This window comes from Rhopalosiphum maidis, chromosome 1 (genome assembly GCF_003676215.2).
Source record: "Rhopalosiphum maidis isolate BTI-1 chromosome 1, ASM367621v3, whole genome shotgun sequence".
Classification (NCBI taxonomy): domain Eukaryota; kingdom Metazoa; phylum Arthropoda; class Insecta; order Hemiptera; family Aphididae; genus Rhopalosiphum; species Rhopalosiphum maidis.
Window position 1 is genome coordinate 48829671 of NC_040877.1, and position 72089 is coordinate 48901759.

Below are 72089 nucleotides of genomic sequence, written 5' to 3' on the forward strand. Positions count from 1 at the left end.
GCCAGTACGCTTCCATCTTAAAAATACGTAATTTTAGTTATTTTGGTGAAAATCGTCAATAAATGAACAAAGTGCGTGGGGGGCCGAAGAATAAAAAAAAAATATCGATTATTTAGTGTTTTTTTGCATGCAATCCGTTTCATCAACCCGTTTGACGATGAGTGTAAAGTTTCAGTGTCAAAAATTAAATCTTTCACCAGGAAAACTTGCAAACGAGTTTTTTTCAAAAAACTGGTTCTTACCGAACTTTGGTGGTTTAAATTTGGATTTTCGGAATTTTTCTGATATGGGAGAAAGGTCCGACAGTCCCTTGAACAGGTTTCCACGTATTTAGAGTCATCGCCAGTACGCTTCCGTCTTAAAAATACGTATATTTAGATTTTTAGATGAAAAACGTCAAAGAATACGCAAGGGCAGTGGACGGCCGTAGTATAAAAAATAAAAATTAAAACTATTTTCAGTTTTTTCTCATGCGATCCATTTCAGCAACCTGTTTGACGATGTGTGAAATGTTTCAGAGTCGAAAAATAAATCCTTCACTACGAAAACTTGCAAAACATTATTTTTCAAAAAAAGTGGTTTTACCGTACTTAGGTGGTTTAAATTTGGATTTTCAGAAATTTTCTGATATGGGAGGATAGTCCAATGATCCCTTGTACAGGTATCCACGTATTTAGAGTCATCGCCAGTACGCTCGAATCTTAAAAATATGTATATTTAGATTTTCAGGTGAAAAACGTCAATAAATAAATAGGGGCCGTGGGCGGCCGTAGTATAAAAAGAATTATCCACTATTTGGTGTTTTTTTGCACGTAAACTGTTTTACGGACCTGTCCGACGATGCGTGTAAATTTTCAGAATCGAAAATTAAATCCTTCACCACGATAACTTGCAAACTTATTTTAAAATATAATACCCATCCTACGGTTAATAATATTTGAATTCAACACTTGTCTAATTCTAGTATTATACTTAATATTATTATATAATAAAAGATATACAATATACTATATAAATCAATGATAAATATAACTGTCTATGTCCTATGATATAATAATTTTTTATTGTAAATATTTAGTTTAGATAGACAGCTATTGGAGCTGAACTATTAAAATTACAACATTATATAGATTAATTTTCTAATTTTTAGTTTGTAATAGTACAACTAAAATTAATTAATATTACTCAAAAAATGATGTATTAGTATTTTATAGATCACAGACTGCTTAGTTAATCCATGTTTTTTTTTTTTTAGACATTCTATACTCCTAAGTATAGCTGTTAGCTGTATTGACCAAGACTCATAGCCTGATTGGACAAATTCGGTTTACCATGTTTCCGAGTTTTAATATCAACAGCATGGCAAAAAAAGGCAGGCCAATTTAAGCTCAAACTATTATCAATTTTTCAGGCCAATCAATTTATAAATTGGGTCTAATTATTCTACAATATTGGATTTTTAAAAAGCAAATATATACCCAGCACGGTACAAATGAAGACACTGCAATAGGTAAGGTTATTATTTCGGTATAAGTCAACTGCACACTTTATTCGGCCACGCAAAGACCTTAGTGGCATGGTGTTAAGCTTTAAAAGCACCGCGGTTAAAGACGCCGCCCGACTACAATACCCCAAATATTACAGTGATAGCCACTATCACTTTACAACGGCTGCGAAAATTGTTCACAGGTCAGCTTTGTGTTGGTCAACTGCAATACCAATTAAATTACAGTCCGGTGAGGGCACAGACACAGTCAGGATACATATAATAATATAATATTTATATATATTATATGCATATCGTTCAGTACCGTCGTGCCACCACAATTAGACATCGTCACATCAGCACTCAAACATCTGCTGACCATCGGTGGTGTGTTTCCGTAACCTCATATTATTTGATATTTGATATTTGATTTATTTCTATTTTTTTTTATTTTTACAATATATCTTGGTGAGACGTCTCCTGCACCAATACATTGTATTTTAGTACGATCGCAAAATACCTTTTGCGATTTGGATCGGCTTATTATTTTTACGCGTCTCCCATTGCGTTCGGCCGTTCGTCAGCCTCAGCTCGAGTTGCAACGCGAAAACGTTGTACATCACTGGGCCGTTATTATATTGAGGTGCGTCCGAGTGGGCCACCACGTCGCCGCCATCTATTCGGTGCTAAACGCTTCAGTACGTCTTTAATATTTTTATCATTGTTGTCCGGCCTTTTCGCCGGTGTTTCGATCGCCTCAAGCAACTTCACTACCACTTGTCGTTACGTTTGTACGCACAATGCATCGTTTCGTCACCATCAAGCAGTCGGTCGCATTGCTCCGTAACGAATATTTTTTGAGCTGTCGTAAATCAGTAACGTTTGCCATAATTTCTGTAATGGTGTCATCGAGGCACAATCGCTGTCTACTGCGGTACGGCTGACCACCGTGTCGCCGTCACCACCGGGCCGCGCGATTGTAAAAGGCGGGTGTTCGGCTGTCCGCAATGCAGAAGGGGTCTAACGCGACTCTATCGGAGCGTGCGACACTCGTGAACTCGTCACACGACGGGGTGCCGAAGAACGTACGCTGGTGATTTGTCGTCAAACTCTGTAGTGCATCCTCTTTTTCATACTCACGATCCTGAATCACCACATGCTATGGTTTTACCGGAGTAACACAATTGTACGTACGTCGTTGGTTCGTCAACAGTGAAATTGTATCTTTGTGTAATTCCATGCTGTTTAAGTTAACGCTGCGAAAAACTTAATAAATTATAACGATTATTAAATTCTTATTATAATAATTAGAATAATTAGAATATTAATAGTAAAAAAAAATATGTCGTATTCCTATGTTGATTATAACCTGTATTTAAATATAATAGTAAAAAACTATATTAAACTTATTAAATATTATGTTGTTTATGTTATAACTTATAAGTAACATACTATGTACTAACATAGGTAAACTTTTGTTTGCAAAAAAAAAAAGGAAAATGAATAATAAAATTGATTTCTGATTTATTTTAAAATTTTGGCGGAACATTAATTATAGCTGTGTAGTGCTTATATACAAATCAATTGGATGCCGTTACCAGCCAATAACCCACTAACAATTTGATTGTGATTGCTGCTGAACAATGTCTTCTACTGTGGTTCTGATAAACTATACTATATGGCACCAGGTCGTTAAAGTCTATGTGTCCTGCGTCGTTGAACGTTTTCGTGTGTCCAGATATGCTGACATCAGTATTCCTAGATTTATAATTCAGTTGTAGGTTCTCAAAAAGTATGTAGAAAAAAACAAATTCATAAACATTTTTTGAAATGTTTAATAATGAAAAATATGTCTTTTTGATGATACAATAAAATTTATATTAGAAATTATTATAGGTATTATATTATCATTAATATGTTGCTTTACGCATAAATGTAATCAAATTGTCTGTACAATGCGCCGTACAAGACGAGTAATGTGATACACGTCATAATGTATAACTATTATATATATTATATTTATATATATATTTATTTGGTCATTTTAGCTTTAAATATAAGTTTTATTAGCTAATGATACTTACTAAACAATATAAATTATGTACTATTCATTCATTACCATGGACACCTGTTAGCGGTTTGAAAAAAAACTAATTTTATGTATTTGTAAGAGCGTAAAAATGTGTTAGATTTGAGAAACATGTGTGCAATAGCGGAAAAAAATTCTTTAATGCCCCTGGGGATGAATCTTGACATAAGCCTTTATAGGTGACAGGTATTTTTGATGGGAGTATACCTACTTGTGTATTTTCCTCTCGAACAATTCGCAAATTTTCGGACGATTAAGTTTTTTTGCAATAATTTCAATAATTAGGTACTTGTGAATAGGACATCACTGATTAACCAATAATAATTGTTATTGATTTATATGTTATGTATTTTTTTTCAATTGAAACTCGAATACCTTAGTACAGTTCTAGAATGGACTACCAAAAAATATTGTTCATAATCGAATAATGTTAGGAATTAAACACCCGTTTATTGGTTCATGGTTACTTATTTTTGTTGAATTCCCATATTCGTAAATCAAGCAGATTATGAAGTAGCAGAGATTAAGTGTGGAAATATTTCAATAATATTTCTACAAGAGAAACAAAAAAGAGAAGTAGTTAGTATATCATTGGAGTAAATTATAAGAGAAAGAAAGTTTTACATAGCTAAAATATTATATGTACGTATACTTATACAAATAAACACGTTGAGATGACAGTCGGTGCAATGCCAGAATACTCACTATTGCCCCATTGACTGCGCCGGAGGAATCAATCAGTACAATGCAGGAATACTCTAACTATGCACTATTGACTGATACTAATATCGACTGATATGTATTTGGGGATGTCTTTCACCTTCAATGCGCAAGTCTGCCAGGGTGGGTCTTGCTGTAGCAAGATCAGGTGAAAGACTGTTGACCTGTGGTGGGTCGTACGGCCTTTTATACTCGTGACGGAACCGCAAAGTACAATCGGGGATAAAGTTACAAAAATTTAATAATATAATAATAGGTATGCCAATAATAAACTAATTAAAAAAATATAATAACAATAGTATGTCATGCGATTCAAATTATAATAATAATAAAAATGACAATATATAAATAATGATTATCAATAACAAGGTATTATATAATATTTAATAAGAATAATAACAATATGATTATAATAAGTATATTGAATATGGTTTAAACATATAGGTATAGTTTAAAATGTTTAAATATAAAGAAATTTAGATTTTTTTTTTTAAATATTGATAACAAACAAAAAGTTATAAATATTTATTAATTGAAAAAAACAAGAGTTACTTAAAACAAATACTACACATCTATACATATTTATAAAATACTTATACATTAAAATATAGCACGGTGTTTACATTAACTTAATAAAATAATTATTTCCGATAACATAGTCATCTCGCTATTGTTTATTTGTGGAATATAATAATATATTATGATAGTTATAATTTTAATATTATCATAATAACATTATAATATTTAATTAAATTATTTTTAAGTGGAAAATTGACTCTAGTGCCTAATTAGGTTGTGTTCTCTAATTTCTATTCTCTATTCTTAATACTATAATAATTACTTGTAGATGAATAATTTATATTAGAAAATACAATAACATTCAAACAGCGTCGTGGATGTAGGACAATTGCAGAAACTTAAGTAAACATAAAAACGTATTGAACTACAATATTTAATTAATTGAATAATTCAATTAATCCATACGTTTCAACATTATAATTCATACGTTTATATGACTACAAGAGAAAGATATACAATTTAGCACATATTTTTGTAATAAGTGAAGAACATTTAATTATGTATTAATTTTCACCTAGTTATCATTGTATAATGAATGACTTATTTCAGAATTAACGGTATATTATAAATAGTTTTTTAATACAACATATTTTTTAAGAGTAGATTATATTTGCTTTTACATACAATGCTAAGTTCAAATATTTATTAAGTGTTATAACTTATAAGTATAAGGAACAAAAATATATCTTTTGTTTCATTTAAATATTTGTTTAATAATAAACATAAGATTTTACAAAATATATTTTGTATAACTTTTTATGAAGAGCATTGACAAAAAACTGCAACATATAACATTATTTAGTTAGTGTATTATTTTATAATATTAGTATTATTAATGATATTAATAATTAAGCATTTATCATAAATTATAATATAAATATGAATAAATACATTACGTTTTATATTATGTCTATAGCCAATATACGATAATTAGAAATAACATTAATTACTTAACACCAAAGTACTATAAAAAATTAAATAGGTATATAGCCAGTGGAGTGACAAGGGTATAGCCAAGTGTGCCTCACTCTGCTCCGAATTTAAATTTTTGCATAAATTTATATCAAGGGATATGGACACTGTAGGTCATAATATCGACGTATATTTTAGCGGATGGTAAGAAAAGAAAAAATACCGTAAACGGCATATACGCACATTCAATTTGTGCTTTTTCACACCTATGTATCATTTATTACATATATATGACCAATGCGGGCTAATACCAAACTCGGTTTAGAAAAGTTTTCCATGACGTCACTAATTTTAACCACGATGTGACCTATACAATTCAGTTATACCTTATACCTAACATGAAGTGATTCAGAAGAAACTTGACAAGGTTTAATATTATTAAAATTAATACAAATTAACACTGCACAGAAATAAAGCCACAGAATAAATTTATCGTCATTAATTCCATTATTTAAGTAAACTAGACTCTAATTACTAATATTACAGGCTTGTGATTTTAATATAATTCTCATGATATAATATGTTTATTATTATAAATATTAATACTTATTATTTTAAATTGATTTCTTACACACAAATATTGCCATTTATTAAAATACATAAAAAAATAGTTGGTCGACTAAACATAGTCAAATAAAAACACGTTATCACGGTGACCCTGATTTTAATATTATATTTTGTCGTAGATATATAATACATTCATTATCAAAACAGTAACTTTAAATACAGACTCGTTGTCATATTCAAATTATCTTTATATATATACTGTAGAATCCACTTATTTGGTACACCACATAAAAGGGACAATAATAATAAGGAAAGATTGGCATAGTCCGGACATGTATCGGTTTGTTAGTTATTCGGTTAATATGCCCAATGTGTCACAATTAAGCGGATTCTACTGTATATATATATAATGAATATAATAATAAATTACAATATTATAATATATAATATATTATATATATAATTTATATATAATATATTATATTATTATATATATATATATATTATAATGCAATATTATAACCAGTACACGCAACACTTAAGAAAATAATAATAATTTATGTACACATGCAGATCCTTAATCACCGAAAGCAACCAATTATAGCATATCATGTCAGTGAGGATAGCGGCTATGGTGAAATGGACAGCGGACAGTAGTACTGACGAGTCAGACAGCGGACAGCGGTAAACGATTAATAGTTGAGGCGCGTTCGAGTGATTTGGTTGGAATATAACTTTCAGCTGTACCGATCAAGAATATCCGGTTACGATGTTGATACGTGGACATCGACGGCGACCGGATGCAGACATTATATTATAGACATAAATTAAAGACATAGCTTTAACCATTGACATAACTGACGAGGCGATAATTATTATCCATTACCAGAACCTGTGGGATGATGTACTTGCTGCCTCGTATTTTCTATCATCGGATATCGATGTCCGAGTTATGGCGCCGGTGATCGCCGAATCCGTAGCTCTTTAATCGCATATTAATCACCACTTTCATCGCGGACAATAACATAACACACCGCATCTGTTTGCCGTCCGTTACTATCGTTACGCACCGTAAAAGAAAAAAAAAACACTTGCAATATTCTTCCACCTCCGACCGGCCAAAACTCAAAGTAATATTATATTTCGAAGTGACTAGAGTGCCGTATACTAAATATTCTTTTTATCCTTGTCCCGTCCGCGTACACTGTGTTATGCCATACATTATTCGTAGTTTTATTTATATCTAATTTTCGTTAGTCATATTGTGTTGTATGTGTATTTAATAAGATAAAGTTCTCGGAGAGTACCGTAAGTAAAGAATGACAAAACAAACGACTCAATGTAATAGCGAGTTAAGCAATGTCTCGACTCCGGATACTACCAAAATACATAAGTCCTCAGGATATATTTTATAAACTTAGTGTTGTATAATATCGAAAGAACGATCGCATAATAAAACATTATTATTATAATTGATATTCAGAATAAAGTATAAACATGGTACGACATTCTACACAAATTTTCTATAAATTAGAGATGACGGCGAATACAACTTATATGATTTTTAAATCGTTAATATACTAGTCATAAGTACCTAGCCTCGTTACTTAGATTTAATTAAATCATAATATCAATACAATCATCAAAAATATTTAATTTATAACGTTTGTCTTATCACTATACTTATAGTCGAAAAAACACAAAAAAAACTTAATATGTCATTCGATATTAAAATAAATATGGTTTCTGATTTCAGCATTACAAAGTAGAAGCACACCGACGGCGTTGTCGAACAAGAACTGTTGCCCGGATACGATGCAGTGCACGATCAAAGGTTAGGTTCAAAACGGAGGTTCGGTGATCGTCAACGGCCATCACTAGCAGCACGTACAATCCGACGACGACGACGTGCGATTTACCGATCTGCCGGCAGTCGTGTCAGTCACGCAGCACAGCGTAGTGGTGTGCGAGCCCACCGCGTCTGTCGCCGAGTCACGGGCAATTTTCGTAGCGATCGACAATTCACCGAAGTACACCGTGTGCAGGAGAGCGTCGCCTCGACCCGTCGGACCGTCCCCACCGACGAAATATTGCCGGTGTATCGGGATGGCTGGTGACATGTCTGTGCGTCTCGACCCGTTGTTGTCTCCGAATGAAAAATCAATACGACCTGTCGAAAACGATCAATAACCTGCCGGTGGCATCCACAAAAATGCAGGATCGCGAGACTTGCACAAGCACACTGTTGTTGGTTGACAGTTGTTCGACCGTTTATTAAGTTATAACATATTATAATATTGTCAATTGAATCAACAATCTGTTTTTTTTTTTTTAATATTATGTCTTATAATCATATAATATATATGTCACATTGTCATTACATTAATAGACCGTGTACTTGAGGGTAATCGAAATACTTGGTATTGTGCTGTTACTTATCTGTGTGATTAACGATAATTATGATATATTAACTCAAAAAGTTGAAGAGGTCCCTAATTAGTGAGTTCTAGTGTATGCTTGGTGTGTAGGTAAGTGTATGTATGTAAATACTATAATTTAGGTACCTACTAATGTGATTTAAACTGTTTCAATAAACGTATAGTTCAATCGAAATAAGTGAAATATTAAATTAAAAAAAAAAAAACAAATAAAAATACAGTACAAATCGAAGTCGTCCTTTAAAAATATTATACCTAAACTGGCCGATAAGGATGATAAACGTAGGTACATGCTAACCTAACCTAACCTAATGCATCCTTCTCATAAATACATAAATTTAGATTTTAAGGTGAAAAACGTCATAAAATGAACAGGGGCCGTGGGCGGCCGTAGTGTAAAAAAAAGAAATATCGATTATTTTGTGATTTTTTGCGTGCAATCCGTTTCGGCAACCCTTCTGACAATGCGTGTAGAGTTTCGGAATCGAAAAATAAATCCTTCACTGCGAAAACTTGCATACGAGTTTTTTTCAAAAAAGTAGTTTTTACCGTACTTAGGCGGTTTTTTTATATAGACGGATAGTCCCACTGTCCCTTGTATGGCCGTAGTATAAACAAAAAATCTAGATTACATACCTTTCTTCGAAGTTTGCGGTGATGATTCATGTACTAGGCAAATCTTTTATTGGATACTGTTCGTCAAAAACCCGTTGAATAATAGGATAATGTCAGTGGCCGAACTCTCTGCCGGTACGATCAATTGAACTGAATCTTTGACTGGATACCGCCGAACGTCCTCAAAATTCTTTACTATTAATTTGTTAGATCGACTTGTCGCTGGCAGTGAATTTCATTATCGTACAAATCTACAATATTGTATACAAAATTAAACGTTTTCTGTGTTTTAAATTAATAAAATAAGTGTTCTGTTATATGCTATCATTAGTATATACGTTTATGTATGGGTAAATATAATTTGTTTAATATTACTGATGACCGTATTAACATTATTATTGTAAGATAAAAATTAAGCTTATTTCTGAGAAATAAGTTTTAATAAAAACATTTATATAGTTTACGTAAACAATATAAAAAAATTAGTAGTTTCCTAGATGTTTATAGGAATGGCGTTTTATCGAATTATATTTTCATATAGGTATATAAGATAAAATGCTTTCCTTCACACATGGGGCTGAAATAATATGTTGAAATTCTGCAATATAATATAATTTTAGTTCATATTATGTCGTCACTGTTGGATCGATTTAAGCGGAATTTTCGTGAACTATAGCTAATTCATATTTGTCTGCAAAACCATTTTTACTTATTTTCATAATTTTATTATTATACGAATCGGGTATATAAGCGTAGACGTCTACAAACATGATGTTTAGTGAAATACTTCACGCACGATAAACATTATTAGTATTAATATTTAATACTTATATAATCGAATACAAGACATTAATAGTATACAAACTCTGCCCACTGGTGTTCCAAAGCAAAAACGAATGATATGTGATGTGTGGTTGATTTAAAAATAATATTATAATATGGTAAATTGATAGATCTCCATAATTGTGAATTTTATATTACATTTGATGTTTGTACAATTTATGCGTTTTTAAATGAAAAGGTAAAACCAAAAATAATCAGTAATCACATAATCATCTACGTCATTGCATATTATTTTAATTAATTAAAAATCGTCAGTAATTTTTCGAAATTAAAATACTTTGCTAAATAAACCAACAACAACGTAAAAACATTGGCGTTGTCATGATGTTACATTTACGTTGCCAATCAATCGATCGAAAATAACTCACAAATGATATAATAATATTATATTATACTAGCACACCCGTCTCGGTTCCGCCCCATGAAACTTATATAACTTCTATAACTTAATAATTAAATAACTAATTCCATACTTACATTTTAGTATAAGCGAAACATATGTATCAGAGAACTTTTCCCATCGAGTGGTTTTTGCTTACTAAACCTAAGATAATAAAATTGTTGAAATCGTAACATGGTACGGAAAGTATTTTAAGTCTCGGAACAATTATTCAGATCTACTGGCTGATAAAACACACACAAAAGAAAAAGGTCAGGTTACAGGTAGCTGGAAACCCGCAGACCGTCATAATAATATATTTAGGTATACAATTTATACGTTATTTTTAGTTAATAATAACTAATTATTTATTTACTTTATTGGACTAAATTTATGCCTAAAACCTTCTCTGTGATGTCCTCTTTAAAAAATTTAAAAAATACTGCACGACGATTGAATAGTTTCGGAGTTTCTCCCGAACATACAACCAAACGCTATCGATTTATATATTAAATATAGATATTTAATAGGTACGAATATTATTATCCAGAGTATTTATTAGACTTTAATTTGTATTTAAATTTTTACACCAATTATGACCATTATACAATTATGATATTTCACATGGACATGCAATTAGTATTCTGCGTCTTATACATACTAAATAGTACTAACAGTAGGGTTTTTCGTTATTATAAATTGTTAATTATTAAAAATTACTATAAATTGACATGAGTCAGCCAGAAGAAGTTATTAAAACACCGGATATCGAGACCGAGTAGTTGGTCGACAGAGATAATGTTCAACTGTCCCTCGTTCAAGACGCCGTAGAAAGCGATGACGTACTATTTAGTATATAATACTATAGTACTATATAGTACTATTTACTAACAGTAGGGTTTTTCGTTATTCGATTGTTGAAATCTGTAATTCATTCTTAACAATTTAGAAATAAATGAAAATTTCTATTAATCAAAGATTGTTATCAAGAGTACAGTATTCGGTTGTTGAAACAGTTTTATAACACTAATCGATTAATTGAAATAATTAAACAGCCATTCTACTCGTAAATTATAGGTATGTGTATAATGAATATTTGTTAATTGAGATTTATTTTAAAGATAAACACATATTTTATCAACAAAAATTATGTTTTTATTATTTTATTAACATCTTCTTATAAGTTTTTTACTATTTTGAATAAAAACATTATTATTATCATTTTTATTTCATACTCCAAACTTCTGGAGCAGAATATTTTCTAAAATAAAAATTGAAAAAAAATAATAGTTGTATTCCTGTTCTTATACTCAATATTTTTTTCCAAAATATATAATCACCTAAAATTCTATTTACAAACACTGAAAAAAATCAAAATATACGTACTAATATACGATCAAACTTGTATGCATATAACTAAATAGTAGATAATATATAATAGTCGTTAATATAATTAAGTCGGATGGTTGGTATCTTTGAGGTAATGAAATGACCAAGTAGTAGGTATGATGTTTTCATTTTTTTTACCAATAAATAAGTTTTATAATTCATTTTGCACGTGATTTGTTTATTCCACTGTTTTACAGGTGTCAATAATAAAAAGAGATAAAGTAAATAATTGGACTAGATGAGGTAAGTTTTATACTAAAAATGTATTAAGTGGTGTATAGTTGTGTATTAAGTTAATATAAGGTATAACTTGCAATTTTTTGAACATATAAGTAAAAAAAAAAAACTTGAATAATTATATTATAATTGACGGTTGCATTATATTATACCTATGCATTTTTAAATGAAAGGATAAAAAAATAAATAATCACAAAATCATTTACGTTACATTAAGGTGCCCAGGAATTTTCGATGGAGATGATATATATGTTTTAAGAAAATACCGGATTTAATAAAATAAAAATATAAATCATATAAAAAAAACTTTAAATTCTTAATTATAATTAAATTAACTCAAAAAAAAAAAAAATTGATGAGTGTATTACTTTTTTGAATTCAAATTAATAATTAAATATATTTTCAAATTATGTTCATTAAAATTAAATCTTTTAGTACCTAAAATATGATTGTACAAAGAAAAAATATATTCTATTTCTACTACACTAGTAATTAGTACATATTAAAAAAACTCAATAATTTAGGCCTTATATCTAAATAAACATCTGCATAGAAAAATACAGCAATAACCATGTTTCCGACCTTTTAATAAAAGGTTTTAAAAACAAAAATTGCATTATAAAATTAAATACGTAGCCAGAGAATGAGAGAACATAAAGTATATAATTATAATAAATATAATTTATAAGCAATAACTTTTTACTAATAATCAATAGCAATGACTTTATAACTAGTAACAACTCTAATTTCTAATAATTTGTTTTCCGAAAGTCAGAATAAAAATAGCCAATGTGGGGAGATAACCCCCATGATAACTAGATAACCTAACCTAATATACATATTAGATTAAGAAATTCAAAATCGTCGGTGATTTTTCGAAATTAAAATATTATACTAAATAAACAAACAACAATGATATCAAAACATTCGCATTGTTATGATGTTATATTTTCGTTGCCAATCAATCGATCGGAAATAGCTCACAGATGATATAAAATAATGATATTAATAATAAAATATTATTGTACAGTTCTTGGGAATAACCGACGTACGAACGCGAATAATATATTAAACTCACTGACATTACATAACTATCTAAGTTTAAGTTTGTTAAGTTAATTTAGGTATTATTAAAGTTATTTAAAATATTTACATGTTCAATCGAAAGCAATGAAATATTATAATTACAAAATAAAACACCTAAAAGTACAGTACAAAAATTATTATCGTCGTTTTAAAACATTATTTATATATACTGGCCGATTAGATTGGTAAACGTAGGTACTTGCTGGCTAGCAATATAAACAAGTCAATAACCGTCGTAATATTCAAAATTCTCGGCGACGAGGTTCATTTGCATTTCAATAGTCCTAGACGTTTTACATCATTTGTTTCTCTCCATAAAGTCACATATTAATATTATACACAAAATGGCTCTTTACACAGTACTCTATTTTATAAAATTCAACTTAATTAATGACGGCTTTGGCATCTTCCCCGAAGACGATCTATCTATTAAATTGGTACGTGTTATAAATATTATTCAAAAAATGATGCTACTACGCGTGGAGAACAACAGAGGTAGATTTGACACACACACGTCGTCCGAAGATATTATTGTAGAAGTCTTAGAAATTGGCACGAGTCAGCCAGAAAACGTCGTTATTACTACACCAGAGATTGACACAATGGAATTGGTCAACAAAGAAATTGTTCAACTGCTACTGGTTCAAGACGTCGTAGTAAGTGATGACGTGGACCACCCGGTGGTGGTAGAGGAGTTGGGTAAGGAAGTGACGACTATGTCGATCGAGGACAGACGGCGGTGATCACGTGGATGGAAGACATATATACAATGTGAGCTTCAACGGAAACTGTCGCAAATATTCACGAACAAACTCATTTCGAGCTCAACGAGTTCAAGCACTGCGACAACTGCAGCCACGACCATTGCCGAGGAAACATCTTCACTGTTCTCATCGTAACGGCTGCGTCGCGATCCGTCGTCGTCCACGCTCAACGGGTAAAGATCTATCCGCTTCTCCGTAGTCGCCCAGCCGGCTTCAGAGCGGAAACCAAATACATTCACGACGGAAATACCAGACCATCCGGAATACAGCCAGCGATTGGAACTGCAGCGATTACGATTGTGCTGTTCTACGCGCCGTTGTCCAGTTCGAATATATATTATTGACTCGATGACCTGTCTCGTCGATATATATCGATAACCGCCTGGATCCTGTTCCTCCCGCGGCAGCGTATGTTTACATCCACCGTATACAACTAAATTATAGGTCACATCATGGTTGAAATCAGTAACGGTTCGGACAGTGTTTCTACACCGAGTTTGGAACCAGGTGCTTATAAGACATGTGAAAAATGTTACGTGTACGTGTCTTAACATTTTAAAATTTATTATTCGTACACATTATAATTAATTAAAAACAAAACACAAATAATAATAACATTATATTTAAATTATTTTAATTTTATCTATAAATATCGATAAAATAGATTTGTGTGAGGAGCAACACGGTGTGATGAGCCGTGGTAGGTCGATGGCGTAATAGTTTATGTCACCATGTTATATTGTCCGCTCACGGCCGATCGATTGTGGCTAAAGTAGTTACTGCTCGTCTTGAATCAGTTTTGGCACTAGCTGTGCGGTGATAGTGGACTGTAATTCATATAGCTTTTATGAGACACGGAATGGAAGGTGAATATGGAGTACAGAAAATATTATAAATCGTATACCGAAATAAGAATTGTATCGAGAATACAAACAATTCCGAAAGTAAAAACAAAATATTAATAAGTTGTCGTGATAAGATGTAATGATAATGAATAATGAAAAATATTCAAAACTTAATGATATTAACAATTTACAATATCATGATACTATATTTAAAAGGTTAGGTTAGTGATTATCTTATATCAATATTATGGATAACAATAGTCGAAGATTATACTTACTGCTAAACTTAAAAAAATTGTTAGTCGTTTCTAATATCTTCATAATATGTTGTCCTTGATTGAGTCTATAGCGACTGTAGACTCTACAGTAGTACAGCTAGTCTACACACATTCTCAATTTAGGTGTTTGGACCAATAACACATTCTTCGAGGCGGAAGTATATAATATAAAATGATAACACATTATAAACATAATAAAATACATTTATACATATTAATTATTATTATATAATATATTTACCTCTGTAAAGAAATAATGTATAGTGTATATCTATTAAGCTATTACAATTACATCAACCATTTACCTGATATTACCATAATATACTATAATACTAGATATATATAGCATTATAGCGATAATTTATTCAAATAAAATTATAAAAATAATAAAGTATCCACTGTTTATTTTGTAGTCATTTAAAAATTAGTACGAGTAGGTACTTGAAACTTTACAAGTACCTACTCGTATATTATTATGCATACAATGACATTTTAAAATGCAATATTTTGTCAAAAATTAATCCAACCTACTATATAATATAAGTATTTATATTATTAGATAGGTACTATGTATGTTACATACATATATAATAATGTCTAAAATAGTAAATTAAATTACTTTAATTATAACTACACCTATTACATAATAATAATAGGTTGATAAACCATAGACTCCGTCTTTAGTTAGATTTTTTTTTACTGTACTCGTAGACGATGATTGGTTTTATATCATATAATTTAATTCAAATTTAAAAAATCCATTACAGTGACAATTAAGGGCGGAAACATAGGTCCTAAACGGGGAGAGGGGCAATTTATGGGGTAATTATAAGGGCATACATTTAACAAAAAAAAAAAAACAAATAATATATAATTTGATACCAATTGCCCACATTGATCCCCATTGTATCTCCTTAGTGACACCTCTAGATGCATATCTAATACAGTATAGTATAGACTGTAGTCACACTGCAGAGTGGTGACCCATATCACTTGCCAACCTTTTTAATATTTAATATTAATTATTTAAATATATTTTTACTTGAAATTAAACATTTTTGAATTAGTGAAAAACAAATATATTTATTTAAATGTTTATTAATCAGTATTGAATATTTTGATTATAATTAAAAAATATATAGATTTTTTCAATGATGTACACATATTTTATTTTAAATAATTTAACTGCAATCGATTTTAAATATTTATACAATCGTATTGATTGATAACTGTTGTGTGGGTAATTTAGCCAGCAAAATATTATTTTATTTATATATTTATATTTATGTTTTATATTATAAATTATAATATAAAACATGAATAACTATAGTTTACAATTATGTCTATAGCCAACAAACAAACAAATAAATAATACTGACTATTAAAGCACTATAAGTATTAAATAGGTATATAGCCGGAGGCATAGTAACGGTATTGAGAAATGAGCCTACAAATGTAGTATTTTTATTTTATTATCAAAACGACAATTTTGTCATTATACATGCATTTTTAAATGTTTTTTATTTATACACATTAGTACACTTTGTGTGAAATTAATAATGGAATTATGAAAATTCTTAACTGGGACATCAGTGTTTCATTAATTATTGTTATTAACGCGTACATTACGGACATTTGTCAATTTTTTTAATTGGTAAAAAGCTTTTTTTTCAAGATTTATCCCTAGGGGCACTAAAGAATTTTCTTCCGCTATTGCACACATGTTTCTCAAGTCTAACACATTTTTACGCTCTTAAAAATACATAAAATTAGTTTTTTTTCAAACCGCCAACAGCTGTCCATGGTAATGAATTATTAATAAATAATTGATATTGTTTAGTAACTATCTATAACTAATAACACTTGTATTTAAAGCTAAAATAATGAAATAAATATTAGTATAATAGTATGTAATAGTATGTACTCGTTAAAATAATTATGTACACGAGATATTTATTTTAACAATTAATATAATTATTATAAAATTTTATTATCATTTATAAATTTTTATACTACCAATTTTCTTCAATATTCATTCAATAACTACTTTGTATAATATATATATTACGTATATATGATGACTGATATAGCATCGGCCGTCATCCGAAGTGTAAAACATTACCGTCTTGGCAGCGTTAACGTAAATAGCGTGGAATTACAGTGCCGCTATTGACGAATCGAGGACGAGCGACGTATGTAAAATTGTGGTACTCAGGAGAAACCTCCGCACACGGTGACTGCAGCGATGCAGGATCGGGAGTACGAAAAGGAGGAGGCACTACAGAGTTTGGCGACAGATCACCAGCGTACATTCTCCGGTACCCTGTCGTGTAACGAGTTCAATAGGGTGTCGCACGTTCGTATATAGACGCGTTAGACCCCCTCTGCATATGGTGGACAGCCAAACGACACAGGTCTTTTACAATCACACGGCCCGTCAGCGAAGGCGACACGGTGGCCAGCGGTACCAGAGTACTCGATGACATCAACACAGCAGTCATGGCAATCGTTACTGATTTACGACAGCTCAAGCGGTAGAGAAGTTGGCGAGCGGCGATGGAACATCCGGCGAAAAAGACAACAATGATAAAAATATTAAAAACGTACTGAAGCGTTTAACACCGAGTTGGTTGTCGCGAAGTGGTGACACACTCGGACGCACGTTAATATAAAAACGGCCACGTGGTGTACGACATTTACGCGTCGCAACGCGAGCGGAGGCTGACAAACGGCCTCACGCAATCGGAGACGCATAAAAATAATACAACGACCGATAAAGAAGCTATTTAAGGATAAAAAGGTGTTTTGTGATCGTACAAAAATACCATGTCGGTGTAGGACGTAAGAAACGTTTCACCAAGATATATTGTAAAAATAAAAAAAAAATATATAAATAAATCAAATATAATGTGATATGGGATTATGGAAACTCATAACCAAAGGTCAGCAGGTTTTTGAGTACTGCAGTGTCGGTACTCAACGATATCAATATAAATAAATATATCCTGACTGTGGCTGTGGCCTCATCGGCTTGTAATTTGGTTGGGATTGCCATTGACCACTGGCCTGTGAACAATTTTCGCCGCCGTCGTAACGTGCCACTATCACTGTAATATTTGGTACTCTAGTCGGATGGCGTCTGTAACTGCGGCGCTTTTACAGCTAACCACCATGCCACCAAAGTCTTTGGGTGACCGAATAAAGTACGTAGTTGACTTAGACCCACATAAGAACCTTACGATTGCAGTGACGTCATTTGTACCGTGCTGGGTATACATTTACTTATTTAAAATCCCATGTTGTAGTAATTAGGCTCACTTCATAAATTGATTAGCTTGAAAAACTGATAGTAATTTGCGCTTAAAGTGACCTGATTTATACGCCATGCGTAATAAAAAAAATTAAATGACGCCACTGACTTATTGAAGCATTTTCTCAATGTCGCAGTCGTCCTTTCCGACGATAACACACGAGATCGATGCACAGACGACCACCAGTATATATGTGATGGTAATGCAAATATTGAAAATTACATACAAAGATGAATAGTGAATTGTTGGGCGGCTACGCAATTTACGCACCAAATCGATATATGATTTTAAGCTTACCAATAAACTCGTAACTCAATCAACACTAACTAATTTTTGTTATGTTTATGATAGATTTATTTTTTCAATATTTATAAAACGGAATACTACACCGAGTGACAAGTTAAAGTGCCGATAGTATGTTAAAACACTTCGATTAGACATTGAAATATTATACTATTATCATTAGTGTGTTGCTACGCATAAATGTAGTGAAATTGTGTGTATAATGCATCGGTCTAGCCGAGTAATGCGATACACATAATGTATATTATTATTATATTTATATTATTTGATTGACTAATAATATAATATATAATATTATTATATGAATAATGATTCATTGTAGTTTTAAATATCGGCATTATTCGTAATAAATAGTTACCATCAACGATTTGAAAATACAGAAAGTCAACCACTGCACCGGTTCCGAGCAGGATAATATTCACACCCCGTCGGTTGGATCCATTCGCCGCCGATGTGACACATCAGCATCGTATCCGAAAACTCTCGATCGGCTGATATTATTTTCTTACCAAATCACCCTGCACAGTCTTTGCCATTAATATAACACTATCGGGGACACGGTTGTCGTCTGTGATTCTACACTTTTATAGTCGCTTACCCCTGTTTACAGTCTGACTCACCAGTCCCGCTTACTGTCGCAGTCGTGATAATTTATATTTGGTTGCTTTTGGCGATTAGGGATATAACTGATATAATTTGAATACGACGATAAATATGCATTTAAAATTACTGTTTTGATAATTGAAATATTATATGACATAGTACACGTATCTACAACAAAATAGATTATAATGGAGCCAATAGCGCAGGAAGACTCGTTAGCGTCCCTGGCAATCTTTGAAAAAAAGCGTCTTTTTACCAATTAAAAAAATTGACAAATATACGCTGAAATGTGTCCACGTTAATAACAATATTCAATGGAACGATTCGGGATTTTCTTTATGCTATTTTCATAATTGCAGTATTAAATTCACACGTAGTGTGTATAAATCCACCAAATTATACATATTATTTCAAAATAATATGTAGGCACACTTTGCCGTAACCGTTGCACTGGCTATACCTATTTAATATATTTAATACTTATTATAGTATTTTAATAGTTTGTATTATTTTTAGACGCAATTGTTAAACTGCCGATGAGATAACATACACTTAGCTGTGATATGGTAATGTTGAATAGCGGTTGATGGACTGGTTCTAAGTAAATCGTTGTAACCTTATACGCAAGTGGAAATAATGAAAATGATCTGCAGCATGTTTGATTTTCGCATGCCAACGTTTGGAAGGTATATTTAACTATATATTAAATTATATTGGGATAAAAAGCTGGACTCGTCTCTTTAGAAGACGTTACATCTATTTTCGTTTTTAATGTATGCTAAAATGATGAACATTGTTATTATTTTGCTAATCCTGTATTCGTGTGTAATATTAATAGTTTTTACTTTTGCCTGCTTAATATTCTTAAACGATTGAATATCAATTATCTATGAATATTATTTTTTAAATAATTACAGTATCTATTTAATAATATTTTTAATTGAACTAAATTAAAATTGTAGATTTTTAAACTTTTATTTAGTGATAGAGAGAAAATATGAATAAGATTATTAAGTTTTATAACTTGATAAAAAAATAAATACATAAATAAATAAATAAATAATAATAATAATTAACCTTTTTTTACTTTTATGCTTATGCGCATATTATAATATTGAATGACTGGACATAACTCTTTCTAAAAAACCCTGTCTGGAATAGATTAATAATAATATTATACGTCTGCAGGTATATAAAGTTATTAATAATTATGAACATTTACAATGAATTCATTATTTTATGATTAAAATTTAGCATATTAATAAAATATAAAAACGTTTTAAGGGTCTTAGATTTTTATATAAGAAAAGATTTTTATATTTAAAATTGAAATTATATCCTATATCCAAGCTATAATATTATTATATTAATATTATTGTGAACAATAAGTACGGTGTAAAATTAATTTTGCACGTGATTTGTTTATACTATACCTACTGTTTTACAGGTTTTATAAAGTAAATAATTAGATTAAAATATGAGGTAAGTTTTAAACTTAAAATGGATTAAGTGTAATATTAGGCATAACATGAAATTGTTTGAACATAAAAGTAAAATAAAAACGTGCATACAAACATAATACCGGCACCTACTAAAGCATTTTTTTAAATAGATTTATCCATAACATTTATGTGTTTTTAAATATCTACCAAAAGATAGACTTTTTATTATCATTATTATTATGATTATTATGATTATGAAAATAAATATTTAAAATGTGTGCTTCAAGGCATAATAAACAAATTACATACATACACAAGATGGATGAAAATACAACAATGATATAATATGTACACGGGGAGTGAACCTATCCAGTAACTAAATCAAATGTTAATGGTTATTACAAAAAGTTAAAGAAATACATTTTGTTAGTTATTATATAAAGTATTATTAAAAATTCAACAATTAAACTATGAAACGACAAAATAGTAATGATTAATTCCCTTACATTCAACTTATTATGTATTGCAACGTTAAGCAGTGATTGATCTATATTTAATTTAATATATAATAGTTCATCAACAAATTTATAAATAAAATTCCTATGAAGTGTTTATATTAGCTTATTAATTTTAGATAATCAACTATATTAATATTCGTTATATATTAACGAAAAGATTAAAGTGATCATTTCTAAACTGCTATGTACAACATCGCACAATTATTATAATGGAATAAATATGAATATTATAAAATTATTATTTCAAGCCTCATCACAAAGTTATCACTTTTATAACGCCATTTATGATGTTTCAAATTCAATTCAATAAGTAATTCTTATAATGTTTTCCGTTGTACTTTTCTTCGAATCATCCAGCCTTCTTCACGGACCACGGTTAACTCGTTTCATGTTAACCAAAATAAAGATAAATATAATAATAAACATTTATTTCGTTTCTTTAATTAATTATTGTTGACTAAACGTTATTTATAGAAAAGATATTTTATTTTTACGAAAAATGTATAAGCCACTATGTGGGTATACCGTATGAATTTCTACAACTTTGACAAAGATATGTGAAAATTAAAATCAAATTATGGTTTTAATAAATAAAACGGGATTAATATTTCAACTATTTTTATACTTCCAAAATATTTTGTACATATTAGAAACATACAAATCCAACAAACTCGTCGTACCTACAAATTATAAATGGGTACAAAGAGAATAGCCACTCCAAACGTCAAACATGACATTGTTACGTTTTATTAAATAATAAGACATATGTTAAAAACAGTAAGGTTTTATAATGAATTTCAAATTATACACACAGTCGGGTCGTGCAGAGGCTTATCCTGTTATGTTCGTCGATTTTATGGTAGTAATTTTATTACCGTAACTTATGTATATATTCGTATAGGTACATATAAAATGCAGATAGAATGCTATCCATCACAATTATATTCTTACATAATTATTATACGAATCGGGTATACACGCGTAGACGTATAAAATCACATAATCATCTACGTCATTACATTTTAGGTTAAAAAATTTAAAATCGTCAGTAATTTTTCGAAATTTATGTATTTTGCTAAATAAACAAACAACAACATCATATTTTATTTTGACTATATCCAACATACGATTTTAATATTGTTATACCTTATGCCTAAATAAACTTATAATTTAATCTGCTTCGTGTTTTTTTAGTAAATATTCTAGTGAAAACAAGGTTTATATTTATTTGCAAAGTAATACTACACAGACATAGTACAGAAATAGATACACAATGTAATATGCAAAATTGTAACACAAAAACAGTCATCATTCTTCTTATAATCTATAATTAATGATTAGTGAATTGTTTTAATGCAATTGCATGTATTCTAAGTTAGTGTGATCCAATGAAATCGCGTGCACTTACGTACGAGCACTGCTCATTTAAATATTACGGCATAAGAAAATTCACAGGCCCTATTAAACATACTGACTATTTATTTAGTTTTACTTAATAAAAATATGTCTGACCTTATTTAAGTCAATGCAATTGATTATGTGGGTGTAGTGTCTGAGATGTCAGCAATGCTGACGATGGTACATTATTATATTACGATTTGGAAACTCTAGATAACTTACCTCGGGATTATTCTGATGAAGTTCCGAACGATGAGTTTAATTTCGCAGCGAACGATGCAGACTAAGTACGGTGCAGTAGTATATAATGCTACTAGACAGTACTAACTTGGCTATTAATTTATTATTATAGTTTATATATTTATTGAATTTATTGATGTTCTACAGTTAATAAAATATCTTATAACTAATGTTAGTCAATGGCATAGCACAATCACAACCCGAACGGCTAGATTACATAAATATACAATATAAATAAATGCCGTACCACGACGAAACAGAATAATATTAATAATAAAAACAAATGACAAACAAAAACATTTATGTACGACCTGATAATAACTGATGGCAGGCGTTGGTGATGACGGTGGCTGTAGTTTCCGATGTCCCGGCACATCGCTGGAACACCGACCAGAGACCGACCAGACGGCGACAATCCACCGAACGTCGGTTGTTCAACACGGGTCAACGACCGCGTATACGTACGGGAGTTGTATACAGCAAGAACCTTGTATCGCGGAAACAAGATTAAAACAGTTGAATGCGATTGATTGGATTCCGACGTTAAACTGTATAATAGAACGAAAACAACAATCGATCGTGTTCGCGCTTCGTTGGACAAACGAAAAGCGTTTGGTCGCGAACGGCTTTGGTCGCACTGCGAGAATTCGGACGGGCGATGGCACGAAGCGAAAAAGGCTTTTTGCTTGACGCAAAAGCCCGAAAACAATAGATCGTAGACACGGGACTTGTGCGGCACGACGATGAGCGTGAGGCTCGGATGCGCGTAAATCAAAGGCGGAATACGGTGATGACGCAACGGTTTTACGACGACGAACCAAGAAAAAGGGACTGCTACGCTAGACGAACGGTAAAAGATAAGAGACGGGGCGGCGGCGATGGGCATCAGTGGTCATCGGCTAGACCGCGACGTTACAGCCCCCTCCACCGGTCTCTCCGGAAGGACAAAGTTTACATGGAGTGTAGTCTGCTGTACATCAACAGAGTTGCAAACGTTACGACGTAGGACTTGTCGCCGCACTAAATTTAAATATTAAAAGTGTATCCAAGATCCAACAGTTATTAATAATAATACATAAGTATGTTTATTTAAAATATATATCGTATAGATTTTCGTAACCCAATGCATTCGGGGTTAGTCACTTTTATTTAAAATAGGAAAATAAATATGTTAAATATAAATATTTTTATTCAAACCTTTTCATTTGACTTCTAATATCCCCAGAGATCACGTATTTCACTGCTTTTATTTAACTTGTTCATAAATGATATATAAATTTTCCAATTCGCGAGGTATGTCATTATATTATGCCATTATATTATTAAAATCTCCAATAATATTACTAAAAAATAGATAATTTTTAACAAGTTAGGGTCACACATTTTCGTTTCGTTCTATAATCGTATTTTTATCATACAAATGGTATATATATTTTTTTTTTATATATTTTTATTTCGAATGGACCAGTTTGAGTGAATTGTGTACCGTCTTTACTAGTCAGCTGGCAGAATACATCTTTAACATCAATGTTGACGACACAGACTATAGCTTTACAGGGGTGTGTATATTATATTGTATAGCTATACAAATTGTTCAATATTTTATGATGTTATACTTATTATTATATTTTAAATTTGATTAGACAAGATATTGTATGATACGCCTATCTCTAATTACAATGTTATAGTATAAAAGTACCTGCTATACAACATGACAAATGAAAATAATTTATTTACAGACGCGATTAAAGATATAGTTAGTACATTGTGATATATCACAGATATAATCTAGTTAATTTAAAAAGAAGTGTAAATTAATCGAGACTGGCCAACTATATGTTCCCAAGGAAAACTGTGACAGCTAATAAATAATATGTAAAGAAAATTAAAAATGATAAAAAAATATTCATACACATAATTGTATTAATATGTCATATTAAGTATTACAAAAACCGAAAACAGCCCAACTTTGAAAAGCTATATTTCGCTAACGAATTAACGAAAAAAATATCTTTTATATTGATTGAAGTTGAATACAATGTATTTATAAACCTTTGGTATTATAAAGGCTTAATACCAATTTAGTTCAATGTCATATGTAAGTGCCATTGTACACTTACATTTCGGGGAGAGGGATTCTTAATCCATATGAAAATTTTGCAAATTACTGCCCATCCATCCTATTCTACTGCTGCTACACTTTTAAGTACCTATATCGAATTGGCGGTTGCATATTTTTCTTGCAGACTATATTATAAGTCGTTAATTTTTAATAATAGATTTATTAAGTCAAAAATAAAAAAATAAAATAGTAATTCATTGCGTAAGTATGATTTTTAATTGATTCGTATTTTAATAACAAATCAAAGTATATAATATAATTACAGTAATATCCCTCGTAATCCGCGTTTTCTTTATCCGCGGTTGGATCCACGACTACATATTATTGCGTATGACCTAACCTTGCGATTGCGATAACGTTTCAGCGTTATTAAATGAACACTGCAGAAATTTATTTTTGACAATTCAAGATAATTCTTATATCGCTATAGGTATAACACATATACATTATACGTACTTATTACTTACTACTCACTGTCACACAAGGATGAAAAAATTATAATACCGCTGAATGTCTTGTCAACATCAAAGAATCACTTAACGAAATTCAACCCACCACTATAAATGCTTTAGTTGTATGAATTAAACAATTATTAATTGATTAAAAATTGATTTTTAAAATTAAAAAAAAATAAACCTAACCTCCCTTTTTACGTTGATTTATGGTCTGGTTATCCGTGGTTATGTTATCCACGCAGTTTGCTGGAACGTAACCTCTGCGGATAACGAAAGATAACTGTTAAAAATATAAAAAAAATAAATCAATTATCATCAATCCTATTTAGGTTGCCTAAAAGGCTAACAACATTATATTTTGATTATAAAAAACGGTGAAAATGTAGAATACAAATAATTATTTTCAGAAACAAAATTTTCCATATGGGCTAACAGTAGATATAATGCATTTTGATAAAAAAAACATTGTACAAAATGGTATAAACAATTTTGATAAGTAGCAAAGTTAAATGAATAAGATAAAAAAAAAACCGAAAGAAATCTTGCCATGTGGGCTAACGTGAGTAGGTAAAATACGTTTTTATAAATAAAACAATGTAAATAAATGAAAAACAAACGATATTTTGAACAACAATAATAAGAAGAAAACAATGATAGTAAAAAAGGAAAGCGAATAAAAAAAAAACATCGGTAGAAACATACGAAACTAGGCGAGGGGGGAAGATACGACATGGCGATTCGGTGCGAAAAAGCAATGCCTCCGCAACGTTTTCCGTTCACCTCACAATACGACGACCACTAGATATCAAGGCGAGGCCTGACAGCATCGCTCCGTAGCGGCATTTTGCTTTCGTCTGTACCGCTATCCGTCCCTCGTCGTCAACCTCCACCATCGTTCTGCACACGAACAGAAAGCTGCCGAGCGCTCGCCAAACCGTCGTAGTGATCGACCGCATCGACGACTAAACTCGCGACACCCGACTGCCCACGAGTGGTCGGAAAACGTGCTCTGGCAACATACCACCGCCCACCATCCGTGCTCCATCTCGTATTCCCCCAACCCACTTACCTGATTTTGTAACCGTCGTCCTGCCGATGTCTTCGGTGGTTGTGGAGGGGCATTGTATGCGTGTAGAGTTTTGGAATCGAAAAATAAATCCTTCACTGCGAAAACTTGCATACGATTTTTTTTCAAAAAAGTGGTTTTTACCACTTTGGCGGTTTAAATTTGGATTTTCGGGAATTTTCTGATATAGCATGAAGGTCCGACGGTCCTTGTACAGGTTTCCTTGTTTTTAGAGTCATCGCATGTGAGTTTCCGTCTTAAAAATACGTAAATTTAGATTTTTAGGTGAAAAAAGTCAAACAATGTACAGGGTCCGTGGGCGGCCGTAGTATAAAAAAAAAATATCGACTATTTGGTGTTTTTTTGCGCGTAAACCGTCTTAGGAACCCGTCCAACAATGCGTGTAAAGTTTCAGATTCGAAAAATAAATCCTTCACCACGAAAACATGGAAACCATTATTTTTCAAAAAAATAGTTTTTACCGTACTTAGGTGGTTTAAATTTGGATTTTTCGGCATTTTTCTGATATAGCAGGAAGGTCTGACGGTCCCTTGTACAGGTTTCCACGTTTATAGAGTCATTGCGTGTGAGTTTTCGTCTTAAAAATAGGTAAATTTAGTTTTTTTGGAGAGAAACGTCAAAAAATATGCAAAGGCAGTAGGCGGCCGTAGTATTAAAATAAAAATCAAGATTTTTTTCAGTTTTTTCGCGCGCAATCCGTTTCAGCAACCCGTCTAACGATGCTTGTAAAGTTTCAGAGTCGAAAATTAAATCCTTCACCACGAAAACTTGCCAACGAGCTTTTTCAAAAAACTGGTTCTTACTGTACTTAATATTTAGATTAGATAGACAGCTATTGGAGCTGAACTATTAAAATTACAACATTATATAGATTAATTTTCTAATTTTTAGTTTTTAATAGTACAACTAAAATAAATAAATATTTCTCACTAAATGATGTAAAAATATTATATGGATCGCAGACTGGTCAGTTAATCCATATTATTTTATTTTAGACCTCCTATACTCCTAAATATAGCTGTTAGCTGTATTGACCAAGACTCAAGCCTAATTGGACGAATTCGGTTCACCAAGTTTTTGAGTTTTAACATCAATAGCATGGCGTATAAAGGCACGCCACTTTAAGCGCAAACTACTATTAATTTTTCAGGCTAATCAATTTATAAATTTGGTGTACTTATTCTACAATATTGGATTTTTAAAAAGCAAATATATACTCAATACGGTACAAATGAAGCCAGTGCAATAGGTAAGGTTATTATGTCGGTATAAGTGAACTGCACACTTTATTCGGCCACCCAAAGACCTTAGTGGCATGGTGGTAAGCTGTAAAAGCACCACGTTTAAAGACGCCGACCGACTACAATACCCCAAATATTACTGTGGCACTTTACTATGGCTGCGAAAATTGTTCACAGGTCAGCTTTGCGGAGGTCACAGTCACAGTCAGGATACATATAATAATATAATATTTATATATATTATATGGATATCGTTCAGTACCGTCTTGCCACCACAATTACACATCATCATTGCAGCACTCAAACATCTGCTGACCATCGGTCGTGTGTTTCAGTCATAATTTTTTGGCTACAATAAAATGTCTATTAGATATTATAAATGGTATTATATTATCATTAACATGTTGCTCTACGCATAAATGTAATCAAATTGTCTGTACAATGCGCCGTACAAGACGAGTAATGTGATACACGTCATAATGTATAACTATTAACTTATATTATTTGGTCATTTTAGCTTTAAATATAAGTGTTATTAGCTAATGATACTTACTAAACAATATAAATTTTGTTTTAATCATTCATTACCATGGACACCTGTTGGCGGTTTGAAAAAAAACTAATTTTATGTATTTTTAAGAGCGTAAAAATGCGTTAGACTTGAGAAACATGTGTGCAATAGCGGAAGAACATTCTTTAGTGCCCCTGGGGATGAATCTTGAAATAAGCCTTTATAGGTGACAGGTATTTTTGATGGAAGTATACCTACTTGTGTATTTTCCTTTCGAACAATTTGCTAATTTTCGGACGATTAAGTTTTTTTTAAATAAGTACAATAATTAGGTACTTGTGAATAGCACATCACTGTTTAACCAATAATAATTGTTATTGATTTATATGTTATGTATTTATTTTCAATAGTAACACGAATAACTTAGTACAGTTCAAGAATGTACTACCAAATAATATTGTTCATAATCGAATTATGTTAAAAATAAAACTCCCGTTTATTGGATCATGATTACGTATTTTGTTGATTTCCCATATTCGTAAATCAACCGCATTACCAAGTACCAGAGATTAAGTGTGGAAATATTTCAAAAATATTTCTACAAGAGAAAAAAAAAGAGAAGTAGTTAGTTTATTATTGAAGTAAATTATAAGAGAAAGAAAGTTTTACATAGCTAAAATAATATATGTTAAGTATACTTATACAAAAAAACATGACGAGGTGGAATAAAAAGTACCGCACGATGGGGGACATAAGCCTACCGAACGGTATGACAGTCGGTGCAATGCCAGAATACTCCGACTATTGCCCCATTAACTCACTGGAGGTATCGATCAGTACAATGCAGGAATACTCTAATTATGCACTATTCACTGATACTAATACCGTCTGATAGGTTTTTAGGGATATCTTTCACCTTCAATGCGTAAGTCTGTCCGGGTGGGTCTTGCTGTAGCAAGATCAGGTAAAAGACTGTTGACCTGTGGTGGGTCGTACGGCCTTTTATACTCGGGTTATCGAAAATCCCGGTTTCTTTGACGGATTCGCAAAGCACAATGGCTGATAACGATACAAAATTATGATATATTAATAGGTATGCAAATAATACTTTAATTTAAAAAAAATATAATAACAATAGTATGTCATGAATTAAAATTATAATAATAATAAAAATAACAATATATAAATAATGATTATCAATAACAAGATATTATATAATAGGTAAAAAGAATAATAACAATATGATTATAATAATTATATTAAATATGGTTTAAACATATAGGTATAGTTTAAATGTTTAAATATAAAGAAATTTAGACTTTTTTTTTAAATATTGAATACAAATAAAAAGTTAAAAATATTTTTTAATTGAAAAAACAAGAGTTACTTAAATCAAATACTACACATCTATACATATTTATAAAATACTTATATATTAAAATATAGCACGGTGTTTACATAAACTTGATAAAAACAATTATTTCCAATAACATAGTCATCTCTCTATTGTTTATTTGTGGAATATAATAATATATTATTATAGTTATAATTTTAGTATTATCATAATAACATTATAATATTTAATTTTAATATTTTTAAGCATATAATTGGCTCTAGTGCCTAGTTGAGTTGGTATCTAAATCTCTATTTTCTATTCTCTATTCTTAATACTAAAATAATTACTTGTAGATGAATAATTTATATTAGAACAAACAAAAACATTTCAAACAGCATCATAGATGTCGAACAATTGCAGAAACTTATGTAAATATAAAAATGTATTGAACTACAATATTTAATTAATTCATACGTTTAAACATTATAATTCATACGTTTATATGACTACATGAGAAAGATATACAGTTTAGCACTTATTTTTGTAATAAGTGATGAACATTTAATTATTGTATTTGACTGATTATGTATTAATTTATATCTAGTTATCATTGTACAATGAATTACCTATTTCAGAATTAAGGGTATTTTATAAATGGTTTTTCAATGCAACATATTTTTTATGAGTAGATAATTTTTGCTTTTACATACAATGCTAAGTTCAAATATTGATTAAGTGTTATAACTTATAAGTATTAGGAACAAAAATATATCTTTTTTTTTATTTAAAAATGAGTTTATCGAAATATTTGTTTGATAATAAACTTAGGATTTTACAAAATAATTTAAAACTTTTTATGAAGAGTATTGACAAATCTAAGTGAAAAAAACTACAACATATTCCATGGATGATTCTAAAATACGGTTTTTAATATTTGTAAACATTTTACAGAACGGTTTTAAAACTCAATTAAATTAAGGACAATTATAATTATAATTAAAACTGATGTATAGTATATTATTAACGATAATAAGAAATAAGCAGTTTAATATATATATAGTTTATAAGTTCATAATATTTATTTAAAGATAACAAATAACAAAAATTATTTAGTTAGCGTATTATTTTATAAGCATTTATTATAAATTATAACATAAAAATTAATAAATATTTTACGTTTTATGTTATGTCCATAGCCAACATACGAAAATTAGAAATAATACTAATTACTAAACACCAAAGTACTATAAATTAATTAATAGGTATATAGCCAGTGGCCTGGCAAGGGTATAGCCAAGTGTGCCTATAAAATCATCACTCTGCTCCGAATTTAAATTTAGGCATAAATTTAGTTCAAGGGATATGGACACTGCAATTCAGAATATCGACGTATATTTCAGCGGTTGGTAAGAAACGAAAGAATACCGTAAACGGCATAAACGCGCATTCAATTTGTGCTTTTTCACACCTACGTATCATTTATTACATATATGGTTATATAAATACGGGCTAATACCAAACTCGGTTTCGAAAAGTTTTCTGTGCCGTCACTAATATAACATTATACCTAACATGAAGTGATTCAGAAGAAACTTGACGAGCTTTAATATTATTAAAATTAATACAAATTAACACTGCGAAGAAATAAAGCCATAGGATAAATTAAATGTCATTAATTATATTATATAAGTATATGAGACTTTAATTACTTATATTACAGGCTTATGATTTTAATATAATATTTTGTTGTAGATACATAATACATGCGTTATCAAAACAGTAACTTTAAATACAGACTCGTTGTCGTATTCAAATTATCTATATATATATACAGTAGAATCCACTTATTTGGGACACCACATAAAAGGGACAATAATAATAGGGAAAGATTGGCCTAGTCCGGACATGTATCGGTTTGTTAGTTAGTTTCAGAGTCGAAAAATAAATCCTTCACCACGAAAACTTGCAAACCATTATTTTTCAAAAAAGTGGTTTTAGCGTACTTAGGTGGTTTAAATTTGGATTTTCGGCAATTTTCTGATGTAGCAGAAAGGTCCGACGGTCCCTTGTACAGGTTTCCACGTTTTTAGAGTCATCACGTGTGCGCTTCCGTCTTAAAAATACGTAAATTTTGGTTTTTTGGTGAAAACGTCAATAAATTAACAAAAGGCGTGGGGGGCCGGAATATAAAAAAAAATATCGACTATTTGGCGTTTTATTGCGCGTAAACCATCTTAGAAACCCCGCTTGACGTTGCGTGTAAAGTTTCAGAGTCGAAAATTAAATCCTTCACCACGAAAACTTGCAAACCATTATTTTTCAAAAAAGTGGTTTTAGCGTACTTAGGTGGTTTAAATTTGGATTTTTGGCAGTTTTCTGGTATAGGAGGAAGGTCCGACGGTCCCTTAACCAGGTTTTCACGTTTTTAGAGTCATCGCGTGTAGGCTTCCGTCTTAAAAATACGTAAATATCGATTTTAAGGTGAAAAACTGCAATAAATGAACAAAGGTTGAGGCCAGCCGTAGTATAAAAAAAAAATATCGACTATTTGGTGTATTTTTGCGCGTAAACCGTTTTAGAGACCCTTCCGACAATGCGTGTAAAGTTTCAGTGTCGAAAAATAAATCCTTTACCACGAAAACTTGCCAACGAGTATTTTTCAAAAATACTTAGGTGGTTAGATTTTGAATTTTCGGCATTTTTCTGATTTGGGAGGAATGTCCGACGGTTCTTAATGTACGTTACATTGTTTTCAGAGGCATTTCGAGTACGCTTGTATATTAAAAACACCTAAGTTTGTTCTGTTCAGTGTGTTGAGACTTCGTCCTCAAACTCCAATTGTCCCCCACCACTTAAGTGATCGGTATGATGACGGCCACTAAATCAGTTAAGTGGAGATACAATACAGAGCATGAACGGTGCTCGCGGATGGATCATCACGACGTTTTGTTAGGAGGGTGCCTCCTGGTTGCTTTCGGTTTTTGTGTGGAACGATGTTGATCTTGACTACAACGACCGGCTAGTGGTACTGATGTGAGCAACGATTGCCCCCCGGGGAGGTTCCATGTATGCATCAGACATCACTCAGGCAACAACATGATACGACGGAGGCGACGAAGACTTTTGGCATGAGGTCAGTGCAGAGTGACGATATATTGTTTTGAGTTTGGACGTTAGCGATGGTGTCCTGTGGCGCTTTACTCCAGCTGCCACCGTGGTTGACAGACCCGTCCGACTACGGGACACGCTATTGGCGTGGGGGAGAGCATAACTCTCGTTTTCGTTGCGAGGCGAACTGAAGCCGGCCGGGTTGCGTCTATCTGGTGGCCGCCAGTTCAAAATCTTCTTCATTCGCCCTGTGCCGTTTTTGTCTCCGTCGCTCGTCCAAGAGTCGTCGTTTGCACCGCCGTCTGACGTGCGCACGGCATCGTCGCTCACCGTCAACTATCACTCTCGTAGCTGTCGGGCTTTGCCATGCCGTCTAGTGGTCGTATCGTCCGGCCGAGCGAAACGATCTCGTGACACTCGTCTGTTCGTGGAACTGTCAGAAAACGATGCAGAAGCGATCAGTAGCCTGTAACATATTGCTTTTTTGCACCGAATCACCATATTGTATACCCCTTTACTTAGTTTTGTGTCGTCCTGTCGATGTTTTTTTCTTTTTTGTTATTATTGTTATTATTGTTTTCTTGTTATTTTTGTTCAAATTTTAATTTTTTTTTTTATTTAATTTTTCATGTTAGCCCACATGGAAGTTTTTTTTCCTTATTAATTTTCTATCTCGTTATTTCACTGTCCTATTTAGCAAATGTTTTATTCCATTTTGTACACTGTTTGATTTACCAACATGACAAAATGTTATACATATAGTATTAGCCCATATGGTAAATATTTTCTCGAAAATTATTTTTTGTTTCATACATTTACATTCTTTTTTCTTATTAAAATGAGTTACAATATTGATAGCTCTAACAGCAAGTTTTTTTTTGAAATTAATGATTGTTTTATTCGTCAAAACTTTTTTTATAATCAAAATTTATTATGTTGTTAGCCTTTTTGCAAGTTTTTTTTTAGTATAACTGATTTTTTTTTTATTTGTATCAATTATAATATATACACCTTGATTTATTCTGAAAATATCAATTAATTAATAACCATATTTACTCAGTGAATTACTGTTTTATTTTTATTATTGAGTATATAAATCAAACTTAATAAATTAACGAAATTTAAAATCGTTAAAATATTCTCGAAACTTATTGCAAGTGATATTTTTAAAAAAGTGTCTACGAAATAGGTTTAATAGTAGAACTATCGAATAAAAACTACTTATAAGAAAAATCAGAATCCGCCTACTCGGGCCGCAATTATTTACGTATTTATTTTACGAGCAAAGTAAAAAGTCGGACATTGTGCATTTCACCCGATTTTCAAAGGTAAAGTTGGAATAAGTTAACATTGTCCGGGCTTTGTATACAGTGTCCAATTCGATTTGAGCACTATAGGTTATATATTGATTATATTAAAAATTTAATTACAAATCTTAAACTGTACCTATATAATCATAAAAAAAATCTAAAATAGACGCTTTATAAAATATTATCATGACAGTTTAATTAATACTAATATGATTATTATATTTTTCAATTAATATATACTATAACATACTAAATTGTCGTTGTCTAGTCTAGGTATACACTTCCTGTATTGGATAGGGACAACGGGTGGTGACGGCGATGGGCCGTCTACTGTCGCATCGGCTCCTGGCGAGTGATAACTATATCGATTGAGGATAGACGGTGCTGATTACGTGGATATATGACATATATACAATGAGAACTTCAACGGAAACCGTCGCAAATATTCATGAACAAACTCATCTCGAGCTCAACGAGTTCGAACACTACGATAACTACAGACACGACCACTGCCGAGGAAGCATCTTCACTGTTCTCCTGGTAACGGCTACGTCGCGTTCCGTCGTCGTCCACGCTCAACGCGTAAAGATCTATCTGCTTCTCCGTAATCGACCAGCTGGCTTCAGAGCGCCAGAGAGGAAACTAAGCTTTAGCGCCAGAAATAACAGACCATCCGGAACACTGCTGGCGATTGGAACTGCAGCGACTACGAATACGCTGTTCTACACGCCGCTGTCCAGTTCGGACATATAATATTAGCTATTATTTCAATGACCTGTTTTTTCGATGTATAGCGATAGACGTCTGGATCCTGTTCCGGTTTGCAGTGACCGACCACCACCACGGTACTACGGGCAACAACGACACAATACCGGCACCACGCCTCACGCCTAACGCACACGGTGGGACGGGAAGACAAGTCGGTCCGGACGAGTACCGGCCGCTGGTCGTCTCGCTCTCTTGCGTGAACCGTCTTATCGACAACAGCGACAACGCTGCCTAGTCGTATGTAAGACCGCGTAATGCATAATTGTGTATTCTCTTTTATGTCGTCGACACCTGACATATTGACATTTAACAACTAGCTATTGTGTACCGTTGTTTATCATCTATAAAAAATACATCGTACAAATAGTGAAATTTGTGTTGTTCTTTTATACTGACCTACCACCATAGCCGCGTCAGCGTGTTAACCACGTTAATTTTATTTTATAATCAATAATATTATCTTTTATTTTAATTTATGTTACTATATATATTTATATATACCAAGGTATTAGACATATGTTTTATATATTTTAAGTAGTACTTATTTTTTTAAACTAATGATTTAGAAATTAAAATTTGTGATCATTAAAAAATGACATAATATTATGTATTGTTATATTTTTTTAAATAATATATACAAGTATATTTGGCACCTATTAATTTAGGTTTGATGTTTAATAATTTATAACTGTTTCTTTTTAAAAATACAAATTATTTTCCATGAATTTGTATAGAATTATTATTTTATTTTATACTGTTATTCCAAGTAATTCCTAATAAATTCTGTACAACGAATGTAATGTTTCGACAACTGTGTGTACTTTATCGAGTATTATATTGAAGTCTGTGAAAATGTCTTATAAAACACCCAATTTTTATTTCAGTACAATAAAAAAAAAATAATGCTCATCATTATATAACTAAACTTCCATTTAACGAAATTTTATGTTTAACGATTTATTTTTGAGATCCATGACTTTCACTATTAATTATGAACAAAAAAAGAGACCACAAAAACAACACGATTACATAGGATTATTTGTGCAATGTTGATATTTAATAATTATTGTCAATTCGTTAAATTTTCTTGAATAATAACATTATAAACAAATTTTAAAATCTAAAAACGTAAAAATAAAATAAAGTATAAAATTAATCATTTTTATACCTTGGTATGTGTTACAAAATACTTGACACACTTAACAAATATTTTATTATATTTTTATGAATCAAATACTAGTTTATTTATAAATAGTTAACATATTTCAATGCATACATCGCAAGTATTAAGTAAAATATAACTTATAGAAAAAAAAATATTATTTGAAAACAAAGTAATACAGTTACATGAAATATAATACCCGTCCTACGGTTAATAATATTTAAATTCAACACTTGTCTAATTCTAGAATTAAACTTAATATTATTATATAATAAAAGATATACAATATACTATATAAATCAATAATAAATATAACTGTCTATGTCCTATGATATAATAATAATTTATTGAAAATATTTAGATTTTATAGACAGCTATTGGAGCTAAACTATTAAAATTACTACATTATATAGATAGATTTTTTAATTTTTAGTGTTTAAAATACAACTAAAATAAATAAATATTACTCACAAAATGATGTATAAATATTATATGGATCGCAGACGTGTCAGTTAATCCATGTTATTTTATTTTAGACCTCCTATACTCGTAAATACAGCTGTTAGCTGTATTGACCAAGACTCAAAGCCTGATTGGAAGAAATCGGATCACCAAGTTTCTGAGTTTTAACATCAACAGCATGGCGTATAAACTTTAAGCGCAAACTACTATCAATTTTTCAGGCAAATCAATTTATAAAAAGGGTCTAATTACTATACAATATTGGATTTTTAAAAAGCAAATATATACCCAGCACGGTACAAAAGAAGCCACTGCAATAGGTAAGGTTATTATGTCAGCATAAGTCAACTGCACACTTCATTCGGCCACCCAAAGAATTTGGTGACATGGTGGTAAGCTGTAAAAGCTCCGCGGTTAAAGACGCCACCCGACTACAATACCCCAAATATTACAGTGATTGTGGCACTTTACTATGGCTGAGATAATTGTTCACAGGTCAGCTTTACGGTGGTCAACGGTAATAGCAATCAAATTTCAGTCCGGTGTATATCCGAGAGTTCGACACCCGTAAACTCGTTACACGACGGGGTGCCGTAGTACTTACGCCGGTGATTTGTCATTAAACTCCGTAGTGCCTCCTCTTTTTTATACTCACGATCCTTAATCGCCATATGAGTAAGTTTCACCGGAGTACTACAATTTTACGTACGTCGTCGGTTCGTCAACAGTGAAATTGTAACTTTGTGTAATTCCATGCTGTTTAAGTTAACACTGCGAAAAACTTAATAAATTATAACGATAATTAAATTCTATAATAATTAGAATATTAATTGGTTAAAAAAAATATGTCATGTTCCTATTTTAATTATAACCTGTATTTAAATTTAAAAGTAAAAAGCTTTATTTAACATATAAAATATTATGTTGTTTATGTTATTACTTATTAGTAACTTACTAAGATCTAACAAAGGTAAACTTTTATTCGCAAAAAAAAAGTTTATGTGTCCTGCGTCGTTGAACGTCGTTTTCGTGGGTCCAGAGATGCTGACATCTGTATTCCTAGATTTATCATTCAATTAATATGTATAAAAAAAAAATTCATACAAATTTTTTGAAATATTTATACCTACTTGTGTATTTTCCTCTTGAACAATTTGCTAATTTTCGGACGATTAAGTTTTTTCGCAATAATTTCAATAATTAGGTACTTGTGAATAGCACATCACTGATTAACCAATAATAATTTTAATTGATTTATATGTTATGTATTTATTTTTAATTGTAACTCGAATACCTTAGTACAGTTCTAGAATGGGCTACCAAAATATATTGCTCATAATCTCAAATAATGTTAGAAATAAAACTCATTTTTATTGGTTCATGGTTACGTACTTTTGTTGAATTCCCATATTCGTAAATCAACCGGATTACCAAGTAGCAGAGGTTAAGTGTGGAAATATTTCAATAATATTTCTACAAGAGCAAAAAAAAAGTAGTTAGTTTATTACTGGAGTAGATTATAAGAGAAAGAAAGTTTTACATAGCTAAAATAATATATGTTAAGTATACTTATACAAAAAAACATGACGAGGTGGAATAAAAAGTACCGCACGATGGGGGACATAAGCCTACCGAACGGTATGCCAGTCGGTGCAATGCCAGAATACTCCGACCATTGCCACATTAACTGGGCTGGAGGTATCGATCAGTACAATGCAGGAATACTCTAACTATGCACTATTCACTTATACTAATACTGTCCGATAGGTTTTTAGGGATATCTTTCACCTTCAATGCGTAAGTCTGTCCGGGTGGGTCTTGCTGTAGCAAGATCAGGTAAAAGACTGTTGACCTGTGGTGGGTCGTACGGCCTTTTATACTCGGGTTATCGAAAATCCCGGTTTCTTTGACGGATTCGCAAAGCACAATCGCTGATAACGATACAAAATTATGATATATTAATAGGTATGCAAATAATAAATTAATTTAAAAAAATATAATAACAATAGTATGTCATGCGATTAAAATTATAATAAAAATAAAAATAACAATATATAAATAATCAATATCAATAACAAGATATTATATAATAGGTAAAAAAGAATTTAATATTATCGGCATGTGTATAATAGTAAGACTTTGAACTTTACGCCAAATAGATTGCCGAAAGTTAAATAGACACCCTTTTATGGGAGTATCAGAACCAAAGCACTGCCGAATGGAGACAATCATTCCAATTTCAAAATTTATTTGGAAACAAGTAGGATTGAACTCTAATCCATTTCTCAATGTCGCTTCTTTTATTATTTCAAACATTCTCAAATATGTCGATGTACTTATATTGAGCAATAATGTGTAAGCCTAAAAAAATATATATTAACATATAATACTTAGTATGTTACTAAATTATAAAATTATATTATAACTACTAGGGGTATCATCATTTCTATAACAAAGCAGTGTAAGGTATACAATTTGTGTATACATTTTTGCTGCTGAATTATATTTGCTATCCATAAAAACTGTTTTACCATAACAAAGACGTCGTAAAAATCCTTCGGTACCAAATACAATGATTTTATTATCCGTACCATCAAATACTGTAGGTAATAATATTATAATTAGTAATAGTATTTAGAACTAAATCGTTTAAATAATTTAGAATAAATACCTAAAAGAAAATCTTTTTCATCATTCGTTGATCGCCAATTACCTTCAATATCTAATTTAGACAGCTTTTTAGGTAACGTTGGCATTAATTTCATATGTTTTCTGTATGCCAAACTTTTTACACTGGTATAAATTGGTATATAATCCTTTACCTTACTTCGGATTCCGTAGAATCCTCTATTCCTGAAGCCATAATTGTTTTTCGGATTTCATTAAATGTCTGTGGTATAGTTTTTGTGGCTTTTATTACCACTTCGTCCTTCAAATAAGTTATTTTCAAGTTATAAAACATGTATTCAAAACTAATTTTAAAAAATGGTATAAAACTCATGAATAAAAATGTATAAATTAAAACAAACTCACTTTAATCTTATTTCGAAAACCATGTTCAGCCAATTGGGTTCCATGCATCGGATGGATATGCGTTTTTGACATTATAGCATTATTGGAATCTTCTCTGTGTATTGCTCGACCTCCATAATTATCAATACATTTATAATAATGGTTAAAATCTCTTGTTCTATCAATTCGATGTTTAAAATCATCCAAAAATCGCTCACCAATGAAGAATTAGTTAAGTAGAATCTTTCTTGATTTCGTTTTTGAAAAAAAAATAATAATTACAGTATTACCGAAAAAATAAAGTATCTAATAAAAGAATATATTATTATATTTCATACAATATTATAAACAACGTGCTAATGGATTTATTATACAAAATGATGTTATACAATTCTTACATGAAAACCTACACAATATTTAAATTTGTAAGCATAGTATTTATATTATGTATTCGTAGATATTATCAATAAATTCAATATCCGAAAATAAAATATGAAATCGTATAAGATGTATTAAAACTGTTTGATTACTAATTTTTTTAGGCTAATTCAAATGCCACAATTAAGTGTATCATTTGTTTTCAGTCGTTTGCGGCGGTAGTACGCATATCTTTATTGCCAAGCTATTGTTATTTTAAATACTTTGAATTTAATAATATGTACTAATAGTTACCAAAATATTGTATAAGAACATCAAGAACATACCTCGGTCCAGTTACAAAAGATGTATTATATTTTTTGATAAAAAAAAAACACTGATTTTAGAATACTAAAAATTAATTAAATTTTTACTTTGGCTTAAGAGTAATGAAATACATTCCCAGTACACTATTTTCCCATAGCAACTATGTACCTAGTCATAGGTCACAATAAAAGTGTATGTTGTATTGAAAAACTATTTATAAAATACTCTTCATTCTAAAATAGGTCATTGATTATACAAAGAAAACAAAATAACCTGTGTATGATTTAACTTATTTTTATAAATTTCAAATAGTTAAAATATTAATAAATACGTATTTATTATAGTATTAATATCAGCATAAAAATTAAATATATACCAACACTTTTACAAAATGTGTAGGCACATCCAAATGATCGATGTGTGGAGGGTGTGTGTAAAATATTAGAACGCAATATACAAATTTGGTATATAGACACCAGTGCGCTTTTCATATCTTAACAAATTACGTAAGGTAAGATTTGTACGTCACAGCGAACAGCTGATGTATAGTTTTCGACGACAGCGAATGCACATGTAAATTACTGCGGACAGGACTCTGTAGTCTAGAGACAGCCATTGCACAGGTCCTAATACTGTGTAACTATCGTCCTGTTGGCTGTCGGTAATACTGTCTGTATCCTGTCGCCGTCGATCTCGCGCACCTGCACCGGTTACACCGTACACGGAAACAGCAGCTGAGTCAACGCTGCTGACATTTTTATTCCAAGCAACTCAACCAGTACCGCCTTTTCCATCAATACGTCGTCGCTAACGTAATCATTACTATTGGGTCCGAGTCGTTGTCCACGTGTTCATCAATAGCCGCTGTATGGTCCGTCATGACGCGATAGCGATAGCCACTGTGTAGCGACGCGGTAATCCAAACGGCTTCAAGTGTACATCGCTATCGTTCTTCTAATGTACTTATGTGTGAACAATAAAATAGTAATCATAACGATTATTACGGCTACATAACTCATATGTGCGTCGTTATATTCCAAACGTCAATAACGATTGTAATAAGTGTGTCATACTTTATAGTAATCGTTTGTTTGATTCATGGACGCCTCCCCGTCTACCATTTCCCCGTCCATACCGCTCTCCGCTAATATTATATTTATATAATCTTGTAAGGTTAGGTTATAAAAATAAAAATGTTAATTTATAATAAGTATAATATAAAATTACCATAAAACATTTTAATTTTGTTGTTCTAAATTATTAGTAATACCAATTAAGTAACTATTCATTTTATTACGTTCATCATATGTGGACATAGTATCTTCTATACGTTTAGCAACATCCCAATATATTTTTTTTTTGCAGGAGGTTTTTGTCCAGCGATGAATTGATTAATTATTATCTCGGTTAAATTTTATTCTTTTAACAATCTCAATATGTCACCATATGGTAGAATGAGACGCAGCTAACAAAGACGAAAACACTCTATGGTAGTGAATGATTAATACATAATTTATATTGTTTAGTAAGTATCTATAGCTAATAACACCTATATTTAAATCTAAAATGACCGAATAAATATATATATATATATATATATATATATATATATAATAGTAATACATTATGACGTGTATAACATTACTCGTCTTACACGGCGCATTGTACAGTCAATTTGATTACATTTATGCGTAGAACAACATATTAATGATAATATAATACCTATTATAATGGCTAATAAAAATTTTATTGTACCATCAAAAAGACATATTTTTCATTATAGATGAAAAAAAAACATTTCAAAAAATGTGAATGAATTCGTTTTTTATAAATACTACGTGTTAACTTACAACTGAATGATAAATCTAGGAATACGGATGTCAGCATATCTGGACCTACGAAAACGTTCAATGACTTAGGACACATAGACGTTAAAGACCTGGTACCATATAGCATAGAGTATCAGAACCACAGTAGGAGACATTGGTCAGCAGCAAGGACAATCAAATTGTTAGTGGGTAATTGGCTGGTAACGGCATCCAGTTGAATTGTATACATTGTATACATAGTATCCTACGTAACATTGTAGGATGTCGGTGTCGAAACCACACGCATTTTCACTACAAATAGTAGTTCTTAACGGGTTTCCCGTGGACTTGGTATAAGTGATCCGCCAAAATTTTAAAATCACTCAGAAAAAATACTAGTATTTATAATCAAAGGAATTATTAATTCACCTTTTCTTTTGCAAATAAAAGTTTACCTATATTAATATGTTACATATAAGTAGTAACATAAACAACATGATATATAAAAAGTTTAAATAAAATTATTTAAAAATTTAATTTTTTACTTTTAAATTTAAATACAGGTTATAATCAACATAGGAACACGACATATTTATTTTAACAATTAATATTATTATATTATAATATTTTATAAAATATTTTTCTAAAATAAATACGGTCTGGAAAAGATTTATATTAATGTTATACGTTTGCAGGTATATAGTTATTAAGTTTTGATTAATTATGAACATTTACAATAAAATTCATTATTTTATGATTAAAATTTAGCATATTAATAAAACATAAAAACTATATAAGGGTCTTAGATTTTGAGTTAAACTATAAGAAAAGATTTTTAAATTTAAAATTAAAATAATATCATATATACAAGTTAGTATCGACTTATCGTGACCAATAAGTATGGTGTGTAATTAATTTTTCACGTGATTTGTTTATACTATACCTACTGTTTTACAGGTTTCATAAAGTAAATAACTAAATTAATGTTATATTAATTATAATATGAAATTGTTTGAACGTAAAAGTAAAAAAAAATATGCATACAAGTATAATACCCGGTTCCTCTTAAAGCATTTTTTTAATGGATTTATCCATAACATTTATATGTTTTTACATATCTACCAAATGATAGACTTTTTATTATCTTTATTATTATTATTATTATTACTATTATTAATATTGTTATGATTATTAAAATAAACATTTAAAATTTATGCTTCAAGGCATAATAAAGAAATCATATAATATGTATAAATTTTGCAATATAATAAAAATTTAGTTCATATTAAGTCATAACCGTTGGCTCGATCTAAGCAGAATTTGCCTTCACTGTGTAACTAATACAAATTAGTCCGCAATCCATTTTTACTTATTTTTATAATTATAATAATTATTATCGAATCGGGTATACACGCGTAGACGAATAAAATACGTATTATTGGTGCATTTTGAATCATCGTGAAAACCGATCAGTTCACTGTAGCCGAAAAAATTCAGACCAACACATGAAATGATATTCTTTACGCGTGTTGCACTAGATCTGTATAAATTTGTGTTAGACCAAATAAGCAGAATGAAACCTGCAATCACAGATCATAATGATGTATCGCGATGTTAATTATCAAGTAAAGTTGGGTCGAATGAATATCGTGGTACCGCGATGAAAGCAAATTATAGCACATCATAGACACTCGTATTATTGTTATTATTGTTATTATTATTACCTATATGTATAATAGAATACAAAATATTATTAGTGTAAAATCTCTGGTGTCCCAAAGCAAAACACGAACGATATGTGATGTGTGGTTGATTTAAAAATAATATTATAATACGGTAAACGATAGATTTCCGTAAACGTGAATTAATATATTATATTCGACGGTTATATAATATATTATATGCGTTTTAAATGAAAAAATAAAACAATAAATAATCAAATAATCATCTAAATCATTACATGTTAGGTTAAGAAATTAAAATTGGTCGGTAACTTTTTAAAATTAAAATACATTGCTAAATTAAATAACAACAACGACGTAAAAACATTCAATTGGTACGTGCTATAAACATAATTCAAAGAAAGATGCTACTACGCATGCAGAACAACTGCAGTAAATCCAAGGAACACACGTCATCTGAAGGTATTACCACCTTTATAGAAAATAAAAATCGCAAACGGTTTCGGCAACCCCTCTTATGGTGCTTGTAAAGTTTCAGAGCTGAAAACTAAATGCTTCACCGCGAAAACTTGAATACGAGTGTTTTTCAAAAAAGTGGAATTAGCGTACTTAGGTGCTTAATATTTTGATTTTCGATAATTTTCTGTTATAGATAGATAGTATAAGAGTCCATTATTCGCGGTACAACATTTCCAAAAGCATCACGAGTGTGCTTTCAGCGTACGGCGATGACTCTAAAACGTGAAAGCCTGTACAAGGAACTGTTGGACTTTCCTCTCATATCAGAAAAATGCTGAAAATCCAAATTTTAACCACCAAAGTACGGTAAAAACCACTTTTTTGAATAATCTCGTTTGCAAGTTTTCGTGGTGAAGGATTTATTTTTCGACTCTGAAACTTTACACACATTACAAGTCAGTTTTCCCAAACAGTTATCACGCAAAAAAACACAAAATTATCTAGATTTTTGTTTTAAATAGGTATAACACGGCCGGCAATATTCGGTCTGCGATCCTTTTTATCTAGCCCACTGTACATTTTTAAATTATATCATACACTTTCAATGTCATTCGTCTGTTCTCTATGCTAAGGCCACGCTAAATTAAAATGCATTATTTGATTGATATTTTTTATTGTTCTCTATACTCTGTCCCGCTTAATTTTAATTTTCTAAAAAATGGCCTTTTAATTATTTTGTGTTGCCCAACACAATAAATTATGATTTTCGACATACTTTTTATTTAGAATGAAAGTCCGACGGTCCATCATCCCTGCTATAACGTTTTTAGGGGTTTCATGAGTACGGTTGTATCTTAAAACTATAAACGTATATAAAATAAGTAATACAATTTTTGATAACCGTGTTTTTACTTGTGGCTTTGTTACCTATAATTTTATTATTAAAATTACAATTATAAATGTTGAGTATGATGTCAAGATTATAGTCAACAGTCGAGATTACTGAGATCTGTATGTTGTTACGTGTTTTATATTATGATATCGAGAATAATGAATTTTTTCTGCACATGAAATAATTTTTAATGTTCAACAATACGACTTACTTATTATACAATATTGGCTTATTTCATTATAATAACGTATACTTGTTGTATAATAATATATAATAATACTAAATTGACTTGGATGTAAACATTTAATCATAAAATATAATGGTTATTAATATAATTACGTTGGGACTGTTGGGTGGTTGGTTTGTTTACGGTAATGAAACGACCAACTAGTAGGTATGATGTTTTCATTTTTTTTTTTTTGTTTCATAGAGGAAACGATTATTCAGAAATCACAAATTATAGTTTTGTAGCTGAATTTATTCCCTTTTGGCTAAATTAGTAGCTCATCCTATCCATTTAAAAAAGGTATTATAATTAAGGTAAGCAAAATTGGTTCCTATTTAAGTTTGTGATGTATTTCACTACTGGCCAAGTCGGTTCCTGATTTTTCACTTTTTGGAATAAGATATACGATAATTATACTTACGCATAATGCATATTACGTATATTAATTAATAATAAAAATACTATTATAGTAATAAATTATTTAATGTAATATGATACCAACACTAGTCCATATTATGATGCTGTCTTATATATTATTGAAATTAGTGATCATTTTTCTATACTTCTTACAACAATCATTGATGTGATAACATACATTTATAACTGTTAAATCGTAATGTTGAATAGCGATTGAATGACAGCTTGTAAATGAATCGTTGCGTCCTTACTAGAATTTACACGCAGCTTGTTTGATAGTCGTAAGCCAGTGTTTGAATGGTTAGAAAACGTTACAATATATATTTTTTTTCATTTTAAATTTTTAAATATTAAACATAGTTATTATTAATGAATCGTATATTCGTGCTGTGTAATATTAATAGTTTTTACTTTTGCCGGTTTAATTTTCTTAAACAATTAAATTTTAATTCTCTATGAGACAATGAATATTATTTTTCAAATTATTACAGTAGATTTCTATTTAATAATATTTTTTTATTAAATAAAATGTTTTTAATTGAACTAAATGTAATATTTAGATACTTTAACTTTTATTTAGTGATATAGAGAAAATGTAATTAAAATTATTCAGTTATAAGCACAAATTGTAATATTGAATGACTGGACATAACTTTTTCTAAAAAAATGCCTGCCTGGAAATAATTTTGATTAATAATAATGTGGTTCGTCTGCAGGTATATAATTATTAAGTTATTAATAATTATGAAAATTTACGATAAATTCATTATTTTATGATTAAAATTTAGTATAAAATATTAAAACGTTAAGGGTGTTGGGTTTTGAGTGATTCTACAAGAAAATATTTTTAAATTTAAAATTAAAATAATATCCAAGTTGGTTTATTATAATTGAATTATTGTGACCAATAAATAAGTTATATAATTCATTATGCACGTGATTGTTTATTTTACTGTTTTACAGGTATCAACAATAAAAAGAGGTAAAGTAAATAATTAGATTAGGTGAGATAAGTTTTAAATTTAAAATGTATTAAGTGTAATATAAGGTACAACATGCAATTGTTTAAACATGTAAGTAAAAAAACTTGTATTATTATAGCATACTCGACGGTTGTATTAAATATTATATGAATTTTTAAATAAAAAGATAAAAAATTAAATACATAATCACAAAATCGTCCACGTAATATATATATCAGGTTAAAAAATTCAAAATTATCGGTAATTCTTCGAAATCAATATAGTTTGATATATTTATTATTGGGAATATCCGACGTGCAAACCCCTATAATATATTTAACTCACTGACTTAACATAACCACATAAATTTAAGTTTGATAAGTTAATTTAAGTATTTTTAGTGTTATTTAAAATGTTTACATGGATAGTTCAATCTAAAGAAATGAAACGTTATTATTATTAAAGCATAACACATCTAAAAGTACAGTACAAATCAAAATCATCGCAATACCCGTCGTTTGTGAAATTATCAAAGTTCCCGGCCGCCGATGATAGACGAAATATATTTCGAGTTCATTTGCATTTCATCAGTCCTGTACGTTAAACATCCAAATACTATATTTTTTCTCCACGCAATGTCACATATTATCGATATTAAACACATAATGGCTATTTACACAGCACTATTCTCCATTAAATTTGACTTAATTAATAACGGATTTGGCGTCATCGACGAAGACGATATATCTATTCATATGGTACGTGCTTTTGACGATATTCAAACAATGGTTTGCATGGAGAACAACCGCGGTAGATCTGACACGCACACGTACATGTCGTCAGAAAATATAATCGAAGAAATCTTTCAAATCGACTGAGTGAGACAGAAAAAGTTATTAAAACACCGGATATCGAGACCGTGGAGTTGGTCGACACAGAAAATGTTCAACTGCCACTCGTTCAAGACGCCGTTGTAAACGATGACGTGGACTGCCCGGTGGTGATAGGTGAGCGTCCTGGCAGGTTCGCCTGATACACGTGCGGTGGTGACAAACATAAGCGTTAACCCGTTACCCCGTAGGAGGCGTTTTGCATCTACGTGGATGTGGATTAAACGCTCCGCATTACGTTTGTGTTATTGCATGTATTGAGACGGTGTCCGCAGTCATTACCCCTCCCCAACCACCGAAGATGTCTGCAGGATGACTGCGACGAAATCAGGTAAAGTAGGCGGGCGGGGGTAATACAGATGACAGACACGGCCGACTACGGGACACGCCAGTGGCGATTTGAGAGCATAACTCTCCTTTTCGTCGCTAGGCGAACTGAAGCCGGCCGAGTCGTTTCCATCTTGTGGCCTGTAGCGCATTTTGGCATCGAATCGCCATCTCGTATCCTCCCCCTCGTCTAGTTTCGTGTCGTTCTGCTGATGGATTTTTTCCTTTATTGTTATTCTTGTTCAAATTTTAACTTTTTCATCATTTATAAAATATATTATTATACCAACTGTTAGCCCATATTCAAATTTTTTCCGCAAATAATTTTTATCTCATTCATTTCACTTTGCAACTTATCAAAATTGTTAATACCATTTTATACACTGTTTTATTTATCAAAATTTATTATGTATACTGTTAGTCTATATGGAAAATTTTTTTCTGAAAATAATTTTTGGTTTCATACATTCTTACTGTTTTTTTTTTATTAAAACGTGTTACATTATTGATAGCTCTTACGGAAAATTTGATTTATTTTATTTATATCAATTACATATACCTTGATTTGTTATTGAAATATTTTTAAATTTTAAATCATATTTACACAATGAATTACTGTTTTATTTTTTATTTATGTGTATATAAATCAATTATTAAAAATTTACGACTTATAAAATCATTAAAAATTATTTAAAACTTATTTCTAGAGATATTTAAAAGATTATGCAGCAAACTAGGTTCAACAATTAGTAGTTAGAACCATCTAGAAGATAACTACTTGTCAGAATACACCAGGAACACTGAAAAAAATAAGCAATTATATATAGGTACTAAAAGGGTGATACCAGAAACTTAAAAATATTATCAAGGCTAAAAATATTAAATATAGATTGGATGTTATTCACCTGATCGTAAGTTGGAATAAGTTAACATTATCCAGGCATTGTCTACTTTGCTCAATTAAATTTGAGCACTGTAGGTTAAGCATTTCTTATATTAAAAAATTAAATAAAAAATCTTACAGGGTAAGTAAATTAAAAAAATATTAAATAGACGCTTCAAATATTAGTTTTTAAATCTATTAGATATCCAGTTAGGTTTATACAACTGAAGAGTTAATATAATTATCTGAAAATGGTTGGACATGATTAAAATGAATATTTTTTAGTATCAAAATATAATCATTATAGTTAATTATTAAAAAGAAATAATGTTAAGCTCATAGAGATAGCATTATTTTACTTAATTTATTATTATACATACATCACTATTGAGGTATTTTGAGTTGCAACGTCGACCAGATTTTTTACATTTACACCAGTTGATGGTACATGTACGGAAGGTACACATAGTATACTCAAGCAATAGTTTTCGCGCAATTTAGTATTATGTGTTCATATTATTATTAAGATTACAGATCGGTTCATATTATTATCGGTTACGAGTGTCTCGTACGAATAATATATCCAAGTATAGTTTTCTAATGTTATTGTTATGTATAAATAGTATTCGATATAAATGTGTGCAGCGTTCTGTATTTAATTTAGTTTGCCCACTTGAACTCAGGAAGTGCACAATTTTTCCGGGCAATCTTGTACGATTCCAATATTATTATTGTAACATTATTTATATCATACAATATTTTATATAGTAATTTTAGTAACTTCTATTTTTATTTTTTTTTAACTATGATAACTGATTCAAAAAATTAATCACGGTTAATGTTTGAATAAAAATATTTAGGTAGGCATACCTACAAAATTATTCTCAACATGCGCAATTATTTACGTATTTATGTGTCGGGCAGAGTAACAAATGGACAATGCCTGATTTTCAAGGTCAAAGTTGGAATAAGTTAACATTGTCCGAGTATTTTATACAGTGTCAATATTCAATTTGAGCACTGTAGGTCAAATATTGAATATTAAAAATATGTAATAAATCTTACAGGGTATATAAATAATTATAAAAAAAACTTAATTAGACGCTACATAAAATATTTTCATGAAAGTTTAATTAAAATTATTGCAGTTAGTATATTCTACAATTATTATGTACTATAGTCTATAATACACGGAATTACCGTTGTCTAGTCTAGGCACACGTTTTCCGTATTGGACATGGACGACGAGTGGTGACAGCGATGGGCTCGAACGTTTACTGTCGCATCGACTATTGACGAGTGACAATTATGTCGATCGAAGACAGACAGCGGTGATCACGAGGGCGGATGACATAGATACAATGTGAGCTTCAACGGAAACCATCGCAAATATTCATGAACAAACACATCTCGAGCTCAATGAGTTGAAACACTACGACAACTACAGCCACGACCACTGCTGAGGAAGCATCTTCACTGTTCTCCTGGTAACGGCTACGTCGCGTTCCGTCGTCGTCCAAGCTCAACGGGTAAAGATCTTTCCGCCTCTCAGTCGTCGACTAGCCTGCTTCAGAGCGGAAATCGAGTATTCGCGCCGGAAATAACAGACCATCCGGAATACAGCCAGCGATTGGAATTGCGGCGACTACGATTGCGCTGTTCTACGTGCCGCTGTCCAGTTCGGACATATATTATTGACTATTGGCTCTATGGACTGTCTCGTCGATGTATACCGATTACCGTCTTAATCCTGTTCCTTCCGCGACTGCGTATGTTTACATTTACTGTATAACTGAATTATAGGTCACGTCGTGGTTGAAATTATTGACGGTTCGCACAGTTTTTCTACACCGAGTTTGGTACCAGCTGCTTATAATAAGATAAGTGATAAATGATGCGTGTACATGTTTTAACATTTTTAAATTTATTATTCGTACACATTTAATTAAAAACACAATACAAATAATAATAATAACTAAAATAATATTATAATAACATTATATTTAATTTATTTTAATTTTATGTATAAATATCGATACAACAAATTTGTGTGATGGGCAAATCGGTGTGACGTGTCGTGGCGTAATAGTTTATGTCACCAGGTAATATTACAATTCCGACAGTAAAATCAAAATAATAATAAAAGCCGTTATACGATGTATTGATAATGAATAATGAGAATTATTCAAAACATAACAATTTACAATGATATGATAATATACTTAAAAGGTTAGGTTAGTGATTATCTTATATCAATATTATATTATTATGGGTAAGGTCGATTTGCACTCATTTTAGTTTGATTGTACTCAAGCAACACTCAAAGGTTAGGCCCACGCATAGAACGGCATTTAAAATGTTTGTATTATAAATTTTATGAAATATTTACATATAAGGTGTGGCAGAAGTCAATTTTGATAGGTGTGTTTAAGCACTTCAGCTGGGCCTGATTGCACTTCACTGAATAAAGTTAATGGTTGAACTGCACCCTTTAAAAAAAGAAAGGTAAAGATCGAACTACACTCAGGTTTAAAAATCAGTGAAGTTCTATATAATATTATGTCATAACACGGTATCTTATAATTTTATTAAATAATATATACTAGTAACATACATTTTATTATAGAAAATTAAAAAGTATAAAAAATAATAGTTAGTATGGCAAAGATTTTATTTTAAGGGGAAGGGAAAATAATTAAAATAATTTTAATTTGAAAATTAAAAAATGAAATGACTGCGCAAACTTCTTCTTCTTTTGTACAGCTAACATATTGGTTTTCTATTTACGTCACTGACGAAACACTAAATTAAAACGGCGCTAATTAAAGATGTTTTTTGTTACATATATTAGAAATTGTAGAAATTTCCATCCGATATTGTCGATTGTTAACGTTAGAAAAAACTTTGTACTTTACTAATAATAAAATAAAAACTAAAAATATTTGAAAAATAAAATAATAAAGTAATAGCAAAATAAAAAAATAATAATAAAGTAGTTAATTAGTTTCTTATATAAATTAAAAAAAAATTAATAAAAAACATTATTTAGCCAGAAAAATATTGTATTTATTATAAATTATAAAATTATAATAATACTAACTACTAAAGAACTATAAGTATTAAATAGGTATAAAGCTACAAGTGTAGAAATGGTATTGTGAAATGAGCCTACGAAAGTACTATTTTTATTCTATTGTCAAGATGCACAAAGCAACATATAATTGATAATATTACAATACCTATCATAATGTCTAATCAACATTTTATTGTATCTTCAAAAAAACCATTTTTTTCATTATACCTTTTGAAATGTTTATGAATTTGTTTTTTTTTCTACATACTACGTGTGAACTTACAACTGAATGATAAATCTAGGAATACGGATGTCAGCATATCTGGACACTCAAAAATGTTCAACACATACACTTTAATGACCTGGTGCCATATAGTATAGAGTATCAGAACCACGGTTTCACCACCATGTTGTCAAAGTCTTTGGATTGCTGAATAAAGTGCGTAGTTAATTTAAAACGATATAATAAGCTTACTTATTGCAGTGACGTCGTTTGTAATGCGCAGGGTATACCTATGCTTATTTTAAATCCAATATTGTTGTAATAAGTGTAAACCCACTTCATAAATTAATAGAAATTTGCACTTAAAATGGCCTACTTTAAACGCCATACGTAGTAAAAAAAAAAAAATTGAATACAACGCTGATTTATTGCAGTATTTTCTCAATGTCGCAGACCAACTGTTCAACGAAAACAGACCGGGTCGATGCACAGATGACCAGTATTATATATGTGATGACAATACGAACAATGCAAATTACATACCAAGATGAATAATGAATTGCTGAGCGACTACATATTTTACGCACAAAAACGATATTTAAGTGTAACAATACACTCGACACTCAATCAACACTAACTAATTTGTAGTTACCTACATTATTATCATTTATTTTATCAATACCTAAAAGATAAAACATTACTTTTTAAAACACTTATAAAAAAAAATATCTATTCAGCTAAATATAATAATGTTCTCGATTAAAGGTATACCAAGTGTCAAGTTAAAGTACAGATAGTATGTTAAAACACTTCATTAGACGTTGTAATATGGGAGGAAGATCCAACGGTCCCTTGTGCAGGTTTCCACGTTTTTAGAGTCACCGCGTGTGTGTTTCCGTCTTAAAAATACGTAAATTTAGATTTTTAGGTGAAAAACGTCAAAAAATGAACAGGGGCCGTGGGCGGCCATAGTATATAAAAAAAATATCGACTATTTTGTGTTTTTTTGCTCGTAAACCGTCGTAGTAACCCGTCCGAAGATACGTGTAATGTTTCAGAGTCGAAAAATAAATCCTTCACCACGAAAACTTGCGAACCATTATTTTTCAAAAAAGTGGATTTTACCGTACTTAGGTGGTTTAAATTGGGATTTTCGGCAATTTTCTGATATAGGAGGAAGGTCCGACGGTCCCTTGTACAGGTTTCCACGTTTTTAGAGTCACCGCGTGTGTGTCTCCGTCTTAAAAATACGTAAATTTAGATTTAAAGGTGAAAAACGTCAAAAAATAAACAGGGGCCGTGGGCGGCCATAGTATATAAAAAAAATATCGACTATTTTGTGTTTTTTTGCTCGTAAACCGTCGTAGGAACCCGTCTGACGATGCGTGTAATCTTTCAGAGTCGAAAAATAAATCCTTCACCACGAAAACTTGTGAACTATTATTTTTCAAAAAAGTGGTTTTTACCGTACTTAGGTGGTTTAAATTGGGATTTTCGGCAATTTTCTGATATAGGAGGAAGGTCCGACGGTCCCTTGTACAGGTTTCCACGTTTTTAGAGTCATCGCGTGTACTCTTCGGTCTGAAAAATACGTAAAATTAGATTTTTAGGTGAAAAACGTCAAAAAATAAACAGGGGCCGTGGGCGGCCATAGTATATAAAAAAAATATCCACTATTTTGTGTTTTTTTGCTCGTAAACCGTCGTAGTAACCCGTCCGAAGATACGTGTAATGTTTCAGAGTCGAAAAATAAATCCTTCACCACGAAAACTTGCGAACCATTATTTTTCAAAAAAATGGATTTTACCGTACTTAGGTGGTTTAAATTGGGATTTTCGGCAATTTTCTGATATAGGAGGAAGGTCCGACGGTCCCTTGTACAGGTTTCCACGTTTTTAGAGTCACCGCGTGTGTGTCTCCGTCTTAAAAATACGTAAATTTAGATTTAAAGGTGAAAAACGTCAAAAAATAAACAGGGGCCGTGGGCGGCCATAGTATATAAAAAAAATATCGACTATTTTGTGTTTTTTTGCTCGTAAACCGTCGTAGGAACCCGTCTGACGATGCGTGTAATCTTTCAGAGTCGAAAAATAAATCCTTCACCACGAAAACTTGTGAACTATTATTTTTCAAAAAAGTGGTTTTTACCGTACTTAGGTGGTTTAAATTGGGATTTTCGGCAATTTTCTGATATAGGAGGAAGGTCCGACGGTCCCTTGTACAGGTTTCCACGTTTTTAGAGTCACCGCGTGTGTGTCTCCGTCTTAAAAATACGTAAATTTAGATTTTTAGGTGAAAAACGTCAAAAAATGAACAGGGGCCGTGGGCGGCCATAGTATATAAAAAAAATATCGACTATTTTGTGTTTTTTTGCTCGTAAACCGTCGTAGGAACCCGTCTGACGATGCGTGTAATCTTTCAGAGTCGAAAAATAAATCCTTCACCACGAAAACTTGTGAACTATTATTTTTCAAAAAAGTGGTTTTTACCGTACTTAGGTGGTTTAAATTGGGATTTTCGGCAATTTTCTGATATAGGAGGAAGGTCCGACGGTCCCTTGTACAGGTTTCCACGTTTTTAGAGTCACCGCGTGTGTGTCTCCGTCTTAAAAATACGTAAATTTAGATTTTTAGGTGAAAAACGTCAAAAAATGAACAGGGGCCGTGGGCGGCCATAGTATATAAAAAAAATATCGACTATTTTGTGTTTTTTTGCTCATAAACCGTCGTAGGAACCCGTCCGACGATGCGTGTAATGTTTCAGAGTCGAAAACTAAATCCTTCACCACGAAAACTTGGGAACCATTATTTTTCAAAAAAGTGGTTTATACCGTACTTAGGTGGTTTAAATTGGGATTTTCGGCAATTTTCTGATATAGGAGGAAGGTCCGACGGGCCCTTGTACAGGTTTCCACGTTTTTAGAGTCATCGCTTGTACTCTTCGGTCTGAAAAATACGTAAATTTAGATTTTTAGGTGAAAAACGTCAAAAAATGAACAGGGGCCGTGGGCGGCCGAAGTATATACAAAAAATATCGACTATTTTGTGTTTTTTTGCTCGTAAACCGTCGTAGTAACCCGTCCGAAGATGCGTGTAACGTTTCAGAGTCGAAAAATAAATCCTTCACCACGAAAACTTGTGAACCATTATTTTTCAAAAAAGTGGTTTTTACCGTACTTAGGTGGTTTAAATTGGGATTTTCGGCAATTTTCTGATATAGGAGGAAGGTCCGACGGTCCCTTGTCCAGGTTTCCACGTTTTTAGAGTCATCGCGTGTACTCTTCGGTCTGAAAAATACGTAAAATTAGATTTTTAGGTGAAAAACGTCAAAAAATAAACAGGGGCCGTGGGCGGCCATAGTATATAAAAAAAATATCCACTATTTTGTGTTTTTTTGCTCGTAAACCGTCGTAGTAACCCGTCCGAAGATACGTGTAATGTTTCAGAGTCGAAAAATAAATCCTTCACCACGAAAACTTGCGAACCATTATTTTTCAAAAAAGTGGATTTTACCGTACTTAGGTGGTTTAAATTGGGATTTTCGGCAATTTTCTGATATAGGAGGAAGGTCCGACGGTCCCTTGTACAGGTTTCCACGTTTTTAGAGTCACCGCGTGTGTGTCTCCGTCTTAAAAATACGTAAATTTAGATTTAAAGGTGAAAAACGTCAAAAAATAAACAGGGGCCGTGGGCGGCCATAGTATATAAAAAAAATATCGACTATTTTGTGTTTTTTTGCTCGTAAACCGTCGTAGGAACCCGTCTGACGATGCGTGTAATCTTTCAGAGTCGAAAAATAAATCCTTCACCACGAAAACTTGTGAACTATTATTTTTCAAAAAAGTGGTTTTTACCGTACTTAGGTGGTTTAAATTGGGATTTTCGGCAATTTTCTGATATAGGAGGAAGGTCCGACGTGCCCTTGTACAGGTTTCCACGTTTTTAGAGTCACCGCGTGTGTGTCTCCGTCTTAAAAATACGTAAATTTAGATTTTTAGGTGAAAAACGTCAAAAAATGAACAGGGGCCGTGGGCGGCCATAGTATATAAAAAAAATATCGACTATTTTGTGTTTTTTTGCTCGTAAACCGTCGTAGTAACCCGTCCGAAGATGCGTGTAACGTTTCAGAGTCGAAAAATAAATCCTTCACCACGAAAACTTGCGAACCATTATTTTTCAAAAAAGTGGATTTTACCGTACTTAGGTGGTTTAAATTGGGATTTTCGGCAATTTTCTGATATAGGAGGAAGGTCCGACGGTCCCTTGTACAGGTTTCCACGTTTTTAGAGTCACCGCGTGTGTGTCTCCGTCTTAAAAATACGTAAATTTAGATTTAAAGGTGAAAAACGTCAAAAAATAAACAGGGGCCGTGGGCGGCCATAGTATATAAAAAAAATATCGACTATTTTGTGTTTTTTTGCTCGTAAACCGTCGTAGGAACCCGTCTGACGATGCGTGTAATCTTTCAGAGTCGAAAAATAAATCCTTCACCACGAAAACTTGTGAACTATTATTTTTCAAAAAAGTGGTTTTTACCGTACTTAGGTGGTTTAAATTGGGATTTTCGGCAATTTTCTGATATAGGAGGAAGGTCCGACGGTCCCTTGTACAGGTTTCCACGTTTTTAGAGTCACCGCGTGTGTCTCCGTCTTAAAAATACGTAAATTTAGATTTTTAGGTGAAAAACGTCAAAAAATGAACAGGGGCCGTGGGCGGCCATAGTATATAAAAAAAATATCGACTATTTTGTGTTTTTTTGCTCATAAACCGTCGTAGGAACCCGTCCGACGATGCGTGTAATGTTTCAGAGTCGAAAATTAAATCCTTCACCACGAAAACTTGGGAACCATTATTTTTCAAAAAAGTGGTTTATACCGTACTTAGGTGGTTTAAATTGGGATTTTCGGCAATTTTCTGATATAGGAGGAAGGTCCGACGGGCCCTTGTACAGGTTTCCACGTTTTTAGAGTCATCGCTTGTACTCTTCGGTCTGAAAAATACGTAAATTTAGATTTTTAGGTGAAAAACGTCAAAAAATGAACAGGGGCCGTGGGCGGCCGAAGTATATACAAAAAATATCGACTATTTTGTGTTTTTTTGCTCGTAAACCGTCGTAGTAACCCGTCCGAAGATGCGTGTAACGTTTCAGAGTCGAAAAATAAATCCTTCACCACGAAAACTTGTGAACCATTATTTTTCAAAAAAGTGGTTTTTACCGTACTTAGGTGGTTTAAATTGGGATTTTCGGCAATTTTCTGATATAGGAGGAAGGTCCGACGGTCCCTTGTCCAGGTTTCTACGTTTTTAGAGTCATCGCGTGTACTCTTCGGTCTGAAAAATACGTAAAATTAGATTTTTAGGTGAAAAACGTCAAAAAATAAACAGGGGCCGTGGGCGGCCATAGTATATAAAAAAAATATCCACTATTTTGTGTTTTTTTGCTCGTAAACCGTCGTAGTAACCCGTCCGAAGATACGTGTAATGTTTCAGAGTCGAAAAATAAATCCTTCACCACGAAAACTTGCGAACCATTATTTTTCAAAAAAGTGGATTTTACCGTACTTAGGTGGTTTAAATTGGGATTTTCGGCAATTTTCTGATATAGGAGGAAGGTCCGACGGTCCCTTGTACAGGTTTCCACGTTTTTAGAGTCACCGCGTGTGTGTTTCCGTCTTAAAAATACGTAAATTTAGATTTTTAGGTGAAAAACGTCAAAAAATGAACAGGGGCCGTGGGCGGCCATAGTATATAAAAAAAATATCGACTATTTTGTGTTTTTTTGCTCGTAAACCGTCGTAGTAACCCGTCCGAAGATACGTGTAATGTTTCAGAGTCGAAAAATAAATCCTTCACCACGAAAACTTGTGAACCATTATTTTTCAAAAAAGTGGATTTTACCGTACTTAGGTGGTTTAAATTGAGATTTTCGGCAATTTTCTGATATAGGAGGAAGGTCCGACGGTCCCTTGTGCAGGTTTCCACGTTTTTAGAGTCACCGCGTGTGTGTTTCCGTCTTAAAAATACGTAAATTTAGATTTTTAGGTGAAAAACGTCAAAAAATGAACAGGGGCCGTGGGCGGCCATAGTATATAAAAAAAATATCGACTATTTTGTGTTTTTTTGCTCGTAAACCGTCGTAGGAACCCGTCTGACGATGCGTGTAATCTTTCAGAGTCGAAAAATAAATCCTTCACCACGAAAACTTGTGAACTATTATTTTTCAAAAAAGTGGTTTTTACCGTACTTAGGTGGTTTAAATTGGGATTTTCGGCAATTTTCTGATATAGGAGGAAGGTCCGACGTGCCCTTGTGCAGGTTTCCACGTTTTTAGAGTCACCGCGTGTGTGTTTCCGTCTTAAAAATACGTAAATTAAGATTTTTAGGTGAAAAACGTCAAAAAATGAACAGGGGCCGTGGGCGGCCGTAGTATATAAAAAAAATATCGACTATTTTGTGTTTTTTTGCTCGTAAACCGTCGTAGTAACCCGTCCGAATATGCGTGTAACGTTTCAGAGTCGAAAAATAAATCCTTCACCACGAAAACTTGCGAATCATTATTTTTCAAAAAAGTGGTTTTTACCGTACTTAGGAGGTTTAAATTGGGATTTTCGGCAACTTTCTGATATAGGAGGAAGGTCCGACGGTCCCTTGTACAGGTTTCCACATTTTTAGAGTCATCGCGTGTACTCTTCGGTCTGAAAAATACGTAAATTTAGATTTTTAGGTGAAAAACGTCAAAAAATGAACAGGGGCCGTGGGCGGCCGAAGTATATACAAAAAATATCGACTATTTTGTGTTTTTTTGCTCGTAAACCGTCGTAGGAACCCGTCCGACGATGCGTGTAATGTTTCAGAGTCGAAAAATAAATCCTTCACCACGAAAACTTGCGAACCATTATTTTTCAAAAAAGTGGTTTTTATGGTACTTAGGTGGTTTAAATTGGGATTTTCGGCAATTTTCTGATATAGGAGGAAGGTCCGACGTGCCCTTGTGCAGGTTTCCACGTTTTTAGAGTCATCGCGTGTACTCTTCGGTCTGAAAAATACGTAGAATTAGATTTTTAGGTGAAAAACGTCAAATAATGAACAGGGGCCGTGGGCGGCCATAGTATATAAAAAAAATATCGACTATTTTGTGTTATTTTGCTCGTAAACCGTCGTAGTAACCCGTCCGAAGATACGTGTAATGTTTCAGAGTCGAAAAATAAATCCTTCACCACGAAAACTTGTGAACCATTATTTTTCAAAAAAGTGGATTTTACCGTACTTAGGTGGTTTAAATTGAGATTTTCGGCAATTTTCTGATATAGGAGGAAGGTCCGACGGTCCCTTGTACAGGTTTCCACGTTTTTAGAGTCACCGCGTGTGTGTCTCCGTCTTAAAAATACGTAAATTTAGATTTAAAGGTGAAAAACGTCAAAAAATAAACAGGGGCCGTGGGCGGCCATAGTATATAAAAAAAATATCGACTATTTTGTGTTTTTTTGCTCGTAAACCGTCGTAGGAACCCGTCTGACGATGCGTGTAATCTTTCAGAGTCGAAAAATAAATCCTTCACCACGAAAACTTGTGAACTATTATTTTTCAAAAAAGTGGTTTTTACCGTACTTAGGTGGTTTAAATTGGGATTTTCGGCAATTTTCTGATATAGGAGGAAGGTCCGACGTGCCCTTGTGCAGGTTTCCACGTTTTTAGAGTCACCGCGTGTGTGTTTCCGTCTTAAAAATACGTAAATTTAGATTTTTAGGTGAAAAACGTCAAAAAATGAACAGGGGCCGTGGGCGGCCGTAGTATATAAAAAAAATATCGACTATTTTGTGTTTTTTTGCTCATAAACCGTCGTAGGAACCCGTCCGACGATGCGTGTAATGTTTCAGAGTCGAAAATTAAATCCTTCACCACGAAAACTTGGGAACCATTATTTTTCAAAAAAGTGGTTTATACCGTACTTAGGTGGTTTAAATTGGGATTTTCGGCAATTTTCGGATATAGGAGGAAGGTCCGACGGGCCCTTGTACAGGTTTCCACGTTTTTAGAGTCATCGCTTGTACTCTTCGGTCTGAAAAATACGTAAATTTAGACTTTTAGGTGAAAAACGTCAAAAAATGAACAGGGGCCGTGGGCGGCCATAGTATATAAATAACATATTGACTATTTTGTGTTTTATTGCTCGTAAACCGTCGTAGGAACTCGTTCGACGATGCGTGTAATGTTTCAGAGTCGAAAAAAAAATCCTTCACCACGAAAACTTGCGAATCATTATTTTTCAAAAAAGTGGTTTTTACCGTACTTAGGAGGTTTAAATTGGGATTTTCGGCAACTTTCTGATATAGGAGGAAGGTCCGACGGTCCCTTGTACAGGTTTCCACGTTTTTAGAGTCATTGCGTGTACTCTTCGGTCTGAAAAATACGTAAATTTAGATTTTTAGGTGAAAAACGTCAAAAAATGAACAGGGGCCGTGGGCGGCCGAAGTATATACAAAAAATATCGACTATTTTGTGTTTTTTTGCTCGTAAACCGTCGTAGTAACCCGTCCGAAGATGCGTGTAACGTTTCAGAGTCGAAAAATAAATCCTTCACCACGAAAACTTGCGAATCATTATTTTTCAAAAAAGTGGTTTTTACCGTACTTAGGAGGTTTAAATTGGGATTTTCGGCAACTTTCTGATATAGGAGGAAGGTTCGACGGTCCCTTGTACAGGTTTCCACGTTTTTAGAGTCATTGCGTGTACTCTTCAGTCTGAAAAATACGTAAATTTAGATTTTTAGGTGAAAAACGTCAAAAAATGAACAGGGGCCGTGGGCGGCCGAAGTATATACAAAAAATATCAACTATTTTGTGTTTTTTTGCGCGCAAACCGTCTTAGGAACCCGTCCGACGATGTGTGTAATGTTTCAGAGTCGAAAAATAAATCCTTCACCACGAAAACTTGGGAACCATTATTTTTCAAAAAAGTGGTTTATACCATACTTAGGTGGTTTAAATTGGGATTTTTGGCAATTTTCTAATATAGGAGGAAGGTCCGACGGTCCCTTGTACAGGTTTCCACGTTTTTAGAGTCATCGCGTGTACTCTTCGGTCTGAAAAATACGGAAATTTAGATTTTTAGGTGAAAAACGTCAAATAATGAACAGGGGCCGTGGGCGGCCGAAGTATATACAAAAAATATCAACTATTTTGTGTTTTTTTGCGCGCAAACCGTCTTAGGAACCCATCCGACGATGCGTGTAATGTTTCAGAGTCGATAAATAAATCCTTCACCACGAAAACTTGCGAACCATTATTTTTCAAAAAAGTGGTTTTTATGGTACTTAGGTGGTTTAAATTGGGATTTTCGGCAATTTTCTGATATAGGAGGAAGGTCCGACGGTCCCTTGTACAGGTTTCCACGTTTTTAGAGTCATCGCGTGTACTCTTCGGTCTGAAAAATACGTAAAATTAGATTTTTAGGTGAAAAACGTCAAAAAATGAACAGGGGCCGTGGGCGGCCGTAGTATATAAAAAAAATATCGACTATTTTTTTTTTTTTTGCGCGCAAACCGTCTTAGGAACCCGTATGACGATGCGTGTAATGTTTCAGAGTCGAAAAATAAATCCTTCACCACGAAAACTTGCGAACCATTATTTTTCAAAAAAGTGGTTTTTACCGTACTTAGGTGGTTTAAATTGGGATTTTCGGCAATTTTCTGATATAGGAGGAAGGTCCGACGGGCCCTTGTACAGGTTTCCACGTTTTTAGAGTCATCGCGTGTACTCTTCGGTCTGAAAAATACGTAAATTTAGATTTTTAGGTGAAAAACGTCAAAAAATGAACAGGGGCCGTGGGCGGCCGAAGTATATACAAAAAATATCGACTATTTTGTGTTTTTTTGCTCGTAAACCGTCGTAGTAACCCGTCCGACGATGCGTGTAATGTTTCAGAGTCGAAAAATAAATCCTTCACCACGAAAACTTGTGAACCATTATTTTTCAAAAAAGTGGTTTTTACCGTACTTAGGTGGTTTAAATTGGGATTTTCGGCAATTTTCTGATATAGGAGGAAGGTCCGACGGTCCCTTGTACAGGTTTCCACGTTTTTAGAGTCATCGCGTGTACTCTTCGGTCTGAAAAATACGTAAATTAGATTTTAGGTGAAAAACGTCAAAAAATGAACAGGGGCCGTGGGCGGCCATAGTATATAAAAAAATATCGACTATTTTGTGTTTTTTTGCTCGTAAACCGTCGTAGGAACCCGTTCGACGATGCGTGTAATGTTTCAGAGTCGAAAAATAAATCCTTCACCACGAAAACTTGCGAACCATTATTTTTCAAAAAAGTGGTTTTTACCGTACTTAGGTGGTTTAAATTGGGATTTTCGGCAATTTTCTGATATAGGAGGAAGGTCCGACGGTCCCTTGTACAGGTTTCCACGTTTTTAGAGTCATCGCGTGTATGTCTTCGTCTTAAAAATACGTAAATTTAGATTTTAAGGTGAAAAACGTCAAAAAATGAACAGGGGCCGTGGGCGGCCATAGTATATAAAAAAATATCGACTATTTTGTGTTTTTTTGCTCGTAAACCGTCGTAGGAACCCGTCTGACGATGCGTGTAATCTTTCAGAGTCGAAAAATAAATCCTTCACCACGAAAACTTGTGAACTATTATTTTTCAAAAAAGTGGTTTTTACCGTACTTAGGTGGTTTAAATTGGGATTTTCGGCAATTTTCTGATATAGGAGGAAGGTCCGACGTGCCCTTGTACAGGTTTCCACGTTTTTAGAGTCACCGCGTGTGTTCTCTTCGTCTTAAAAATACGTAAATTTAGATTTTTAGGTGAAAAACGTCAAAAAATGAACAGGGGCCGTGGGCGGCCATAGTATATAAAAAACATATCGACTATTTTGTGTTTTTTTGCTCGTAAACCGTCGTAGTAACCCGTTCGAAGATGCGTGTAATGTTTCAGAGTCGAAAAATAAATCCTTCACCACGAAAACTTGCGAACCATTATTTTTCAAAAAAGTGGATTTTACCGTACTTAGGTGGTTTAAATTGGGATTTTCGGCAATTTTCTGATATAGGAGGAAGGTCCGACGGTCCCTTGTACAGGTTTCCACGTTTTTAGAGTCATCGCGTGTACTCTTCGGTCTGAAAAATACGTAAATTTAGATTTTTAGGTGAAAAACGTCAAAAAATGAACAGGGGCCGTGGGCGGCCATAGTATATACAAAAAATATCACTATTTTGTGTTTTTTTGCTCGTAAACCGTCGTAGGAACCCGTCCGACGATGCGTGTAATGTTTCAGAGTCGAAAAATAAATCCTTCACCACGAAAACTTGCGAACCATTATTTTTCAAAAAAGTGGTTTTTACTGTACTTAGGTGGTTTAAATTGGGATTTTCGGCAATTTTCTGATATAGGAGGAAGGTCCGACGGTCCCTTGTACAGGTTTCCACGTTTTTAGAGTCATCGCGTGTTTTCTTCGTCTTAAAAATACGTAAATTTAGATTTTAGGTGAAAAACGTCAAAAAATGAACAGGGGCCGTGGGCGGCCATAGTATATAAAAAAATATCGACTATTTTGTGTTTTTTTGCTCGTAAACCGTCGTAGGAACCCGTCTGACGATGCGTGTAATGTTTCAGAGTCGAAAAATAAATCCTTCACCACGAAAACTTGCGAACCATTATTTTTCAAAAAAGTGGTTTTTACTGTACTTAGGTGGTTTAAATTGGGATTTTCGGCAATTTTCTGATATAGGAGGAAGGTCCGACGGTCCCTTGTACAGGTTTCCACGTTTTTAGAGTCACCGCGTGTGTACTCTTCGTCTTAAAAATACGTAAATTTAGATTTTTAGGTGAAAAACGTCAAAAAATGAACAGGGGCCGTGGGCGGCCGATAGTATATAAAAAAAATATCGACTATTTTGTGTTTTTTTGCTCGTAAACCGTCGTAGGAACCCGTCCGACGATGCGTGTAATGTTTCAGAGTCGAAAATAAATCCTTCACCACGAAAACTTGTGAACCATTATTTTTCAAAAAAGTGGTTTTTACCGTACTTAGGTGGTTTAAATTGGGATTTTCGGCAATTTTCTGATATAGGAGGAAGGTCCGACGGGCCCTTGTACAGGTTTCCACGTTTTTAGAGTCATCGCTTGTACTCTTCGGTCTGAAAAATACGTAAATTTAGATTTTTAGGTGAAAAACGTCAAAAAATGAACAGGGGCCGTGGGCGGCCGAAGTATATACAAAAAATATCGACTATTTTGTGTTTTTTTGCTCGTAAACCGTCGTAGTAACCCGTCCGAAGATGCGTGTAACGTTTCAGAGTCGAAAAATAAATCCTTCACCACGAAAACTTGTGAACCATTATTTTTCAAAAAAGTGGTTTTTACCGTACTTAGGTGGTTTAAATTGGGATTTTCGGCAATTTTCTGATATAGGAGGAAGGTCCGACGGTCCCTTGTCCAGGTTTCCACGTTTTTAGAGTCATCGCGTGTACTCTTCGGTCTGAAAAATACGTAAAATTAGATTTTTAGGTGAAAAACGTCAAAAAATAAACAGGGGCCGTGGGCGGCCATAGTATATAAAAAAAATATCCACTATTTTGTGTTTTTTTGCTCGTAAACCGTCGTAGTAACCCGTCCGAAGATACGTGTAATGTTTCAGAGTCGAAAAATAAATCCTTCACCACGAAAACTTGCGAACCATTATTTTTCAAAAAAGTGGATTTTACCGTACTTAGGTGGTTTAAATTGGGATTTTCGGCAATTTTCTGATATAGGAGGAAGGTCCGACGGTCCCTTGTACAGGTTTCCACGTTTTTAGAGTCACCGCGTGTGTGTTTCCGTCTTAAAAATACGTAAATTTAGATTTTTAGGTGAAAAACGTCAAAAAATGAACAGGGGCCGTGGGCGGCCATAGTATATAAAAAAAATATCGACTATTTTGTGTTTTTTTGCTCGTAAACCGTCGTAGTAACCCGTCCGAAGATACGTGTAATGTTTCAGAGTCGAAAAATAAATCCTTCACCACGAAAACTTGTGAACCATTATTTTTCAAAAAAGTGGATTTTACCGTACTTAGGTGGTTTAAATTGGGATTTTCGGCAATTTTCTGATATAGGAGGAAGGTCCGACGGTCCCTTGTTCAGGTTTCCACGTTTTTAGAGTCACCGCGTGTTTTTTTCGTCTTAAAAATACGTAAATTTAGATTTTTAGGTGAAAAACGTCAAAAAATGAACAGGGGCCGTGGGCGGCCATAGTATATAAAAAAAATATCGACTATTTTGTGTTTTTTTGCTCGTAAACCGTCGTAGGAACCCGTCTGACGATGCGTGTAATTTTTCAGAGTCGAAAAATAAATCCTTCACCACGAAAACTTGTGAACTATTATTTTTCAAAAAAGTGGTTTTTACCGTACTTAGGTGGTTTAAATTGGGATTTTCGGCAATTTTCTGATATAGGAGGAAGGTCCGACGTGCCCTTGTACAGGTTTCCACGTTTTTAGAGTCACCGCGTGTTTTCTTCCGTCTTAAAAATACGTAAATTAGATTTTTAGGTGAAAAACGTCAAAAAATGAACAGGGGCCGTGGGCGGCCGTAGTATATAAAAAAAATATCGACTATTTTGTGTTTTTTTGCTCGTAAACCGTCGTAGGAACCCGTCCGACGATGCGTGTAACGTTTCAGAGTCGAAAATAAATCCTTCACCACGAAAACTTGTGAACCATTATTTTTCAAAAAAGTGGTTTTTACCGTACTTAGGTGGTTTAAATTGGGATTTTCGGCAATTTTCTGATATAGGAGGAAGGTCCGACGGTCCCTTGTACAGGTTTCCACGTTTTTAGAGTCATCGCGTGTACTCTTCGGTCTGAAAAATACGTAAATTTAGATTTTTAGGTGAAAAACGTCAAAAAATGAACAGGGGCCGTGGGCGGCCATAGTATATAAAAAAAATATCGACTATTTTGTGTTTTTTTGCTCGTAAACCGTCGTAGTAACCCGTCCGAAGATACGTGTAATGTTTCAGAGTCGAAAAATAAATCCTTCACCACGAAAACTTGTGAACCATTATTTTTCAAAAAAGTGGATTTTACCGTACTTAGGTGGTTTAAATTGGGATTTTCGGCAATTTTCTGATATAGGAGGAAGGTCCGACGGTCCCTTGTACAGGTTTCCACGTTTTTAGAGTCATCGCGTGTACTCTTCGGTCTGAAAAATACGTAAATTTAGATTTTAGGTGAAAAACGTCAAAAAATGAACAGGGGCCGTGGGCGGCCATAGTATATACAAAAAATATCGACTATTTTGTGTTTTTTTGCTCGTAAACCGTCGTAGGAACCCGTCCGACGATGCGTGTAATGTTTCAGAGTCGAAAAATAAATCCTTCACCACGAAAACTTGTGAACCATTATTTTTCAAAAAAGTGGTTTTTACCGTACTTAGGTGGTTTAAATTGGGATTTTCGGCAATTTTCTGATATAGGAGGAAGGTCCGACGGTCCCTTGTACAGGTTTCCACGTTTTTAGAGTCATCGCGTGTACTCTTCGGTCTGAAAAATACGTAAATTTAGATTTTTAGGTGAAAAACGTCAAAAAATGAACAGGGGCCGTGGGCGGCCGTAGTATATAAAAAAAATATCGACTATTTTGTGTTTTTTTGCTCGTAAACCGTCGTAGGAACCCGTCCGACGATGCGTGTAATGTTTCAGAGTCGAAAAATAAATCCTTCACCACGAAAACTTGCGAACCATTATTTTTCAAAAAAGTGGATTTTACCGTACTTAGGTGGTTTAAATTGGGATTTTCGGCAATTTTCTGATATAGGAGGAAGGTCCGACGGTCCCTTGTACAGGTTTCCACGTTTTTAGAGTCATCGCGTGTACTCTTCGGTCTGAAAAATACGTAAATTTAGATTTTAGGTGAAAAACGTCAAAAAATGAACAGGGGCCGTGGGCGGCCATAGTATATAAAAAAATATCGACTATTTTGTGTTTTTTTGCTCGTAAACCGTCGTAGGAACCCGTCGACGATGCGTGTAATGTTTCAGAGTCGAAAAATAAATCCTTCACCACGAAAACTTGCGAACCATTATTTTTCAAAAAAGTGGTTTTTACCGTACTTAGGTGGTTTAAATTGGGATTTTCGGCAATTTTCTGATATAGGAGGAAGGTCCGACGGTCCCTTGTACAGGTTTCCACGTTTTTAGAGTCATCGCGTGTACTCTTCCGTCTGAAAAATACGTAAATTTAGATTTTTAGGTGAAAAACGTCAAAAAATGAACAGGGGCCGTGGGCGGCCGATAGTATATACAAAAAATATCGACTATTTTGTGTTTTTTTGCTCGTAAACCGTCGTAGGAACCCGTCCGACGATGCGTGTAATCGTTTCAGAGTCGAAAAATAAATCCTTCACCACGAAAACTTGTGAACTCATTATTTTTCAAAAAAGTGGTTTTTACCGTACTTAGGTGGTTTAAATTGGGATTTTCGGCAATTTTCTGATATAGGAGGAAGGTCCGACGGTCCCTTGTACAGGTTTCCACGTTTTTAGAGTCATCGCGTGTTTGTCTTCCGTCTTAAAAATACGTAAATTTAGATTTTTAGGTGAAAAACGTCAAAAAATGAACAGGGGCCGTGGGCGGCCGATAGTATATAAAAAAAATATCGACTATTTTGTGTTTTTTTGCTCGTAAACCGTCGTAGTAACCCGTCCGACGATGCGTGTAATGTTTCAGAGTCGAAAAATAAATCCTTCACCACGAAAACTTGTGAACCATTATTTTTCAAAAAAGTGGTTTTTACCGTACTTAGGTGGTTTAAATTGGGATTTTCGGCAATTTTCTGATATAGGAGGAAGGTCCGACGGTCCCTTGTACAGGTTTCCACGTTTTTAGAGTCATCGCGTGTACTCTTCGGTCTGAAAAATACGTAAATTTAGATTTTTAGGTGAAAAACGTCAAAAAATGAACAGGGGCCGTGGGCGGCCATAGTATATAAAAAAAATATCGACTATTTTGTGTTTTTTTGCTCGTAAACCGTCGTAGTAACCCGTCCGACGATGCGTGTAATGTTTCAGAGTCGAAAAATAAATCCTTCACCACGAAAACTTGTGAACCATTATTTTTCAAAAAAGTGGTTTTACCGTACTTAGGTGGTTTAAATTGGGATTTTCGGCAATTTTCTGATATAGGAGGAAGGTCCGACGGTCCCTTGTACAGGTTTCCACGTTTTTAGAGTCATCGCGTGTACTCTTCGGTCTGAAAAATACGTAAATTTAGATTTTAGGTGAAAAACGTCAAAAAATGAACAGGGGCCGTGGGCGGCCATAGTATATAAAAAAAATATCGACTATTTTGTGTTTTTTTGCTCGTAAACCGTCGTAGTAACCCGTCCGAAGATAGCGTGTAATGTTTCAGAGTCGAAAAATAAATCCTTCACCACGAAAACTTGTGAACCATTATTTTTCAAAAAAGTGGATTTTACCGTACTTAGGTGGTTTAAATTGGGATTTTCGGCAATTTTCTGATATAGGAGGAAGGTCCGACGGTCCCTTGTACAGGTTTCCACGTTTTTAGAGTCATCGCGTGTACTCTTCGGTCTGAAAAATACGTAAATTAGATTTTTAGGTGAAAAACGTCAAAAAATGAACAGGGGCCGTGGGCGGCCATAGTATATAAAAAAAATATCGACTATTTTGTGTTTTTTTGCTCGTAAACCGTCGTAGTAACCCGTCCGACGATGCGTGTAATGTTTCAGAGTCGAAAAATAAATCCTTCACCACGAAAACTTGTGAACCATTATTTTTCAAAAAAGTGGATTTTACCGTACTTAGGTGGTTTAAATTGGATTTTCGGCAATTTTCTGATATAGGAGGAAGGTCCGACGGTCCCTTGTACAGGTTTCCACGTTTTTAGAGTCATCGCGTGTGTACTCTTCGGTCTGAAAAATACGTAAATTTAGATTTTAGGTGAAAAACGTCAAAAAATGAACAGGGGCCGTGGGCGGCCATAGTATATAAAAAAAATATCGACTATTTTGTGTTTTTTTGCTCGTAAACCGTCGTAGGAACCCGTCGACGATGCGTGTAATGTTTCAGAGTCGAAAAATAAATCCTTCACCACGAAAACTTGTGAACTCATTATTTTTCAAAAAAGTGGTTTTTACCGTACTTAGGTGGTTTAAATTGGGATTTTCGGCAATTTTCTGATATAGGAGGAAGGTCCGACGGTCCCTTGTACAGGTTTCCACGTTTTTAGAGTCATTGCGTGTACTCTTCGGTCTGAAAAATACGTAAATTTAGATTTTTAGGTGAAAAACGTCAAAAAATGAACAGGGGCCGTGGGCGGCCGAAGTATATACAAAAAATATCGACTATTTTGTGTTTTTTTGCTCGTAAACCGTCGTAGTAACCCGTCCGACGATGCGTGTAATGTTTCAGAGTCGAAAAATAAATCCTTCACCACGAAAACTTGCGAATCATTATTTTTCAAAAAAGTGGTTTTTACCGTACTTAGGAGGTTTAAATTGGGATTTTCGGCAACTTTCTGATATAGGAGGAAGGTCCGACGGTCCCTTGTACAGGTTTCCACGTTTTTAGAGTCATTGCGTGTACTCTTCAGTCTGAAAAATACGTAAATTTAGATTTTTAGGTGAAAAACGTCAAAAAATGAACAGGGGCCGTGGGCGGCCGAAGTATATACAAAAAATATCGACTATTTTGTGTTTTTTTGCTCGTAAACCGTCGTAGGAACCCGTCCGACGATGCGTGTAATGTTTCAGAGTCGAAAAATAAATCCTTCACCACGAAAACTTGCGAACCATTATTTTTCAAAAAAGTGGTTTTTACCGTACTTAGGTGGTTTAAATTGGGATTTTCGGCAATTTTCTGATATAGGAGGAAGGTCCGACGGTCCCTTGTACAGGTTTCCACGTTTTTAGAGTCATCGCGTGTACTCTTCGGTCTGAAAAATACGTAAATTTAGATTTTTAGGTGAAAAACGTCAAATAATGAACAGGGGCCGTGGGCGGCCGAAGTATATACAAAAAATATCGACTATTTTGTGTTTTTTTGCTCGTAAACCGTCGTAGGAACCCGTCCGACGATGCGTGTAATGTTTCAGAGTCGAAAAATAAATCCTTCACCACGAAAACTTGTGAACCATTATTTTTCAAAAAAGTGGTTTTTACCGTACTTAGGTGGTTTAAATTGGGATTTTCGGCAATTTTCTGATATAGGAGGAAGGTCCGACGGTCCCTTGTACAGGTTTCCACGTTTTTAGAGTCATCGCGTGTACTCTTCGGTCTGAAAAATACGTAAATTTAGATTTTTAGGTGAAAAACGTCAAAAAATGAACAGGGGCCGTGGGCGGCCATAGTATATAAAAAAAATATCGACTATTTTGTGTTTTTTTGCTCGTAAACCGTCGTAGTAACCCGTCCGAAGATACGTGTAATGTTTCAGAGTCGAAAAATAAATCCTTCACCACGAAAACTTGTGAACCATTATTTTTCAAAAAAGTGGTTTTTACCGTACTTAGGTGGTTTAAATTGGGATTTTCGGCAATTTTCTGATATAGGAGGAAGGTCCGACGGTCCCTTGTACAGGTTTCCACGTTTTTAGAGTCATCGCGTGTACTCTTCGGTCTGAAAAATACGTAGAATTAGATTTTTAGGTGAAAAACGTCAAAAAATGAACAGGGGCCGTGGGCGGCCATAGTATATAAAAAAAATATCGACTATTTTGTGTTTTTTTGCTCGTAAACCGTCGTAGGAACCCGTCCGACGATGCGTGTAATGTTTCAGAGTCGAAAAATAAATCCTTCACCACGAAAACTTGTGAACCATTATTTTTCAAAAAAGTGGTTTTTACCGTACTTAGGTGGTTTAAATTGGGATTTTCGGCAATTTTCTGATATAGGAGGAAGGTCCGACGGTCCCTTGTACAGGTTTCCACGTTTTTAGAGTCATCGCGTGTACTCTTCGGTCTGAAAAATACGTAAATTTAGATTTTTAGGTGAAAAACGTCAAAAAATGAACAGGGGCCGTGGGCGGCCATAGTATATAAAAAAAATATCGACTATTTTGTGTTTTTTTGCTCGTAAACCGTCGTAGGAACCCGTCCGACGATGCGTGTAATGTTTCAGAGTCGAAAAATAAATCCTTCACCACGAAAACTTGTGAACCATTATTTTTCAAAAAAGTGGTTTTTATCGTACTTAGGTGGTTTAAATTGGGATTTTCGGCAATTTTCTGATATAGGAGGAAGGTCCGACGGTCCCTTGTACAGGTTTCCACGTTTTTAGAGTCATCGCGTGTGTGTCTTCCGTCTTAAAAATACGTAAATTTAGATTTTTAGGTGAAAAACGTCAAAAAATGAACAGGGGCCGTGGGCGGCCATAGTATATAAAAAAAATATCGACTATTTTGTGTTTTTTTGCTCGTAAACCGTCGTAGGAACCCGTCCGACGATGCGTGTAATGTTTCAGAGTCGAAAAATAAATCCTTCACCACGAAAACTTGTGAACCATTATTTTTCAAAAAAGTGGTTTTTACCGTACTTAGGTGGTTTAAATTGGGATTTTCGGCAATTTTCTGATATAGGAGGAAGGTCCGACGGTCCCTTGTACAGGTTTCCACGTTTTTAGAGTCATCGCGTGTACTCTTCGGTCTGAAAAATACGTAAATTAGATTTTTAGGTGAAAAACGTCAAAAAATGAACAGGGGCCGTGGGCGGCCATAGTATATAAAAAAAATATCGACTATTTTGTGTTTTTTTGCTCGTAAACCGTCGTAGGAACCCGTCCGACGATGCGTGTAATGTTTCAGAGTCGAAAAATAAATCCTTCACCACGAAAACTTGTGAACCATTATTTTTCAAAAAAGTGGTTTTTACCGTACTTAGGTGGTTTAAATTGGGATTTTCGGCAATTTTCTGATATAGGAGGAAGGTCCGACGGTCCCTTGTACAGGTT

At 32.8% G+C, this 72089-nt stretch overlaps 1 pseudogene; it reads right to left on the minus strand.

The window, feature by feature from the left end:
- Positions 1–14118: 14118 nt before the first annotated feature.
- Positions 14119–41180, minus strand: LOC113561215 (annotated as a pseudogene).
- Between the last annotated feature and the right edge of the window lie 30909 nt (positions 41181–72089).